The following is a 62,740-nucleotide window of genomic DNA, read 5'->3' as shown; positions in this document are numbered from 1 at the left end:
AACCCAACAATCATATGACCTCCTATGAGCAAGCATTTTGGCAACAGTGGGAAGGAAAAACTCCCCTTTAACAGGAAGAAACCTCCAGCAGAACCAGGCTCAGGGAGGGGCGGGGCCATCTGCTGCGACCGGTTGGGGTGAGAGAAGGAAGACAGGATAAAGACATGCTGTGGAAGAGAGACAGAGGTTAATAACAGATATGATTCAATGCAGAGAGGTCTGTTAACACATAGTGAGTGAGAAAGGTGACTGGAAAGGAAAAACTCAATGCATCATGGGAATCCCCCGGCAGCCTACGTCTATTGCAACATAACTAAGGGAGGATTCAGGGTCACCTGGTCCAGCCCTAACTATATGCTTTAGCAAAAAGGAAAGTTTGAAGCCTAATCTTAAAAGTAGAGATAGTGTCTGTCTCCTGAATCCAAACTGGAAGCTGGTTCCACAGAAGAGGGGCCTGAAAACTGAAGGCTCTGCCTCCCATTCTACTTTTAAATACTCTAGGAACAACAAGTAGGCCTGCAGAGCGAGAGCGGAGCGCTCTAATAGGGTGATATGGTACTACAAGGTCATTAAGATAAGATGGGGCCTGATTATTTAAGACCTTGTATGTGAGGAGCAGGATTTTGAATTCAATTCTGGATTTAACAGGAAGCCAATGAAGGGAAGCCAAAACAGGAGAAATATGCTCTCTTTCTAGTCCCTGTCAGGACTCTTGCTGCAGCATTTTGGATCAGCTGAAGGCTTTTCAGCGAGTTTTTAGGACATCCTGATAATAATGAATTACAGTCGTCCAGCCTGGAAGTAATAAATGCATGAACTAGTTTTTCAGCGTCACTCTGAGACAGGATATTTCTAATTTTAGAGATGTTGCACAAATGGAAGAAAGCAGTCTTACATATTTGTTTAATATGTGCATTGAAGGACATGTCCTGGTCAAAAATGACTCCAAGGTTCCTCACCGCGTTACTGGAGGCCAAGGTAATGCCATCCAGAGTAAGGATCTGGTTAGATACCATATTTCTAAGCTTTTCAGGGCCGAGTACAATAACCTCAGTTTGATCTGAATTAAGAAGCAGAAAGTTAGCGGCCATCCAGGTCTTTATGTCTTTAAGACATTCCTGCAGTTTAACTCATTGGTGTGTGTTATCTGGCTTCATGGACAGATAGAGCTGGGTGTCATCTGCATAGCAGTGTAAATGTATGCTATGTCTTCTAATGATGCTGCCTAAGGGAAGCATGTATAATGTAAACAGAATTGGTCCTAGCACTGAACCCTGTGGAACTCCATAATTAACCTCAGTGTGTGAAGAGGACTCTCCATTTACATGCACAAACTGGAGTCTATTAGATAGATATGATACAAACCACTGCAGCGCAGTACCTGTAATACCTACAGCATGTTCTAATCGCTCTAATAGGATATTATGGTCGACAGTATCGAACGCTGCACTGAGGTCTAGCAGGACAAGCACAGAGATGAGTCCACTGTCAGAGGCCATAAGAAGATCATTTGTAACCTTCACTAAAGCTGTTTCTGTGCTGTGATGAGCTCTGAAACCTGACTGAAACTCTTCAAATAAACCTCTGCAGATGATCTGTTTAGCTGTTTGACAACTACTCTTTCAAGGATGTTTGATATGAAAGGAAGGTTGGAGATTGGCCTATAATTAGCTAAGACTGCTGGGTCTAGAGATGCGTTTTGAGTAAAGGTTTAACTACAGCCAGCTTGAAGGCCTGTGGTACATAGCCGATTATTAGAGATAGGTTGATCATATTTAAGATCGAAGAATTAATTAATGGCAGGACTTCTTTGAGCAGTTTTGTAGGAATGGGGTCTAAAAGACACGTTGATGGTTTGGAGGAAGTAATTATTGAAGTTAACTCAGAAAGATCAATTAGAGAAAAAGAGTCTAACTTAACATCAATGGTACTAAGAGTAACTGTAGATAATATTACATCTGTGGGATGATTATTGGTAATTTTTTCTCTAATGATAAAAATGTTATTTGTGAAGAAGTTCATGAAGTCATTACTAGTTAACGTTAAAGGGATGGTTGGCTCATCATTAAATTCTCATAGTATTGTCAACAAAAGGACAAGAAATCCTGCTATTAAAATTTACAGAGGAACTGTCACGGCTCGGGTCAGTGGCCGTGTGAAGAGTGGAAAGGAGGACTCAAATGCAGCACTTACTCAGACGTGACGGCGATTTATTAACAATACCAAACATAAAGTGGAGATGGCAAAACAGAACTAAGGATGAACTAAACTGGGAGAAACTACACCAAGGAGTAGCAAACCGGAACATTGAAGGGAGAGCACGCAGGGGATTTCACAGAGTATGAACACAGACGACGCGACGAGGAACAGAGGCAAGCACACACCATAAGTACACAGAGAGACACTGGGAAATCACACACAGGTGGGAGACACAGCTGGACCTGATTAACCTGACGAGACAGGGGAACACTAACACCAGGGACCAATAGAGGGAGCACAAACCCAGAACCCAGTATCTAAAATCCCAAAACACAAACCATCCCAAAACAGCCCACGAATAATAATGAGAATAATAACAATAAAGAACACAAACACAAAATCACTGAGTCATGGACGCAGGACCATGACAGGAACAAAGATCTGCAAGACATTTAATCAGGCTAAAGTAATCTGGGACACTAAAAATAAACCAAAGGGGCTTCTATGTGGACACATTAACATTCGCAGTATGTTACCAAAGCATGAGCAACTGGAACATATTCTAAGCAATTCCAATATTTCTATTTTGGGTATCTCTGAATCTTGGCTCACAAGTTCTTCTCCTGAGTCTGCAGTTGTCTTTCCAGAGTACACAGTATTCAGAAGGGATAGAATTGAAACAAGAGGAGGAGGAATACTTGTGCATGTAAAGAAACACCTGGATTGCTCTTTACTTAGTTCACCAATAGATGTCGAAATAGAACATATTTCTGTTAAAATCACTCTTTCCCCAGAAATGTCATTTACGTTGATCTGTTTATATTGCCCTCCTTCCGCAAAGAATATTTTTTATGAACAACTACAGATATTACTTAAATATCATACTATAAATAATAAGTCTAATGAAATAATTGTAATGGGAGATTTTAATGTCAACTGGGACTGTGAAAAGGACAGAAAAACACTCAAGGACATAATGGAGACTTTGAACTTTACTCAACACATTGAACAACCCACAAGAATAACAAGACACTCTAAAACTAAAATAGATCTGGTTTTCTGTAATAAGCCCGAGCGAATTATTAAATCTTATAATTTTATCACTGGTATTTCAGACCACAATTTTATATTATTTTCTAGAAAACTTTTAAAATCACGGGTTAAGAATGACTTTCAAAGTTCATCTAATAGGAGATCCTTTTATGAATTCATACCAAGAAGTCAGCGACAAAATGTAGAAGAAGCATTAGCATCAGCTAACTGGGAGCCTTTATTGAGTAGTGATGATCGATCCACAATTCTGCAGCAGTCACTTCATACTCCATTAGAGGTCGACAAAAAATAAAGACAACATCTAATTTGCCCTGGTTAAACAAAGAGTGCAAGAATTTAATGAAAACAAGAGATCAATTACTAAAGCAGTTCCTGAAAACAGGTCTAACTCTGGATAGACAGAGATTTACTTCAATGCGGAATAAAGTAACAAGAAGTTTGAGACAGGCCAAAGCAAAATTCTTTATAAATATAATTGAAAGAGCCAAAGGTAATGGTAAAACTATCTGGCAACACTTAAATAAATTACTAAGCCGTCATTCAAACAAAAGTAAAAATACAATTGAACTTTATGTAAATAACTCTATTGTTAGAGAGCCTCTATCTATTGCCAGTAACTTAAACACTTTCTTTATTTCATCTGTTAAGGAGATCAGTCAGAGCTTTGACTCAGTCGTATGCTCTGATAATGTGAATGATGTTGGTCAAAATTTGTTCACCATCACTCATATTTCAGACACTGAAGTTGCTAAACTAATTACAGGTTTAAAACAATCAAAAGCACTTGATGTATATGGTATTAACACAAACTTCCTAAAGGAACATATGGATTTGCTTGTACGTCCAACAACTCATGTTTTGAATATGTCATTCGAACACTCCATTGTTCCAACAGATTGGAAAATTGCTGCAGTTACACCAATTTTCAAAGCAGGTGTGAAGACTCACATGGCTAATTGTCGCCCCATAAGCATACTCCCGGTCGTATCTAAAATAGCTGAGAAGTGGGTGGTTAAACTCCTCACTGCTCACCTAGAAAACACCCAACCCTCATTACATCCATTGCAGTTAGACTTTCGGGCACATCACTCCACAGATACTGCCCTGTGTATGTTAGTGGAGAACTTGAAGAGCTTGCTGGACAAGAGTCCCTGTGTTGGAGCTGTATTTTTAGATCTGAAGAAGGCTTTCGACTCTGTAAACCATCAGATATTGTTGTCCAGATTGACTCAGTTTAATATCTCCAGTCAGGCTCTTCAGTGGTTTGCCTCATATCTCTCACACAGGAAACAGTGTGTGGTGTTGGACGGGGTTAAATCTCCATATTTAGACTGTGATACAGGGGTTCCTCAAGGATCTGTTCTTGGGCCCTTATTGTTCTCTCTTTTTATCAATAACTTACCTGAAGTCTGTCCAAATATATTTGCTCAAATGTATGCGGATGATGCAGTTATATATACGCAAGCAAATAGTGTCTAGCAGGTGGCAAAAGATCTTACAGCTGCTTTAGCATTAATGCATAGCTGGCTGGAGGACTCATGCCTAATGTTGAACACCTCAAAAACTGTCGGTATGTATTTTTCAAAACGCCCCTTAAACTTGAAGCAGTCAAACATATTCCTGGATGGAGCAGAGCTTGAATTAGCTCCAGAATTTAAATATCTTGGGGTCATTTTAGACCCAACATTATCCTTCAAGAGTCACATAAATAAAGTGTCCCAGGTACTTAAATTTAATAATCGAAATTTTAATCATATACGTAATAATTTAAATATGAATGTTACAAAAACTTATTTTTACTCAATGATCATCTCTCATATGGACTATTGTTTGACGTCCTGGTCACTTGCTTGTCCAACAACACTTACAGTGGGGCAAAAAAGTATTTAGTCAGCCACCGATTGTGCAAGTTCCCCCACCTAAAATGATGACAGAGGTCAGTAATTTGCACCAGAGGTACACTTCAACTGTGAGAGACAGAATGTGAAAAAAAATCCATGAATCCACATGGTAGGATTTGTAAAGAATTTATTGGTAAATCAGGGTGGAAAATAAGTATTTGGTCAATAACAAAAATACAACTCAATACTTTGTAACATAACCTTTGTTGGCAATAACAGAGGTCAAACGTTTACTATAGGTCTTTACCAGGTTTGCACACACAGTAGCTGGTATTTTGGCCCATTCCTCCATGCAGATCTTCTCGAGAGCAGTGATGTTTTGGGGCTGTCGCCGAGCAACACGGACTTTCAACTCCCGCCACAGATTTTCTATGGGGTTGAGGTCTGGAGACTGGCTAGGCCACTCCAGGACTTTCAAATGCTTCTTACGGAGCCACTCCTTTGTTGCCCGGGCGGTGTGTTTTGGATCATTGTCATGTTGGAAGACCCCAGCCTCGTTTCATCTTCAAAGTTCTCACTGATGGAAGGAGGTTTTGGCTCAAAATCTCACGATACATGGCCCCATTCATTCTGTCCTTAACACGGATCAGTCGTCCTGTCCCCTTGGCAGAAAAACAGCCCCATAGCATGATGTTTCCACCCCCATGCTTCACAGTAGGTATGGTGTTCTTGGGACGCAACTCAGTATTCTTCGTCCTCCAAACACGACGAGTTGAGTTTATACCAAAAAGTTCTACTTTGGTTTCATCTGACCACATGACATTCTCCCAATCCTCTGCTGTATCATCCATGTGCTCTCTGGCAAACTTCAGACGGGCCTGGACATGCACTGGCTTCAGCAGCGGAACACGTCTGGCACTGCGGGATTTGATTCCCTGCCGTTGTAGTGTGTTACTGATGGTGACCTTTGTTACTTTGGTCCCAGCTCTCTGCAGGTCATTCACCAGGTCCCCCCGTGTGGTTCTGGGATCTTTGCTCACCGTTCTCATGATCATTTTGACCCCACGGGATGAGATCTTGCGTGGAGCCCCAGATCGAGGGAGATTATCAGTGGTCTTGTATGTCTTCCATTTTCTGATGATTGCTCCCACAGTTGATTTTTTCACACCAAGCTGCTTGCCTATTGTAGATTCACTCTTCCCAGTCTGGTGCAGGTCTACAATACTTTTCCTGGTGTCCTTTGAAAGCTCTTTGGTCTTGGCCATGGCGGAGTTTGGAGTCTGACTGTTTGAGGCTGTGGACAGGTGTCTTTTATACAGATGATGAGTTCAAACAGGTGCCATTCATACAGGTAACGAGTGGGGGACAGAAAAGCTTCTTACAGAAGACGTTACAGGTCTGTGAGAGCCAGAGATTTTCCTTGTTTGAGGTGACCAAATACTTATTTTCCACCCTGATTTACGAATAAATTCTTTACAAATCCTACCATGTGGATTCATGGATTTTTTTTTTCACATTCTGTCTCTCACAGTTGAAGTGTACCTCTGGTGCAAATTACTGACCTCTGTCATCATTTTAAGTGGGGGAACTTGCACAATCGGTGGCTGACCAAATACTTTTTTGCCCCACTGTAAAACTATTGAAAACATTTATAAAAGAAGTTTAAAACTACTTGACAAAAAACCGACTTCCCACCACCACTGTCATGTGTTAAAAAAACATAAATTACTGAACTTCAATAACTTAGTGAAACTTAAAAGAGTGTGTTTAATATATAAAGTCTTACACTCCCTTGCTCCACCACCACTAAAGCAGTTCATTAGGCATGAAGAAAGCTCAGACAGGACCACTTGAGCTACAATCCGAGGAGACTTGTTTATACCCCACAGACGGACAGCATTTGGGCAGAACGTCCTCTCTGTCAAGGGAGGCCATCTGTGGAACAGTCTTCCTCAACCCATTAGAGAAAGCTCGGCATTCAACTTGTTTAAGGCAAAGGTTAAAAACTGGTTATGGACAAATCAAGTGTGTGATCATGTATGAGTTGTATAGTTTTAATGTTTTATTTGGGAACAGAATGGTGTGTATGTGTAAGTTTGGTGATGGAGTTTTTATTATGAATGAATGATGAATTTTTATGAATTATTATGTCAATTTTTTTATGTTTAAGGACAACAGATGGAAATTAGCCTTTGGCTATAATCTGGCATGTTTACATTCATGTAATTTTTTTTTTTTTACATTTATGTTCATTAACATGCACTGTCCTAAATAAATAAATAAATGAATAAATAAAATTACAAAAACATGAGCAATAATGAATATCTTTAATATTTTAGATTATATTTTATGACAAAGCCAGAAAAACAATATGTGGATCCTGGAATAATAATAGCTTCTTCATTTTTAAAGGGTTGAAAAAGCTAAGATGATTACAAGGAATCATTTAGAACAGTTTAAAAGATCAACTGAATCATTCCATGAATCTGAAAACAAGAGACAGACATGTACAGACTTAACTATCTGTTCAACAGTCAGAGTGTTTCTCTAACACACTTTACACTCAACTCAGCACAGGGACACTGAGGAACCTGATCTAAACCCAAATCCAGGGTAAAGAGTTTGAGTGAATGTGGTGTTGAAGGTGTGGAGGTGGATCAGAGTGTCAGAGGAGACTCTGTAGAAGGACAGAGTGCCAGCAGGACAGTCCACATACACTGCTACTCTGTTAGAGACAGAGGAGGAGGAGGAGGAGGATATGGTTGTTTCTTTGTTATTGTGCCAGACAGAATCCGGACCACGATCAGAGCAGTACAGATTCCAGGACTGATCATTCAGTCCAAGCCAACAGTCATCACCGTCTCCTTTCCTTCTGATTCCTCTGTAACTCACCGATATCTCAACTTCTCCTCTCCACTCAACCTCCCAGTAACAGCGATCAGTCAAACTATTGCTACACAGCAGCTGAGGACGAACATCAAATCTGTCTGGATGATCAGGATATGACTGAACCTCCTCCACATGTGTCACCTTCCTGTTGTTGTCAGACAGTTGGAGCTTTGTGTTCACTGTGTTTGTGTCGATTGTGAGTTGACAGGAATCTGATGGAGAGAACAAACACAATCCAGCTGCAGTTATTGATCCATCATCTGTTCATTGATTGACACTTTGATGATGACTCCTGACATGATGAAGATGGTTGAATGTGTGCTGCTTTGTTTTCATGAATCCCATTAAAAACACACTTACACTTCCTCAGACCTGGTCTCAACCATCGGACTCCAGCAGGCTCCACCCTGAAAGGAGGAGGGGGGTCAGAGCAGCACAGTCAGCATGCACACATGGACATTACATGGCTCTCACACACACTGTTACACACTGATAAAGAAGCAGTCCAACATCTTTACAAATACACTTCAATCGATAAATGGATCAAACTGCTGATGATTTTGATCTGTAGTTTTCATATTTTATATGTGGACAGTATATCCTTGGTTTTAACATATAAGTCAATGTTACAGCCAGGGGCAGCACAAAACACTGATACACTGATTTTTTTAGTTTTAGGCCCCTTGCATTCCACTGAGTTACTTATTCTGTCACTAATGTGCTAACATAAACGAATGTAAGTCTATTGGCCACCACAACCAACTATCCCAGTGATTCAACGTTATGTACTTGCAAAAGATCCCATGTTCTCAAAACATAACTTTAAGCACATATTTCTCCAATCCACTTTCACAGACAGAGTTACAAATACAGTATGTCAGTTTTTGAGAGCATGATTTAAATTAGCCTTCATGTGTGTAGTGTTTTGTGTCCAGTTTAAGATCAGCAGTTTTTTCCAAAGGAGAGGCCATAGGAGGATTGACGAGCCTGAAGATTTTGCGGTAAGACCTAAATCCTCAGACTGAATCTTAACTAAAGCTAAGCACTTTAGGAACTATCTGAAATCTACACAAATCATGTGATGATACGGCATTCTGAACCTTCACTTACGGGGCTCTGGGATTAACAAAAACACAAATACAAATATTTGAATGTGTTACAGGAAGCAGGTTTAGGAACACTTGAATTTATCAATGTAAGTGAATAATAAGAAATATGAGCAGGATTATCTAAGGGCTGCCAAACAAGTTTAATATTGTCACATGTAACTAAGTCTATCATTGATCTAACTGGGCAAACATTCGTAATGGTCTTTAAAGTTCATAAAAGTGAACTTTTATGAACTTCTTATGGCAACTGACTTTACTTTCCATTCATATTCTCCTCGATCTGACTGCTGCTTTCGACACTATTTCTCATTCCCTTCTGATCACACTCAGTTTATTCGACTCAAATCTTTTACTTCTCAGTCCTTTCCTCTGGTCACTGGCGTGCCCCAGGGATCTGTCCTGGGGCCCCTCTTTTCATTATCTAACTTCTTCTGCTTGGACACATTTTTCGTAAATATAATATACAGTTTCACTGTTATGCTGGTGACACGCAGCTGTATCTGTCCACTAAACCTGATTCTGCTCTCCCCCCATCCTCCCTTACCCTCTACTTAGCCGAACTAAATTCATGGTTCTCTTCCAATTTTCTCAAACTCAATAGTAACAAATCCGAGCTCCTCTTGGTAGGCACTAAATCAACATTATCCAGAGCCAACAGTTTCTCTATTACTATCAATAACTTGCCGGTCTCCGTTTCTTCCGCTGTAAAAAGTTTGGGCGTCATCTTCGACAGTACTCTATCTTTTAATTCCCGCATTAATAATGTCTCTCGGTCTGCATATTTTCAATTAATCATCTCTGTCCTTTTCTCACCCCACATACCATGCCATCTTTGTTCACAGCCTTGTTACTTCCCGACTCCATTACTTTAATTCATTACTCAAAAATCCATCCACAACCCGTCCAGAACTCTGCTGCCCGTACTATCACCAGGACCCCTTCTATCCATCACATCACTCCTGTCCTGCAGCAGCTTCATTGGCTCCCTGTCAAATATCTTATCAATTTCAAAATACTCTTCTACACATTTAAGGCTATTCATCTTCTCTCTCCTCCATATCTCTCTGATCTGGCTCAGATCACTGCCCCATCTCAGTGTCTTAGATCTTCTTCTTCTCTTTCTCTCTCCGTCCCCTCCCCCAGTCTTGCCACCATGGGGAGCAGGGCTTTCAGCTGCTCTGCTCCCCGACTCTGGAATTCCCGACCTTCTGATTCAAGAAATATCATTTCCTTCTCTCTCTTTATAACTCAAATCTCACTTGTTCAAAATAGCTTATCCCACATAACCTCTCCACTCTGCTATTTTAAATTTGTTTTATGTCTTATCCTTTTATGATTATGTAAACTGCTTGCTTTTATGTTGCTTTTATTATTCTGCTGTGTACAGTGTCCTTGAGTGTTCTGAAAGGCACTTTCGAATAAAATGTATTATTATTATTATTATTATTATTATTATTATTATTATTATTATTATTATTATTATAACAAGAAGAAGAAACAAGGATTACTGAATAATAGATTATTCAACTGAGTGATAGACACAGAACATGTTTCCTCCTTTATCAGACATTCTCTCCATACCTGAGAGTGTCCAGTCTCCAGTGCGAATCCTTCTGTCCAGCCAACAGCAGCTTCATTCCTGAGTCTCCTGGATGATTGTAGCTTAGGTCCAGCTCTCTCAGATGGGAGGGGTTGGAGTTCAGAGCTGCAGCCAGAGAAGTACAGCCTTCCTCTGTGATTAGACAGCCTGACAGACTACAAAAGAAAATCCATCTGTTAACACTTTACTGAAGGTCTGTTTTAATATGATGATTTCTTCTTCTTCTTTTTTTTCCAAAGACTATGCCATATTTCCATTCAGTTAATCTGCATTTATATTTATAAAGTGGCAATTATCAACAGGTGACACCACTCAACTCAAGTTAGTTAAGATAAGACATTGCAATATTACAGAAAATCCCCTATGAGCAAGAAAGAAAGAAAAGCAGTTTTAACAGGAAGAGACCTCTAAAAAGACAAAGGTCAGGAAGGGTTAGCAATCTACTGCAATTGGTTTAGGGCGATGAGTGAGGGAAAAGGAGACAAGGAGAAAAACTAACCACAAGAGAAAGTAAGCAAAAGTTAATGACATGCAGTAGTGGTATTTAAATAAATTTTTTTTTTAAATTGAGTGACAAGAAAGAAATTTTCAGTGCAGACTCACAGCAGTCCAGGTGCTTTCTTTCCAAGCTCCTAAAGCTCTGCCTCCTATTCTACTTTTAAATAAGAACAATAAGCATGAGCACAGAATTCTCCATGCTGTTGCCTTCTTGTTAAGATTGGATGAATCCAGAATAACATTTTTTTTTTTGCACTGTGTTTTTGAGGACGAGTAGACAAACAGTTTTGGTCTGTATATACTTTACATAGCAAATTTGCACCTAAACACTTTGTGAATTCATGATTTTTTTCCCCAATAGCCTTAAGCAAGCAGTCTGAGAATGAAATGCTCTGTTAGGATAATATGGTACAATGATATAAAGAGGTCTTTATGATGGACCTGATAAATTTATATGTGACATTACGAATTTAGTTTAGTTTAATTCTGGATTTAACAGGGAGCCAGTGAAGTGAATATTAGGGAAATATGGTCCCTCTCTCTGGTCCCTGTTAATACTTTCACAGCGGCATTTTGGATTATCTGAAGACATCTCGCTAAGGCTATAATAAAGAAGGAATGCCTGAACTCTCTTTTTTAGCATCAATCCTAGAGTAGATGGATTTCAAATCATAAATGATTCAAATAAAAACTATATGTGTATTTTCTAATACTACTAGCTAATGGAGGAATGGTGCATCGAGAAAGTATTCCCAGTACTCACTTGTTCCAGTTTTGTCTTGTTATAGCCTTATTCCAAAATTTATACAATTCATTTTTCACCTCAAAAAAGCCCAAAATGTGGAACAAATGAAGTCCTGAAAATGCTGTTGGGATGCATTTGATTTATTGGTTCCAGTGCCAAACCCTGTAGAACTCAATTCAATTCAATTTTATCTATGAGCAAGCACTTTAGCGGGAAGGAAAAACTCCCTTTTAACAGGAAGAAACCTCTGGCAGTACCAGGCTCAGGGAGCTCAGGGAGCTCAGAGAGGTGGCCATCTGCCGCGACCGGCTGGGATGAGAGAAGAAAAACAGGATGAAAGACATGCTGTGGAATAGAGTCAGAGATTATTAACAAGTATGATTCAGTGCAGAGATTGAGTGTAGAAGAAACACCCAGTGCATCATGGGAATCCCCCAGTGGTCACCTATTCCAGTATAACTAAGGGAGGATTCAGGGTCACCTGATCCAGCCCTAACTATATGCTTCAGCAAAAAGGAAACTTTTAAGCCTCATCTTAAAAATAGGATAAGTGTTTGTCTCCCAAATCCAAACTGGAAGCTGGTTCCACAGAAGAGGGGCCTGAAAACTGAAGGCTCTGCCTCCCATTCTACTTTTAAATACTCTAGGAACAACAAGTAGGCCTGCAGAGCGAGAGCGAAGTGCTCTAATAGGGTGATATGGTACTACAAGGTCATTAAGATAAGATGGGGCCTGATTATTTAAGACCTTGTATGTGAGGAGCAGGATTTTGAATTCAACAATAGTTTGTTGTCATTTGGAAAGACACAACAACAGCTGCAGTCAGTGAACACACCTCAGAGTCTCCAGTCGACAGTTTGGACTCTCCAGTACAGCACACAGAAGCTTCACTCCCGAATCCTGCAGATCATTGTAACTCATGTCCAGCTCTTTCAGATGGGAGGACTTGGACTTCAGTGCTGAGACCACAACTTCACAGTGAGTTTCTGACAGACGACAATCAGCCAGTCTGTGATTGGAGAAAATATAAAATGTGTCCTTACTTTAACCAGGTTCAAAACTCAATTTGTTAAAAATGTAATGATGTAATGTTAGAAGTCACTTCATATAAAATTAAATTTAGAAAAGTTCAAATCCATATTAAAATGTATCTTCAGTGTTTTGCTTTTTTGTGCCCTCATGGTCAAGGAATGGGTAGTGACTGTGGTTTGCCCTGTATGCGTCACATGACAGGACAGCATACAGGGCAGAGGTGAGAGCCCTGACATCATGGTCCCGCGACAACAACCTGCTGCTTAATGGCAGCAAAACCAAGGAGCTCATTGTGGATTACAGGAGACTGCAGAGAGGAGACCACACCCCCATCCAAATCAACGGAGCAGAGGTGGAGAGAGTCAGATGGTTCAGCTTCCTGGGCATCAACATCAGTCAGGATCTGAGTTGGTCACACCATGTTGGTGTGATCACAAAAGCAGCAAGACAGGTGCTCTTCTTTCTGCACCTGAGAAGATTCGGCATGAATCCCAGAACACTTACAAACTTCTATCGATGCACCATTGAAACTTTTCTGACTGGCTGCTTCACCACCTGGTATGGCAGCTGTAATGTTCCGGACCACATAGCTCTGCAGAGGGTGGTGAGAGCACAGTGCATCACCAGGACTGAATTGCCAGCTATGCAGGATCTCTGTAGACACCGCTGCATGAGCAAGACGCAGCAGATCCTCTCTGATCCCAGCCACAGACGTTTCATGCTCCTGCCATCCGGCAGGCAGATTAGGAACATTCAGACCTGCACTAGCAGACACAGAGACAGTTTCTACCCACAAGCTATCAGGCTTTTGAACTGTTGACATTTTACACACACCATTACACACTCACTACAAATACTGGATTCTAAACACTGTCACTTTAAACCACAGACACAGATGAACAGAACCATAGGTCAAAACATGAGTGGAGCACAGAAAGGAATTGGGAAGAATACCAGAGGCGCAAAACACCAGCTACTAGTAGATCGAACAGTCAGCTGAGACTGCAAGACCAGGTTGATCAACCCGTGCACTGCCTGAATTGATCACAAGAAGGCCTATGACTCAATGTCCCATGCCTGGGTCCTGGAATGCCTTCACCAGGAGCAAGTCCCCATCAATTGTGGGATGTATCAAGGAGATGCTCTGTCAGGACAAGGCGCATGCACACGCATCGACCAGCAGTGAGTGAGAGCTTGGTATCCTAAGTTTTTAAGTTCTTATCATTTCTTTTCGTTTCTATCAATGGCATGTGTTTTGGTTGAAGGAAGTGACAGTTTTCTTACAAAGTGACACAGGCTCCACAACAGTAAGAACGTCGTGGATTCTTTTTTCTTCATTGTGGTTGGATTTCTACTGTGCTGGCTTGTTTCCGATGATGTGGGCGAGGCCGTGAGTCATCTGAGGATTGTTTACTCCCACAACGAACTGTTACAACTTAACTTACTGTATGATGGTAAGGTCAGTCGGTTTCCCCTGCGGTCTGTTATCCTTGGAAATGTTCAGTCTCTTAGGAACAAGCTGGATGAACTCCAGGGAAAGGTCAGGTTCCAGAAAGACTTCAGGGACAGCTGTGCAATGGCTTTTTCCGAGACATGGCTGACAGAGCTGGATCAGGATGCCGATTTTTCAATCGACGGTTTTTGAGCTCCCTTTCGCCGAGATCGGGATGCACGGGTAACAGGGAAATCTCAAGGAGGGGGAGTATGCTTGTATGTGAACAAATGTTACTGTAGCGCTGTGACTGTTAGAGAGTGTATTTGTACACCAGATGTTGAACTTCTATCTGTGTCACTGCGCCCTTTTTATCTCCCTCGTGAGTTTCCACAACTTTTTATAACCGTAGTTTACATTCACCCGAAGGCTCACCCCGCCTCCACTTGCAGCATCATTTCAGACATAGTGCAGAAGCTGCAGGCGCTCTCTCCTGATGCCCCAAACTTCATAATGGGGGACTTTAACCATGTCTCCCTTAAATCAACTTTGGGCAATCTGTATCAATATGTATCCTGTCCTACCAGACGGGATAAAATGTTGGACCTTTGTTACGGATCGGTGAAGAATGCTTATAAATCCCTCCCGCTTCCTCCTCTGGGATCTTCTGACCATAACTGTGTGCATCTTCTGCCCATCTATAAAACTGTCTTAAAACGAGAGAAGACAAAGACTAAGGATGTTGACATATGGTCAGAAGAATCTGTGCTTACCTTGCAGGAATGTTTTAAGTGTACAGATTGGGAAGGTTTTATTCAGTCTTGTGGAGATGATCTCGACACTTTGGTGGATGTTACTAGCTCTTATGCAGTATTTTGTAAAGACATGATTATACCCCGTAAGCGTGTTAAAGATTACGCTAACAATAAGCCATGGGTCACTAAAAGTGTCAAATCCTGTTTAAGGAAAAAGAGACAGGCCTTTAAAGAGGGGCTGTTACTGATTTTCAGACAGCCACCAAGGACCTGAAAATCGAGATCTTGAAAGCAAAACAGACAAAAACCTTCTTGAAAGAAAATTTTCTGCAAAAAGTTTTGGGTCTGCCTGGACTTGTATGAAAACAGTAGCAGGGTTTCAAAATCCCCAGAGCAGCAGTCAGGTCATTTTAGATGGTTTTAATTCAGACAGAGATTTAAATGCTTTAAACATGTTTTATGCTCGTTTTAGTTCTTTTGATTTCAGCGAGAATATTTTGGAACTGAAACAGAAACTGAGAGATACTCAGCACTTTATCATTGAACTCAGTGATGTCAAAAAGGCCTTTCATACAGTCAATGTGAACAAGAGCCAGGGTCCTGATAATGTTAGTGGCCGTCTAATTAAATCTTGTGCTGAAGAACTCAGTCTTATATTTCAGGTTATTTTTAATAAATCCTTGCAAACACAACATGTGCCCTCTCTTTGCAAAGAAGCAGTCGTGGTTCCTGTCCCTAAATCTAGTCGTCCAAAAATTCTAAACGACTTCAGGCCTGTTGCCCTCACCTCAGTTGTAATGAAAGTGTCTGAAAAAAATCATCAGAAATGTGATTATGAAAGAGGCTGAACATCAGCTCGATCCAATGCAGTTTATATACAGGCCCAACAGAGGAGTGGAGGACGCATTTTTGACTTTACTAAATCTGATTCTTAAACATGTAGAGAGTAAAGAGAGTTTTGCAAGACTTCTTTTCATTGACTTTTCTTCGGCTTTTAATACAATACAGCCCCATATTTTAATTAAAAGACTTTTAGAACAGTTTGAAATTAGGAAAAACCTGGTTTGCTGGATTTTAGATCATTTAACTGACAGGTCACAAAAAGAATAAATCGCCCTTATTATTCACTCTCTATACAAATATGTGTCAGGGCAGACATGAAAACAGGGCCATTATTAAATATGCAGATGACTCTGTTATTGTCAGCTTACTGAAAGAGGGTGAAACTAACCACGGTCCAGTCATTGATGACTTTGTTCAGTGGTGGGAGGAGTCTTATCTCCAGCTGAACATATCTAAAACAAAAGATATGGTTGTTGACTTTAGGAAACAACAAAATGGGCACGGAGTCACTTTAATTAAAGGTCAGAAAATAGAGCAAGTACAATCATATAAATATCTTGGGACCATAATCAATGAAAAACTGAACTTTGATCAAAATTGCAAATCAGTTTGTAAAAAGGGTCACCAGCACCTTTATTGCCTTAGGAAACTTGCTCATTTCCACATTGACCAAAAAATTTTAACTTTGTTTTATCGTTCTTTTGTTGAGTCTGTTTTATCCTTTTGTTTGGTGGCATGGTTCGGTCAGACCTCTGTCACAGAGAAAAACTCTAAATCAGATAGTGAGATGGTCCAGTTGTCTAATAGGTGAGCTACAGTCTTGTTTAGCCTCCCTGTGCTCCAAGCAGGTACAGAGGATGGCTTTATCAATCCTTAAAAATGGTTCCCATCCTCTAAGGGATGAATTTCAGCGTCTTTCCTCAGGACGGAGGTTTCTATTTCCAAGATGCAGGACAAAGCGTTATAAAAATAGCTTTGTCCCTGTTGCTGTCACTGAATTAAATAAGAACTGTTTTTTTGATTTGAAATATTAAATTACTATATATGTGCCACAGTGAGGTTTATATCTTTAGGTATGTGTGTTTTTGAAGGGATGCCAAATGCTGTCATTTTTCTGTAAAGCGAATTTACCTTGCCTATGGGTATAAATAAAGTTACCTTGACCTTGTCCCCACTGCTGTTCTGCATAGGCATGAACCACTTGAGTGAGCTCACCAACAAGACTGGCTACAAATACCGACTACGTAAGGGAGCACTTGTCAGCAACCTCCTGTACATGGATGACATCAAGCTGTATGCCAAGAGTGAATGAGACATCGATTCACTGATCCACACCACCAGGATATCCAGCAATGACATCAGAATGTCATTCAGACTGGAGAAATTTAGTCGGATGATAAGAAAAAGAAGGAAGGTAGTTAGAACTGAGGGGATTGAATTACCAAAAGCAACATTGCAGACGTAGAGGACAGCTACAAATGCCTGGAAATCCCACTGGCAAATGGGAACAATGAAGAGGCTGCTAGGAAGGTCTATTACAACAGGTAAGACCCCAGGTGCAGGCTGTGTAAAGATGCCCCTGAGACAATCCAGCACATAACAGCAGGGTGCAAGATGCTTTAAGGCAGGGCATACATGGAGCACCATAACCAAGTGGCCGGCATAGTGTACAGAAACATTTGTGCCGAATACAGCCTGGAAGTCCCGAGGTCAAAAGGGGAAGACGCCCCCAAGGGTGGTGTAGAATGACAGGGCCATGATCCTGTGAGACTTACAAATACAGACGGACAAAATGGTGGTGGCTAACCAACCGGACATCGTGGTGGTAGACAAACAGAAGAAGACGGATGTAGAGATAGGTGTAGCGGTTTCGACTGACAGCAACATCAGGAAGAAGACCCGCCCAAACAGAAGCACTGTGAGCAGAAATGAGTGAAAAACAAGTGACAAACTTCTTAATGTAAAAGGAAGGTCTTTAGAACCTAGGGGATCAAAAGGGTAAAAAACACCTAAACAAGGACTAGCTTGAGCACCTATGATGACGTGATTTGCTTTGTCTAAGACAATTTAGTTGCAGTGGTAGGAAGCGTTTAGGGAAACAGTTGCATGCATGTCCTGGAGGTATTGTAATTATCTGGCATGGATTTATTTTATTTTTGTTTGTTTGTTTTTCATTCCTGCAAGATCTTTTGACTGGAAGTTTGTGTGAGTAGGATCAAGGCCTCTGTTTATTTTGTATTTTTGGTCACTACATAAACAGCAAACACAGCTCCTATCTGGAGAAAAAGTTCTTCTGCTTTATCTCTGGCTCGTTTCTTTATCCTCCATCTCTCTTTTGTTTAGGAGCCACTAAAAGCCATTAATGTGCAGTCATTCCTGTTACAAACTTTTTGTGTTTCACAGACTGCTGTTTGAGTATTGAACTTCAAACGAGAGTCAGATATAAATTTTAAATTTTTGAATGGTACACAGTTAATCAGGGTATCCTTTTGCTGAATTAGAAAAGGTAAGCCGGAAGGCACGCTGTGAAGGGGCACATGTGGGAAATGGTTAAGTATCACTGTTTGAAGGTTTGAATGTGAACATTGTTCTGCTACAGTCAAACCAGAGAAGAAGAAAACAGACTTTACCATGAACATCCTCAGTGTGGATCAGTATAATATCAGCCTGATGTCTGCAGTTTAGTGTCAGCACAACTTTCACATCATATTCATCTCAGCACAACTAAAACATGCTGACTGACCTCAGAGTTTCAAGTCCACATCCTGGACTCTCCAGGAAACCACAGAGATGCTTCACTCCTGGATCCTGCAGGTTGTTATTGGAGCTCAAGTCGAATTGTTTCAAATGGGAGGGGTTGGACTTCAATGCTAACCCCAGAAAGCTGATATCTGACAAACCACAGTGCTTCAATCTGTATGAAGAATGAAAGATGTAAGTTTATTAGACAAAGTGCTTGAAATCATTCAGTGTTTCATCATCTGTTCAGAGCTGAAGAAGGTTCAGAATGTAGAAGTTTAGAAAATGGAAACTCTCATAAAAACAGGACAAAGACTTGAAAAAGTCGTGTTTTTCCTTCCAGGAACCACATGGCTTCACTTTTAAAGGTGAAGTGTGACAGAAACGGACATATTTGAAGTCCAACACCTTTTTCCAGTCACATTATTAAAGCAGACAAACTACAAGCTCATTTTCATTCCAACAAGTCATCTTCTGACCTGGACTAACAACACTGGTCTCTATGTGCAGCTGGCTGTGAGACCAGTGCTCAGGGAGCGTCTACAAAGGGCAACACTGAAAGAACATCACACACTCATTTGCTTCCAGCACTTTCACACATCAACATCTACCATCATTATTGTCACCAAACTCTGTGGATCCCTTATTGCAAATTCAAATGGTCAGAAAAAAGAGGGTTATGAGGAAATATGATGGAATGTTATGTATTAGCAGCAAGTTATTGAAGCATTTTCCATTTTCAATTCAATTCAATTCAATTTTATTTATATAGCGCCAAATCACAACAAAAGTCGCCTCAAGGCGCTTCATAGATACAGAGAAAAACCCAACAATCATATGACCCCCTATGAGCAAGCACTTTGGCGACAGTGGGAAGGAAAAACTCCCTTTTAACAGGAAGAAACCTCCAGCAGAACCAGGCTCAGGGAGGGGCGGGGCCATCTGCTGCGACCGGTTGGGGTGAGAGAAGGAAGACAGGATAAAGACATGCTGTGGAAGAGAGACAGAGGTTAATAACAGATATGATTCAATGCAGAGAGGTCTATTAACACATAGTGAGTGAGAAAGGTGACTGGAAAGGAAAAACTCAATGCATCATGGGAATCCCCCGGCAGCCTACATCTATTGCAGCATAACTAAGGGAGGATTCAGGGTCACCTGGTCCAGCCCTAACTATATGCTTTAGCAAAAAGGAAAGTTTGAAGCCTAATCTTAAAAGTAGAGATAGTGTCTGTCTCCCGAATCCAAACTGGAAGCTGGTTCCACAGAAGAGGGGCCTGAAAACTGAAGGCTCTGCCTCCCATTCTACTTTTAAATACTCTAGGAACAACAAGTAGGCCTGCAGAGCGAGAGCGAAGTGCTCTAATAGGGTGATATGGTACTACAAGGTCATTAAGATAAGATGGGGCCAACTCCCCCTGACTTCTGCTCCGCGGCTGCTGGGCGAGCCCTCATCTGGGACTCTCCTCAGCTCTTACTGGAACAGTGGCGCGGCTGCCCCTCTGTTGGTCTTCCATGGTCTCTTGTGTTCTGGGGGCCTCTGGATGTCTGGAGTTTTGATCTCCTCCATACCCGCTTCACACCCTGGAGGACGGGGCTGTGGCCCCCCCACACTCCCTAGCAGATCATTACATGGAGAAACCTTTGGAATGCAAGCATGCTGATCCACACAGGTATGCACACATGGGTATTCACAGACGCGGACTAAAGCTTTCTTGGCTGCTGCCTCAAAGCACACTGTGCGCTGTCTATCTTGCGTGCTGCACAATATCGTTTATTATTTAGTAAATATTGATATCTATGGCTAGCTAGTTTATTGTGATGGTGCTTTGTTTTCTCTATTATTATGTTGCTCTTTGTTGTTTGCTGTCTCCTCTGTTTGTTTTTTTTGTTTGTTTGTTTTTTTTTTCTCCATACAGGTGACCCAGGAGTTCTTTTTTTTTTTTTTTCTCTCTCTCTCTTCCCCCCCCTTCTCACCGTCTCTTCTCCCCTTTGGTTTTCTTTCTTTCTCTCCCCCTCTTTCTCTCATTCATTCCCCCTGTCCTATTTATTAAAAAAAAAAAAAAAAAAAAAAAATGACAAAGGATGAACTGAAGCTCTGCCATCACGTAATGTCGCATACTGCTGTTTCTGATGTCATTAAAAAAAAAAAAAAAAAAAAAAAAAAAAAAAAAAAAAAGATAAGATGGGGCCTGATTATTTAAGACCTTGTATGTGAGGAGCAGGATTTTGAATTCAATTCTGGATTTAACAGGAAGCCAAAACAGGAGAAATCTGCTCTCTCTTTCTAGTCCCTGTCAGGACTCTTGCTGCAGCATTTTGGATCAGCTGAAGGCTTTTCAGGGAGTTTTTAGGACTTCCTGATAATAATGAATTACAGTCGTCCAGCCTGGAAGTAATAAATGCATGAACTAGTTTTTCAGCGTCACTCTGAGACAGGATATTTCTAATTTTAGAGATGTTGCGCAAATGGAAGAAAGCAGTCTTACATATTTGTTTAATATGAGCGTTGAAGGACATGTCCTGGTCAAAAATGACTCCAAGGTTCCTCACAGCGTTACTGGAGGCCAAGGTAATGCCATCCAGAGTAAGAATCTGGTTAGATACCATATTTCTACGATTTTCAGGGTCGAGTACAATAACCTCAGTTTGATCTGAATTAAGAAGCAGAAAGTTAGCGGCCATCCAGGTCTTTATGTCTTTAAGACATTCCTGCAGTTTAACTAATTGGTGTGTGTTATCTGGCTTCATGGACAGATAGAGCTGGGTGTCATCTGCATAGCAGTGAAAATGTATGCTATGTCTTCTAATGATGCTGCCTGGGGGAAGCATGTATAATGTAAACAGAATTGGTCCTAGCACTGAACCCTGTGGAACTCCATAATTAACCTCAGTGTGTGAAGAGGACTCTCCATTTACATGCACAAACTGGAGTCTATTAGATAGATATGATACAAACCACTGCAGTGCAGTACCTGTAATACCTACAGCATGTTCTAATCGCTCTAATAGGATATTATGATCAACAGTATCGAACGCTGCACTGAGGTCTAGCAGGACAAGCACAGAGATGAGTCCACTGTCAGAGGCCATAAGAAGATCATTTGTAACCTTCACTAAAGCTGTTTCTGTGCTGTGCTGAGCTCTGAAACATGACTGAAACTCTTCAAATAAACCATTCCTCTGCAGATGATCTGTTAGCTGTTTGACAACTACTCTTTCAAGGATGTTTGATATGAAAGGTTGGAGATTGGCCTATAATTAGCTAAGACTGCTGGGTCTAGAGATGGCTTTTTGAGTAAAGGTTTAACTACAGCCAGCTTGAAGGCCTGTGGTACATAGCCGATTATTAGAGATAGGTTGATCATATTTAAGATCGAAGAATTAATTAATGGCAGGACTTCTTTGAGCAGTTTTGTAGGAATGGGGTCTAAAAGACACGTTGATAGTTTGGAGGATTTAATTTTTACAAATTAAATACCATTGCATACCGACGACATTGAAAAAAGGCACATAAAATTGTACACATTTTAGATCTGAACTTGTTGTGTGCTGTGTGTACATACACAACAAACATATTTTCTTTTTTCAGAAAATTCCTTCTCAAAATAACCCACTTGAAAAAAATCAACACCAAGAGACAATGACTTAGTCCTGATGTTTCTAAACAAGAAAGGAAAAAATAGTGACTGTGGGTTCATCCAAATCTCACAGAAAGCAAAAGCAGGGAGAATTTCATGGTTTAATCCAGGAGTTGAAACTGTAACTTCTTTGTTGCAGAAACCTACAGTAGGATGATTGTTTTTGTTTAAATCAACCAAACTGCCTGAGTTAGTTAAGGATATACTTCATCCACTGACAGCCTCAACACAGCATTTAATCTGTTATTAGACTCAATTGGTTTCTCTCAAAGGGTAACCCTATCCTAGGCCTGGTCTTCTGAATCGCTTTTTTTCTGGTCCCTCACCCAGGACCAATTTGCCATGGGAGACCCTACCAACATAGCCCCTGGGATCCCTTGGACACACAAACCCCTCCACCATGATAAGACAGTGATTTGCGGATAATGTTGCGTGGAGATCAGGGGCAGTACCCCTGGACTGGCAGACCGGGGTGGTGGTCCCCATCTTTAAGAAAGGGGACCAGAGGGTGTGTTCCAACTACAGGGGAATCACACTCCTCAGTCTCCCTGGGAAAGTCTATGCCAGGGTGCTGGAGAGGAGAGTTTGTCCGTTAGTCGAACCTCTGATACAGGAGGAACAATGTGGTTTTTGTCCTGGTCATGGAACCCTGGACGAGCTCTTTATCCTCTCAAGGACACTCAAGGGCGCATGGGAGTTTGCCAAACCAGTCTACATGTGTTTTGTGGACTTGGAGAAGGCATTTGAATGTGTCCCTCGGGGGGTCCTTTGGGGGGGTGCTCCGAGAGTATGGGGTGTCTGGCCCATTGCTAAGAGCCACTCAGTCATTATACGTTGCAAGAGCTTGGTCCGCATTGCCGGCAATAAGACGGACTCGTTCATGGTGCGTGATGGATTCCGCCAGGACTGCCCTTTGCCACCGATTCTGTTCAGAATTCCGCCACTTGTCTACGATAGGCGTAGCCAAGTGGCGGAAGGCTTTCACTCCAGTGGTCTCAGGATCTCATCTCTACTTTTTTCAGATGATGTGGTTCTGTTGGCTTCATCAGGTGATAGCCTCCAGCTCGCCTTGGAAAGGTTCGCAGCCGAGTGTGAAGCGGTGGAAATGAGAATCATCACCTCCAAATCTGAGGCCATGGTCCTCAGCCGGAAAAGGGTGGAGTGCCCACTCTGGGTCAGGGACGAGACCCTGATCCGAATGGAGTTTAGTATCTCGGGGTCTTGTTCACGAGTGATGGGAGAAGGGAGTGGGAGATCGACAGATGGATTGGTGCAGCGGCTGCAGTGATGCGGACGCTGTACTGGTCTGTTGTGGTGAAGAGAGAGCTGAGTGTAAAAGCGAAGCTCTCAATTTACAATTTGATGCAGGTACTGTCAGACTGAATGAGAGTGTTAGCCAACAAAGTCAGGTTAGCCAAAACATTGTGGTTAACAGTCCTGCCAGGGTTCCACAGAGAGCGACGAGAGGTGGACCAGAAGGATTGGATTGGCTTAGAATTATCCTGATGAAAATTCTGGCGGGAGAGCTGATAAATGTACTTTTGGCGAGGGAGGAAAACGATATCCGTGTGGAGATGAAGAACAGCCGTCGGTGGAGCAGCCAGGGAAAATCAGAGTAGGAGGAGCTCATTGGCTGTGTATTGAAGTCCATTACCAGGTCGACAGATCGATGACACAAGGATAAAGACTCACACAGACTGTGTGTAGATCCTGGGAGGCCACATCGCGGACAGGAGCAGACACTGGTGGGCCGTACAGACAGGAAGAGGGGAGGATGGGGATGGAAGAAGCCGGGACGCCGGTAGAGGATATCAGTGAGTAGCAATAACATCAGCAGGAGCAAGGGGTATCAAGAGCAAGGGGGCAAGTAGGAAATAACAAGAAGCAAGTAGCATGGGTAGAAAGCAGGAATAGCGAAGAAAAGTAGCGAGAGGGTTAGCGGTGAGTAGAGGCAGCAAGTCGCGCCAGCGTTCACCAGCCTTATTCACATCCCTCATACACTCTACAGCCTCATCAGTACTGACTTCATCTTCACTGACTCATGGAGCACAATATGAACCTGTGAAGGCTGAAAAACTGTCCTCCCAAATCTCCCCATCCCCACTACACTTCTGTCAGCCTTCAAGTGAACCCTGCTCAAGTCTGTCACTTTTATTTGGAGCCAAAAGGGAAGACTGTTGTTCAGTCATTCATAAAGACACCACATTTCTGAAAGCACTCAAACTTCTTCACATTTGTCTTTAGAGACATTCTGAACAATTAGGAACTAAAGACAGTTTCAAACATTAATCAAAGATTTGAAATATAGAAAAACAACAGCTGCAGTCAGTGAACTCACCTCAGAGTCTCCAGTCGACAGTTTGGACTCTCCAGTCCAGCACACAGAAGATTCGCTCCTGAATCCTGCAGGTCGTTGTAACTCATATCCAGCTCTGTCAGATGGGAGGGGTTGGACTTCAGAGCTGAGGCCACAACTTTACAGTGAGTCGCTGAGAGTCGACAATTGGTCAGTCTGTGATTATAGAAAATATAATGTGCGTTATTATAAAGCCTGCTGCTGTCAGATACGACTCTTCATGTCGACATGCAGGAAAAATCTGCTGACTGTTACCAAATGGAGCAGTAATCTCATCACTGGACAATAATGATGGATGAACTCAGAAGTGCTGATATCATATCTGATTTCAGACTAAAAAGGAACCAAAAGAAACAACCATCATGACTCAGAAACCTTGGTTCAGAACTGCAGCAGGATTTCCAGGCAACATGACATCTACTACAGCAACACGTTCTCACTCCCAAAGCGTAACATTCTATGCTAGGTGACAAATCGTCGGTATAATACGCTTCCAGGAAAACCCATCCCATTTTACGAGTCAGAGTCTGCACCAAAATAAGAAATGTTGATGGTGAGGCAGAAGTTGAAGAAAAGTGAATCAGACAATGGCTGAAGCACTTGAAACATCACTCTTTTCTCTGCCAGTACCACCTTCCAAACAAAGACTCCACTGTAGCAGCATTGTAGGCGTAAACAAGCGTAAACATAAGAGCAGCTTACACTGCTTGATGTTGAGAATTGAAAGAATTAATTATTCTGATTCGGCATTCCTGACTGAGGGTTTCTGACTGAGGTTTATGTCTGTGAGGGTGAGGGTAGTAATCTTCTTATTAATGTGTGATGTTAAATGCAGGAAAGCATTAGCATTAAGTACATTTACTGCTTTCAGAATAAAGGAAAACATTTTCAGCCATAGCGCTATGAGTCACAGGTAAATATATTTACAACAATGTATGATTCAACCTGCTGAAATTAATTAGCAGACATAAGTCCCCAGGTTTCATCTAAACTTACATCAACTCTTTTTCACATTTTCAGGGTTTTAGCCCTGAGGAGGATCAACCCCCGCAAGGTAGCAGAACCAGATAACATCCTGGGACAAGCCCTTAAAACCCTCTACTACATGGCTTTTTAATTTTGGGGGAAAAAATATTTCTCCCTATTTTGGGGGAGCTTTAGGGTCCCTGATAATATATCAATCATAAAATTTGACTGTCACTCCCTGAAAGCTCACTGTCCTCACTTTCTGAGGACAGAAAGTGCACATTCCCTTGGTTTCTGTCATGGTCCGGGTGAGCACGGGGTTTTTCCACTCCGCTGGGTTCTACCTTCAGGCAGAGACTCCAATCAGCTTCCACACCTGGTTCCAATCAAGTCACCTGCATATAAGACCAGCATTCACAACAGACCTCTGCCAGATCTTCTGCTAACCCATGTCAGTGCTAGGCTGCGAACCCCTTGTGAGAACCCTCAACTACTGCTTTTTCCCTCACCGTGTTTTCTTTGTCATAGGACCCACCTGGCAGTCACATTTCCCGAACTACTCTCATCTCCGCCTGGACGCTGGTTCTGTCATCTGGTTTCTTCCTCTCCACCATCGGACTACACCTGCCTGCCTCCCTGCCAAGTCCCTCACTCCACGCATATTCTGGATCCTCTCTGGACACTCCTCACCCGGAACCCCCTGGACACCCCTTCCTCGCATGACACTTTAAACCTGCAACGCTGACTGCGTACCTCCATCCAAGCCGCTGCCCCTTTTTTCCATCCGTGAAATCCAGCACCTAGCCATAGCACTCAGTTTCATGTTCACAGTTTGGCCTCACAGTTCACAGTTCATAGCATTTCATAATTCATAGCATTCATAGTCTCCTGTTGTGTAATTTCACTAGACACTTGTAAATAAAGCACTGTGTTCACGCCCGTTTGCCTCCCTCTGTGTCTGCATTTGAGTCCACACCCACAGCCGGGCCCTCTCGGCCGTAACAGTTTCCTTCCATAAAAGGTATTTACATCCATGTCCTGTAATTATGAGTAGATTGTAAAGTAAAAAACATTGACTATGATCATATAAATGCAAACAAACACATCTCTACACACATATGCAAATGCATTATATTGCCTGAAAAAAATTGATGATGACTGAGTCAGACTAATGTACACCAGCTTTCACTTTCAAACCATTTCCTAGTCTGCTTCTCTTCACTGTTAAAGGTTTTGTAACAAAAAAGTAATCCAACACCTTTAACCACCATTTTAAACCCATGACTCATTTAAAGTACACATACAGTAACAATTATTGTAAAAATCTGAAAAAAAGCCAGATATCACAATACTCTATCACGTAAGAATTATGTGCCATATATCTAGTAAAAATCACAAATAACAGGTAATGTAAAGATTAATGTTTCGTACACACACGCACACTGTTAACTATAGTCACTGATCTAAGGCCCTCTCTGAGACAGTAGACTGATTTTTCTTCAGTTGTTGTTTTTTTTTTTTAACCATGTCAAGTGTTTTATTTAGCTGTTTTAAATATAAGTAACAGTAGGCTATTTAGAATCAATCAAGGTCAGTTGACAATAAAAATAAAATTTCTGTATGTGATTAGCATGATACAGATCTCAACCAGACGGATAATATTCCATGCACCATCTGTCTTTCTTTTCTTAACCACTTATTCAATTAGGAGTTATGTCCTGAATCCTGCCTTGGCTGTAGACAAAGGCAGGTACATCTGAGCAGGTAATCAGTTCATCACACAGCGATACACAAGTATTCACTCTCACATCACTAACAAAAGAAATTCTACAATCACTAGTTATTCACACAAGCATGCCTTTTTAAAGTGGGGGAGAACACACAAATTTGCGTTTAGTATTATGTATATTTGAAGAACTCCTCAGTGAATTGCTACCTTATTGTGGTGGAGGGATTTGCATACCAGTGGGCTTTTGCCCTCTGGTAGGGTTTCTCATAGCAAGGTCTTGTGTGAGGGACCAGACAAAGCGTGATTTCATAACACCTACACTAATAAATGGTAAATGGCCTGTATTTGTATAGCGCCTTACTTAGTCCCTATGGACCCCAAAGCGCTTAACACTACATTCAGTCACCCACACACACATTCACACACTGGTGATGGCAAGCTACATTGTAGCCACAGCTGCCCTGGGGCGCACTGACAGAGGCAAGGCTGCCTCTGACCACCACCACCAGTAGAAGGCGAAGTGCAGGTGAAGTGTCTTGCCCAAGGACACAACGACCAAGACTGTGGGAGCCGGGCTCGAACCGGTAACCTTCTGATTACAAGACGAACTGCCAACTCTTGAGCCATGATTGCCCCTTAAAGTCAAAAGTGTGGACACACCTTCTCATTTAATGTTTTTCTTTATTTTTACTACTTTCAGCATTGTAGATACATACAGAAGGCATCAAATATATGAAGCAAGATATATGGAATTACTTAGCAAAAAAAAAAAGAAATTGATAAATAATGCTAAATATATTTTATATTTAAGATTTATTAGCCACCCTTTGCTTTGTTGACAGCACTTCTCTCAATGAGGTTCAATGAGGTTCATGATGTAGTCACCTGAAGATGGCCTGGCCTCTACAGTGACTTGACCTAAATCCAATGGAGATGGTTTAGGATGGGATGGACCCCAGAGTGAAGGCAAAATGACCAACAAGTGATCAGCATCTCTGGGAACTCCTTCAAGACTATTGGAAAACAATTTCAGGTGACTACCTCAAGAAGCAAATGTGGCCCGGTTGGTCACAGCCTGAAAAAGGGGCATTAGCCCAGCCCCTGTAAGCCCACCACCGACAGGAGTCGCTGTAGGGGTCAAGTGCAGTGTGTCTTGGGTAGTGGTCAAGGGCAGAGACCCTGGAAGACAATCCCCAGCTACCAAGTCTGGTGATTGAACCTTGAAAATCACCTCTGGTGTGGAGGGAGCCTGAGCTAGTGTGTGAGACTGAGAGGTACTGGCTAGATACAGTTGGCTACCTCAATGCAGAGCATGGGCTCTGGAATCAGTCTCCTGGAGAGTGGCTGAACTGTAGCAGAAGAATTCTGCTATTGACAGATGATGTGGTTCTGTTGTCTTCCTTAGGTGGTGGCTATCAGGGATAGGTCTGTGACCTAGTGTTTTGAGTTTATTTTGTGATTTTGAGTTTCTCATGTTAAGTTTGTGATAATAAGTTCTTGTATTAGTTAGGATTTAATTGTGGATTATTCTAGATTTTGTTTCATCTTTGCTTCCTTAGTTTAGGTGTCATGTTTCCTGTCCAGACATGTGTTTCATGTCTTTGTTGTCATTCAGCGGCTGTGTGAAGGCAAGAGAGGACCCAAATGCCGCCTTAAAGTCTGTGCTATCTGTGCTGTTGTGTTGGTATGTGTCGGGCTGTGAGCTGAAAAGCTACAGCTGGCTGTATGTGTACAGCAACCGTGTGTGAAAAGTGGCCTATAAAGAAACATCATCATGGAAACATCATTGGATCTGCCGTGATATGTTTACAATGGGACTTTTGCTCCTGAACCTCTGCGCACAGCGTCTGCAAATCGGGGCTGTACGAAGTCACTTGCATCTTTACGCAGGACTGTAAGCTGTCGTCTGTGAGGCATGAGCGGTGTTTGTTTTTAACATAGTTCACGGTGGAGAACAGCTGCTGACATAATGTGGATCCGAAGATCCATAATTGGCCTACCTGGGGTTGAAAGTCTCGATAAATGCATGGCATTTCGGCGGGTACACGGGCTTCCGCGAGTGTGATACTTATTTTGAGCGATGAAAAAATAATAGAATATAATTTTATTTTATATTTCAATATCACACTAATCTTCCAATTTAGAACTACAAGTTAAAAAAGAACTAATATAAATAAAATACACTTCAGCTAAATACTTCTAATTTATTTTCCCAAACCACGCGGAGCCGCAGGCTGCCGACCCCTGCCCTAGAGGGATGACGCAACATGGAACAAAGGGATATTCTGATTTTGTGATTTTGTTTTTCGAGTCCGAAAACAAAATAACCACAAAAACTGGAGCACAGGCAGCAAATCAAAATCAGTTCGGGAGGCCGACCCGGAGGATGGCATCACAATAGTGTGAAACAGTTCAGTTCAGGAGGCCGACCGTGTGGACGGCAACGGCGGCGACATGAAAACAGTTCAGGGGGCCAACCGTGCGGACGCCAACGGCGGCGACGTGAAAACAGTTCAGGGGGCCAACCGTGCGGACGCCAACGGCGGTGGCGGGGAAACAGCTGACGACAGAGCTGAAGGTCGGCCGTGGGGAAGGCAGCGGCGGCGACGCAGGAGAAGGAGACGACAGTGCTGATCCATAGGCCGCCCACGACAACGATGACATCCGGCTAGGGGCCCAGAAAGTGGCCAGCAACGCTGAGGTGCTGGATGTACCTTGCACGGCGGTGTAACAACCGCAGGACCAGGCGAGGCAGAAGCAGAGGCTGGACCACGGACCCTCCAGCGGAGACAGGTTGCTGGCCGGGCTCACCAGAACCCCCAGCGGAGACAAGGAAGTGTTGGCCAGGCTCTCCAGAACCCCCAGTGGAGTTGAGGAAGTGCTGGCCGGGCTCTCCAGAACCCCCAGCGGACAGGAGGAAGGGCTGGCCTGGCTCTCCAGAATGCCCAGCAGATGAGGAAGGTGGCGGCGTGGGAGCCGCAGAGTCCTGGATGGGCTCACCCGAGCTTCCAGCAGGAGCTGATGTAGGGCTAGAGGGTGTGGGGACCCCTGACTGAACATTAGGCTGACTAGGTGGGTGAGTGTGTAGCTGACCAGGGAACTGAAGTGCTACAGGGGACTGCACTAAAGTCTGAACTGGCACACGGGACTGAACTGATGGCTGTAGTAACGGTTGTGGTGACAGTGGAGTAGGTGGTGGAGTGGACGACTGAGTTAATGGTGACTGAGCTAATGGGTCAGCTAAAGAGTGCATTAATGGCAGGACTACAGGTTGAATGCCTGACTGAGCAGCAGCCTGAATGGCTGAGTGTAGTGATGGTTGTGGTGGAAGAGAAGCAGGTGGTAGTGTGGATGATGGAGCTAAGGGCAACTGAGTGACAGACCGAACCTATTCTGAGCCAAGGTGTGAAACTGGGTGTGGGTCCCAATCACAAACCCGAAACTCTGGCTGATTGGGGCCCACACCCAGTTTCACACCTTGGCTCAGGCGATTAGAGGATCATCAGGGGGTCCTTTTGTCCCTCTGTGGGGGGAAACTCCCACTAGGTTTATATCTGGGACTCTCCACCATTTGACCTTAGAACTGAAGAAGCTTCTCGGATGAGAGGTGAAACATCTTCAAGTAACTTAAAGAAGTCCAGACGCTTTTCTTTGCAAGCTCCTTTGACTTTGTTTCCTGTTCTTATGCTGTCCTCCTGTAGCCCAGCATGAGTAGAGGTCTCTTTTTTTCCTCTTGTACTTTTCCCATTGTAGTGTACATTTCAGTGGTTTTTCTGTAATGCAACCGTTCTCTGACTTGTATCCCCATGTGATGTCTGTGTTGTGTGTGTAAGGTCGGGGGCGGGTTCATTCCACTGCAGGGCAACCTGCTTGTGGCGAATAAAATTTGAACTTGAACTTGAACTGATGACTGAAGTGATGGTGGAGGTGAAAATGGAGCTTGTGGTGGGGTAGATGACTGAGGTGCGGGGGACACAGGAGACGGAACTACAGATTGAACTGAGGGAGACTGGGTAGCAAACTGAACTAGTGGTAGTAATGGCGGTTGGGGAGAAGGCTGGACTGTGCACTGGGGAGAAGGCTGAATGACTGACTGAGGAGCATCCTGAGCAGCTGAGTGTAGTGATGGTTGTGGGACCGGATGTAGGACAGGTGGTGGTGTAGGTTCCTCTGAGCCTGCAATGCGGATGAAGGGTGCAGGCACCTGCTGGACACCAGTCGCTCCCACCTGAGGAGTAGGTACAGGTGCAGATATCGGCTGGGTCCTGGCAGGCCTCACCTCAGGGGTTGGCACAGGTTTCGGCAGGGACTGGGCGGCTGCTGTCCCCGCCCGAGGAGCTGATACGAGTGCAGGGACCAGCAGAGCCTCAGCCGACCCGGAAACCGGAACAGGGACCAGCTGCGTGTCAGCCCTCCTCACCTGGGGAACTGAGGCAGGTGCAGGGGAGTGCTGGGCCGCAGCTATCCCTAGAGCACAAGGGGCCTGGGAGGCGGCCCTAGAAAGAACAGTCTGCAAGAGATTAATTCCCTGCCCTGAGTGAGCGGATGAGAAACAGTGCTCTGACCTCGCAGATTTAAGTGTGCTAAAGCTGTAGCTTACAGGCACTAGAGCACCACCTTCAGGGTTTACAAACTCTAGAGAAGTGTGATCAGCTGATGCACCAACAGTCTTTGAGCTTCTTTCTTTATAAATAAATATGCCTTGCCTTGCCTTCTTCGGAACTAACCATGCTTATACTGTCAGAGGAGGGGTTAATAGCCGATGTAAACATAGTCCCGTGCACTGGAAAGGCAGATGAAACAAAGTCTTTTGCCTCCGGATCGCTGGAAATAGTAAACCCAGGGAAAACAGTGGTGGGTATAGAGTCCCCTGACTTAAGAACATTCGAATTATAGACACGTCAGAATGGACTTTCCCCTGGGGTGATGGCTCAGAAGTAACAAGCTGGGGTCGAGCTATCACAGGAACATTTATAGTCTCTAACTTTACTGCTTTAACATCTAAGGAGGCAGGTTTTAAAGCCGCAGTTGTGAGCTTAACTGCAAAACAATCATCCTCAGCAGACACACAGGTAAAAGGCACAGAAAGAGGTATCTCTAACTCAGAAAATGCTGACTTCAAGTTTTCAGACTTAGGAAACACAAGCGAAGGATAATGTTTCTCAAATATGAGTCCAAACGTAGGAGAAACGGTCTCTGAGTTGACCCTCTGGGCAGTACAACAGTTCATAAGAAGTTCAGCTTCAGATTCAACATTTACAGATTGTGAGCCTTTAGGGCCTGAGGCAAGAGTCACAGAGTGAGAGGGAATGGAGAAGGGCTCCGCGGCAGCGGCGTCGAAAAACTCTCTCGTTGGAGCAGCTGCTGTTGCGCTACTGAAAGCCCCGTCTGCTGCTGCAATACTGTCGCGGCGAGCTTTGTTCGCTGCTGCTGCGGCGGCTGCCTGGCGGAGATCTCCGTCTGCTATCACTGTGGCGTGGAATCCCGGGAAAAGACGCGGTCTGCCAGCTCACGAGCTTGTGACGCCTCCTTGGCTCGGCTCAGTTCATCAATAAAGCCCTCATACCAGCTGAGCTGGCGAAGGAAAGGGTTTCCCCTCGACTATTGCCCTCATGGCATTAAGTCCGACAGAAATTGTCCATGAGTCCGAGGTGTGGGTTATTTGCCTAACCAGACTCTGTACACGGAGAATTTCTTCCTCACGGGTAGAGCCTGCTGGGTCCATTTCGTGGTTGCGTCATTCTGTCATGCGGCGGCCTTGTGAAGGCAAGAGAGGACCCAAACGCACGGCTCAAGACATGCGGGGATAAACTCGAAAGGCAGGTCTTTATTAATAGGAACATAAGAAGTCATACAAAACTATACTGGGAGAAACTAAAGCTGAGGCTGGGGGAGGCTGGGAAGACACGAGGGAATGCACACAACCTAGAGGGACGACGAAACACGGAACAAAGGGATACTGTGACATAAATACACAGAAGGTAATGAGGGAAGTGGGAACACATGGGGAGCACAGCTGAGGACAATTACTCATGACAGAGCGGGGAGGACACGAAACTGAAAATACTGACACCAAGATGTGGACCTTAAACACAACACAGAGTACACAGAGAGGAGCACAGAGAGAGGCAGAGAGAGAGAAGCAGAGAACAAGAAGGAATACACGAGGGGATGAGGAGAACACAGAACACGGTAACAGAACAAACACCACAATATAAGCACGGACACAGGGGGAATCCAAATACCAAACCAAACAATCCTATGAACATAAAGAACAAAATACAAAACCACAGGAAAACTAAGAACACTGGGTCAAAATGACCCAGGACCATGACATTTGTTGTGTCCACATTGTCAAGCTTGTGTGTCAATTCTACATCTCTCCATTTTTTCTGTTTTATTTTGAAGAGTCTGGTGTTTCCATGTTCAGTGTGTTTTGTTTTACTTCCCCCGTGGCATCATGTTCATTTGTGTCAAGTGTGTCTCCCCATTAGCCTCCTGTGTATTTAAGTCCTCTGTCTCCTTCTGTTCTTTGTCGGGTCATCTGTTTATGTCATGCCAAGCCAGGTCAGGGCCCTGTTTCAGGAAGCCGGTTTAGTGGAAAAACTGAGTAAGTATACCGTGAGTTAACGAAAACTCTGGGTTTTCGGTTTCACAAAGCGAGTTCAGCTGCAGCCTGAGTGAGTCACTATGACGACACACGCCGTGAAGCTAACCTGCCCCCTAGCAGGTTTACTACAACTAACCCTGACTGTCTCCGCCCCTTTGTCGGAAACCTGACAGTAGGAAGTGTCGGACATGGCGTGCCACTTCCTTGAAGAGCCAGTAGATCGTGAAGCCCAAATTCTCCGCAGAGCTCTCCGCCGGGAGAGAGTGATCAGAGCGCGTTTGGACATTTTATCATTTCCTGATGATTTTCTGTGCGAACGTTACCGTTTCTCAGCACAATCTATAATTTATTTGGATAACATCCTCAGGCCATATATTACGCATGTGACACATCGCGGACATGCTCTCAGTTCATTGCATATTATTTGTATTGCACTTCGGTTTCTTGCAAACGGGAGCTTTCTGTATAATATTGGTGACGCTGAGCACGTTTCCAAGGCTACCGTCTGTCGGGCAGTCAGGAATGTTACAGTTGCACTGAAACGTCTCCTGCACTCGTTTGTGGTGTTCCCCGGTCACAGACCCACAAGATTTATCAAAGAGGGATGCCACAAAATTGCAGGTATCAGGATGACCAAAACTTAATTTATGATGTGGTGATACTTGAACTACTACTTAAATTTTACATTTATTTTCAGGGTTCCCAGGCGTGATTGGCTGTATAGATGGCACTCACATTCCAATTATTGCTCCTTCAGTAAATGAAGGAGACTATGTGAACAGGAAGTCTTTCCACAGCATTAATGTACAGGTACATAGTTCCCTGTAGCATGTCAAACTAACAAATTATTTCATTATAGTAATGGATGCTAATTTGTGTTCTCTGCACTGTGAAGATCATATGTGATGCTGCCAACATTATCACAAATGTGGAAGCCAAGTGGCCAGGCTCTGTCCATGACTCACAAATATTCCGTGAATGTACACTGAGCACAAAATTTGGACATGGTGAGTTGAAAATACTTTAAAATATATAAAGACCAATTGCTTCAGGGACATTTGAACTGAAGTGTACCCTTCTGTCTTAGGAGAGTTCACTGGCTACTTGCTTGGTGATAGGGGGTATCCATGTTTACCCTATTTGCTTACCCCTTACTCTGACCCTGAACCGGGCCCACAGCAGCGATATAATCTGGCTCATTGCAGGACAAGAGCCAGAGTTGAAATGACTATCGGAATGCTTAAGGCCCGGTTCCAGTGCCTGCAAAGGCTCAGGGTCACCCCAGAAAGGGCATGTGACATTATTGTGGCATGTGTGATTCTTCACAACATTGCCACAATTAGAGGAGAACACTGTCCTTCTGAACCAAACAGCAGTGATCCAAACCATGAACATCCTGACCCTCCCACGGACATACAAGATGGAAGTGCAGTCAGAGACACCATATGTCACAATCATTTCTTTTGACCCATCACCTCAACATGTTGAAAGAAGAATAAACAGATTTTTTGTTCAACTGGCTTTATTGGTCACCTGTGTTTCCTGTACACAAAGTATTAAAAGATGTAAACCTCATAAAGTGTCTCTGTTGCTTCCTCCTCTGTAACAGCTGTCAATGTTTCTTCATTATTTTCCTGTAGTAAAGAAATAAACAACATTGCTGTTCTACTGTAAACTCATATAATCTGTGGAGTATTACTCACAACTGCATGTTGGTCTGGCTCAACAGGAGGCTGCACCAGATGCAGTACACCATCACCATCAACTGATAGAATATGAGGTTTATACAGGTCACTTATAACTTACAAGGGACCAAATGGCAATTAACAAACATACCAAGCACCTTACACTTCATTGTCATTATGCTCTCAAAGACAACCAAGACTGAGGGAAGGCAAAATCAGTAGGAAAATAACTTCACTACAAAATAATCCATTATGGTAAAGAGTTTATCAAATGAATGAGTAGCACTGCAAAGGTGACTGGGAAGAAAGGATGTATGCACATCATGTATTATTTTGAATTTACCCCCTATGTAGGCACTTGTGTCTTGCGGGCTTATTGCCTCAGAGGATGTCCCCGCAGAGATGCCTTCGGCCACAGGGCGCCCACTGTTTTGGCTGAGGGCCAACTGCTCAGCCTCTGTGAGTGGTGGTGGTGGTGGAGGACCCCCACCTGTTTTTCGGGCCTCCGCTTTTTTTCTGTTGGCTATAACGGGCCACATTTGAGCATACAGAGTAAGCAAATATGTACTTGTAATGTGCTCAGATAATTTCAATAAGTGCTTACAGACAGAAAATTAATGTAGCCTCTAACTGCAATTGATTTACATGGGACAAACAGACCAAGCACTATGGCTCATAATACAATTACACCTTACCTGTTTGGACTATATTTTTATATTTCATTTTTACTTGCTGCCAGGCACGTTTGGGGCCTGTTGGGTTGCACCTGCGCTCACATCACGTCACAAAATAAAATGTATAAAATAACAAATAAAATAACATATGATAAAATAACGTGTTAAATGGGTGGAAATCCCTAGATCAATGTTTAAATTAACACTCACGCATTGACTCTGTCGGCTATGTTTTGCCATGCATGCTCACTTTCTTTTGCAGCTGTCGCTGTGTTACTTTTTTCCGCGGAATTTGCATGTTATCGGCATATGCTGCCATCAGAATTTCGGCCTCAAGCGCTGTGAAATACATTGACCGCGCCTTCTTTCCCTCCGTCTCCATGGTGACTCACTTAATCTGTGCTCCACTGATCAGGGCTTTATGTATCCTCGTCCGCGCGCTTCACTTGGGGTTAAAGCAACTCCGCGTTGATTGAACTACTTGTTATCAGCCTTTCTGAAACCGAATATTCCGAGTTGGACAGTTCGGGGTTACTCAACCCTGCGTATCGTTTTTCACTCTGAGTTTTCTAAACCGGCTTCCTGAAACAGGGCCCAGGTCACAGAGTCTTGTTTTCTACTGTTCAAGTTCATGTTCATGTGCAGGTCAGGTTTAGTTTTCTTCACGTTCACGTTTCACATATTCCTGTTCAGTTTCATGTTCTAATTATCCTATTTGCTTAGCTGCTCCCAGTGTAGGTTTAGTTCAGTTTTTCCCTCATTTTGCTGTGTTTTCTGTTTATGTAATCAGCTACAATAAAGGCTTGCTTTTTGTTATACCTTAGTTCTGCTTTTGGATCTGCTCCATAAATACATGACAGGTGGACTCCAGCTTACACTGGAGCAGTTTGCAGCCGCGTGTCATGTGGTGGGAATGAGAATGAATACCTCCAAGTCTGAGGCCATGGTCCTCAGATGGAAAAAGGTGGAATGCCCACTTAGGACAGCAACTTGTCCCTGACCCTGTGTAGAGCGGTTTAATTATCTCAGGGTCATTTTCATGAGTGAGGAGAGAGGGGAGCACGAGACTCCCTTTTGTGTCTTCCTCCTCTCACCCCAACCAGTCGCAGCAAATGGCTGTCGCTCCTTGAGCTTGGTTTTACTGGGGATTGCTTCCTGTTAAAAGGGAGTTTTTCGTTCCCACTGTCATGACGGGTTGATGTTGCGGCTGGAGTGATGCAGATGCTGCACCGGTCCATCGTGGTGAAAAGAAACCTGAGCAAGATCATAGAAACAAGTGGCACAAATGAGCTTTCTCTAAAGGGTGGCTGGGCTCTCTCTTCGATATTAGTGGTGTGTAATACTGCTTATTTGGTATGATCCAATACCAAGTAAATACGGGCCAGTATGGCCAATACCAATACCTTTCAATAAATAAGGTGGATGCGTCATGATCTTAAGTGTTTTTTGTGATGTTTCATTTTTTTATTATTAAATAGTTAAAACCCAGGACATAATTAGGACAAAGTTTATAATTAAATACAAAATGCTTTATGATTGTGGTGGGGTGTGGTCTGCGATGCTGCTTCAGGTGAGATGGACTCACCCGCACGGCATCTGCAATCACGCCTTGCTGGCTTGTGCTCTGCTTGTGTTGTTGTTGTTTTTGGTGGTGATGTGTACAGCTGGCAGCGGGAGAGCTGCAGCCGTTGAATGTAGTGTTACAGCAACTGTGAGATTATTAGAAAAATAAATGATGCTGCGAAGCATGAATATGTCTTTGGGTCTGCGGTGGTGATTTAGTTATCAAGTTGTTTTTTGTTTTTGTTATTTTAGAAAAATCTTAAAGTGCACGCAAACCAATGAACAAATTAAAACAAACAAGTACTGTTGAGAAACTATAACAAAAAAATTACAATTAAAATTCTCAACAACAAAAACAACTGGTGAAAATATAATTAATATGTAAAGAATGTAACAACCCCCAAAGCATCTAAGTCAGGTCACATGACAGCGCAACACCTAAGCACAAGAGGGGGGAGGGGCAGTAAAATGTGTCTGCTCTGCACTGACATGGGAGCAGCGAGTCCAGCAACCTGGCCGTTTTGTCTTTGCCGAAAGCACAGTATTGCAAACAAGAGCCGAACTTAAAGTAAAGAATCTCTCTCACCAGGCTAGTATCGATCCGATACTGATGCCAAATTGGTATCGATACAATCTGCCTTGAGATAATGCCTTGGTGTTCCCCTAGACAAGCTAGAGGAGGTGCTTAGGGAGAAAGAGGTATGGGCTTCACTGCTGCTGGACTCGGATAATTGGAAGAGAATGAATGGCTGAATGAATGAATAGATGGATGGATATATCTGAAGAACAAAAGTAATAATTTACACAGATTATTGATGTTAATCTGCACTCACCGAGCCTTTCTGCAGTTCTTCACAGCTGGAATCAGTCTCAGTCTTCCCTGGTATGATGTGTTGTACTTCTGCAGGTCCAACTCATCCAGAACCAACTCGGACATCTGCAACATGTAGGCCAGAGCTGAGCAGTGGATCTCAGAGAGTTCCTTCTCTGATCTGTTCTCTGACTTCAGGAACTCTTGGATCTCCTGATGTACTGTGAGGTCGTTCATCTCCATCAGACAGTGGAAGATGTTGATGCTTCTTTCAGGAGAGATTTCATTATCGTTCTTCCACTTCAGGTTGTCAATAACACTTTGGAGGTTTTCTGGACTGTTCTCTGTCTGACCCAGCAGACCTCCTAAGAGTGTCTGGTTAGACTCCAGACAGAGGCCATGAAGGAAGCGGACAAACAGGTCCAGCTGACCACTACTACTTTGGAAGGATTTCTCCATGACTTTCCACAGGAAATCATCCAGAGATGAAGATCTCTGTGTAAGCGCCTGAGTAGAATAAGGCTTCTGAGACACCCACAAATCATTCAGAGATAATTTCCTCTGGAGAATCATTTCTGGATCATCAAACAGATCATAATCATAATCATTATGATGATCATCCTCCCAGGTTTCACCAAGAAAATACTTCAGCACATCTGTCTTCTTGTTGATGTGACAGTGGAACATGTAGACTGCAGCCAGAAACTCCTGGATGCTCAGATGAACAAAGCAGTAGACTGGTTTCTGGAAGATCACACACTCTCTTTTGAAGATCTCTGTACAAACTCCTGAGTACACCGAGGCCTCTGTCACATCCAGGCCACACTGCTCCAGGTCTTCTTGGTAGAACATGATGTTTCCTTTCTCCAGATGTTCAAACGCCAGCCTCCCCAGCTTCAGAAGAACTTCCCTGTTAGCCTCCGTCAGCTCCTGTGGACTCATCTCATGTCCATCATGGTACTTGTTCTTCTTCCTCTTTGTCTGAACCAGCAGGAAGTGTGAGTACATGTCAGTCAGGGTCTTGGGCAGCTCTCCTCTCTGCTCTGTAGTCAACATGTGCTCCAGAACTGTAGCAGTGATCCAGCAGAAGACTGGGATTCTACACATGATGTGGAGGCTCCTGGATGTCTTCATGTGGGAGATGATTCTGCTGGACAGCTCTTCATCACTGAATCTCTTCCTGAAGTACTCCTCCTTCTGGGCGTCAGTGAAGCCTCGTACTTCTGTTAGCCTGTCAACACATGTAGGAGGGATCTGATTGGCTGCTGCGGGTCGGGAAGTTATCCAGACGAGAGCCGAGGGAAGCAGATTCCCCTGGATGAGGTTTGTCAGCAGCTGGCTGACTGATGACTTCTGTGTGACATCAGACAGCAGCTTCCTGTTGGTGAAATCCAATGAAAGTCTGCTTTCATCCAGGCCGTCAAAGATGAACAGAAGCTGAGAGACAGCCAGCTTCTCTGCTGTGACCTTCTGTAATGTTGGATGGAAAACATGGAGCAGCTCCAGAAGACTGTACTGCTCCTCTCTGATCAGGTTCAGCTCCCTGAATGAAAGCAGAACCACCACACTGACATGTTGGTTCTCCAAGCCCTCTGCCCAGTCCAGAGTGAACTTCTGCACTGAGAAGGTTTTTCCAACACCAGCCACGCCGTTGGTCAGAACCACTCTGATGGGTCTCTGTTGGTCAGGTAAGGCTTTAAAGATGTCCTGGCACCTGATTGGAGCGTCATGGAGGGCGTCCATCTTGGAAGCTGTCTCCAGCTGCCTCACCTCATGCTGGGTATGAACCTCTTCACTCTGTCCCTCTGTGATGTAGAGCTCAGTGTAGATGGTGTTGAGGAGAGTTCTACTTCCTGTTTCATCACTTCCTTCAGTCACACGTTCACATCTCCTCCTCAGATTGATCTTATGTTCATCTAAAACCTCCTGCAGACCAACATCTGCTGAAAGAAAAACAGAAAGAAAACTCTTCAATGTCTGAACAACAACCAGAAGTCCAGTTTTCAGAAATGAGTCCATCAGCAGACAGATGTTCAGTCTTACTTTGTACACAGCTGCTCTGACTGGCTGTCTGCAGTCCAGCTCTGGTTCTGGATCTTTTTCCACACTGGGGACAGGACGAGTCTCCCGATGAAGCAGACTGGTCCCAGTATGAGGAGATGCACTGTCTGCAGAACCAGTGTCCACAGCTGGTAGAGACTGGATCCTTCAGGACGTCCTGACACAAAGCACAGCAGGACAGCTGCTCCTCCACACGAACACCGCTCCTCTTCCTCCCTCTGTGAACACATTTCTTTATCACTAAAATCATTTGAAAACTGTTGGTAAAAAAAGATCCAGATTTCATGACATTGGAGAATCGTTAAAGGTCACAGAACAAAGTAAACGTCTAGCTACTTATCTGTTTAAATTCTGGAATCAAAAAAATAATTCCTTTCATTTCATTAACACCATGAACTTTTTTCTTGTCTGCTTGTCTTATTAAACTGCAACTGATCTGTCTGCAGTTTGCTATGAGAGAAAATAGAACATTTCCTGTAGAGACATCACAGTTAAAAACCTTTTATCTGATTTTGGTTTAAAGCTCATGTTTTACACCATATTCATCCAAAATCATTGAAATTGCAGAGTAGTCACAAACTATCCCAAACCACAATAAATGAGTTAATAGCAGTTCTCTTACGAGGCCAGTTCAGGTCCATAATTGAAGAGCATTGCTGGTCCAGGCCCAAGACTGAATTGTGGAGGTCTGTCTTTCGACCAGTCACTGCTCACAGATAGACAGCTGGATAATGTAGACTGCAACTTCTGACTTCTGCTAACACAAACATATTTGTGATCGTAGGCTATCAGTCTTTTATCTGATGAATGTCTAGCTCTAAACACACAAACTGCAGCTACTGCAGAAAATGTTTTGTTGTCAGTAACAGTGCTCTTAGATTATATTACAGTTTTTCTAGGTATCAGACAACTGCAGAGATGATCAGAGGAAAACGGGGCAAATAAATGTGTCATAAAAAGATTTTCAATGCCAGGAAATAAATTGTAGTTAAAATTCTGATACACAAAACTGATTTTCACAAATTAAAATTTGACAGAATTATTTACAGTTTATATTCAATACATTCACTTTTTCTTACGTTGTTGGTCCAAGTTCATTACTGAATTGTGGAGGTCTGTCTTTGGACCAGTCACTCCTCATAGACAGACAGCCTAATACTGGAGACTGTGACCTCTGACCTCTGCAAACACAAACATATCGCATCAGTCTGATAAATTCTCTGATGAAATTCTTTTAAGCAGCACACATGCTGCAGGTGCTGCAGATCATGTGATAGTTTCCCATCAATAATAGTCCTCTTAGATACTTAGGCAGCTAATTTCTAAACAAAAATAATGTATATCTAAAGGATATAGATATCTGATAATGATATCTATATCCTGCAGGACACTGGCCCTCGAGGCCTGGAGTTGCCCACCCCTGGTTTAGGCGATGCTAGTAAAAGCACGTGAGAAGTGAAAGGATGCCTTGAGAAATTATGCACATGGCAGAGTTTGGATGTTTTAAAAAGAGCGATAAAGGACAGAACCTGGCACTGGAAGGATAGTAGGGTGATAACTGGCAACTTGGTGCAGATGCAAAAAGGCTTTCTGCCGCATTTGCAAATAAGGGATAGAGCCAGAAACCCTGATGTCTCACTGCCGTAAAGAATGGCTGCAGCTTAGGATATGGAGATTAGATGGGGAGAAACTGGCATCCCAGTGGTAAAAGAACTTGCTTCTGCATTAGCAAATGAGAACCGGGCATCCTTGTATCAGGAAATTTGCTGCTGCATTTGCGAATGACAGATAGAGAAGAACCTGGCATCCCAGTGCAAACTTACTTGTGCACTTTGTGAAAGGAGGAATAGAAAACATCAGATGGCAGAGCAACTGATTTCCAGCTTCGCATTAAATGGTTTTAGGAGGCAGGTGCACAGAACCAAGCTTTGTCAGGTTTATATGGTTGATTGTCATTTATGCTTAGAAATATTTACTCATATATGCTTAGAGTTTATAATCAATGTCATATTGATAGAGGTCTGATCCTTAGTAGTCTGCAAAGACTGTGTGTGCATTCCAGAGTGTTCTGGCATTCACACAGCTTAAGGTCATGAGAGAGGTTATATCTTCTCTTGCTGATACATGGAATGGCAAACACACGTATATCTGTATTAGTATAAGTGCCTTCTGTTTAGATGGACTGCTGGACTTCCAGACCAGCAGGATTAGGGAAGTCGTTTATGGGGTCACATCTTGAAACCCCCCCCCACACACACACACAGACGGTACTCTTTGTTCACATGTGTACCTATGTTAATGAACCTATGCATATTCATGTAACCTCAATAAAAGAGCAGTGTTACGAGGGAGCGGACGAGAGTCTGACGGAGGTCAAGTGGGCTGAACGACACTCGGCTCCGGTCGGGTCTCCCTCATGCATAAAGAACTTTGACTACTTGGTGTTCAAAGCTTTTTGCTGTTGTATTTGAATTCTCTCGTTCCAGCGGCGGGTTTGTGTTAGGCAGACCCATCAAGCTTGTCCCTGCTACCAGGCACTGACGGGTGGGTGGAGCTACTTCTATACAAGCTACTGCAAGCAGTAGCTTCTGCCTTTGCAGCTGCAATGTTGCTTCTGCACAGAAGAAGACTTTGGATTCACATTTAGATGTGCGAGGTTAAGATGCAGTTGAAACTGGGCTACAGCCGTGTTTCATGGAAACAGATGTACTGTCATGAACAAACACTCTATTTACAAACTGGATTCATGCCAAGAAGATGGTGTGCTTGGAGTTGGGGTCGGCTGAGTAAGGCATCTCTGTCAGAAGAAGGTAAACACATATTGTCTAAGAACCAGAACGTTGAAACCCACATCCTCAGGGACATTCACTAACAACTGTGCAATAGTAGAAGTTATGCAAAAAAAGAAGCAATTATTCCAATTTTAAGAGCAATGACTGTTTACAAATAATTTATGTCAGTTATAGAATACCTTATTCATAAACAACATTTAAACACTGACACTGAGTTTTCTTACGTTGTTGGTCCAGGTTCATTACTGAATTGTGGAGGTCTGTCTTTGGACCAGTCACTCTTCATAGATATACAGCTGGATGTTGGAGACTGTGACCTCTGACCTCTGCAAACACAAATACATTTCTGATCATATCCCATCAGTCTCTCATAAATTCTCTGATGAAATTCTTTTAAGCAGTTCTCAACACACTCATTGCAGCTGCTACAGATAACGTGATAGTTTCCTAGTTCTCTTAGATTAGATTACAGATTTTCTAGGTGACTGATCAAAGGCCAACCCATTCTCGTAAAATTCTACGCTAAGTGACAAGTTGTCATTATATTACGCTTCCAGGCGCCCAACACGTCCCTATATTACGAGATCAGAAAAATGAGGAAACATGAGAACTGTGTAGAATGAATCTACACATGCACGTTCGTTTCACTAAAATCGCTTTGGAAAACACTATCTAACGTCATTAAAGTGCTGGTCAAAATTAGGGATAAGGTTATGGTTAGGGCTGGAATACATGGCTGGAATGTGTATTGCCGCGGGAGCATCATTCTGCTGGATTTCATCCATAACCCAGCATGAAGCATCACGTTCGGGTCTTGACAAATCATCACTATATTATGCCTCAGGAGTGAGAACGGCCTGCAGCTGCAGACGCATTCAGAGTGAAGTAGGGCAAATGAATAATGTTTGTCACTTTAAAAAGATCTATACATTGTAGCCTAAATTCTAACACATAAAACAGATTTGCACAAATTCTAATGTAACTGGGAAATAATTTACAGTTTTAAAGTTCAGTTTTCTTACATTGTCCGTGCAGGTTCATTATGAAATTGTGGAGGTCTGTCTTTGGACCAGTCACTCCTCACAGACACACAGCTGGATGCCGGAGACTGTGACCTCTGACCTCTGCAAACACAAACATCAATAACTGATCAGTTCTCTCTGACAGCCATATGATCAGCTGATCCCTCTGTGATATTGTGGCTGCTTCATAAGGCTGACAGGTCAGCCAATCATCAGCCAGTCTTTCTGTCTCTGAATGAACTCAGTTTGTTCTCAGCTCTTCTCTCTGATTCTGCTGCACTGACTTCAATTAAACTTACAGAGTTCAGATCTCAGCAAGAAAACGAGTCAATAAAAATCAAACTCAGATCAGTTTGAACCAATCACAGATCAATGATTCTGCCATGGTTGTGTTGAAATGACTAATAAAGTTAGGAGTGTTCTTACATTGTTGCTGCAGGTCCATGACTGTAAGGTGGAGGTGTTTGTGTAACCCCGTCACTCCTCACAGACACACAGCTGGATGCTGCAGATGCTGCTCCGTCCTCTTCCTCCATCTTCTTGATGTCAGGGTGGAGTTAGTCTGAGAGGTAAACACACACACTCAGAGGTGCTGTTGTACTGGAAGCATCACACTGACGGCTTTCTAATGTTGGAGCTTTGGCCCTAAAGTCCAAACCAGTTAGTTTAGAGGCTCAAAGTCTTTAAAAACACCAAAACCATCACATTATTTAATAAGTACATGATGATGAAGGAACTCAGTGTGTTTGGATCATCATCATGGTGAGGAGCCCACATGTTACGGCTCCTTTGGAGAGAAGCTGAGGATCACTGCAGGAAGTGAGCTCATGAAACCAAAGTGCTGTTTGTGAGCAGCATGACTCTGTTATTGGACCTGCTCTGTGTTCTACATGTGATCAATACTTCAAATATCTGTAAACATGTCATCTTATATTTGTTGCACTTGGTCACATCTGTCTTTAAAATTGATTTTAATGTCACTGAGAGTTCTTTTCTACCTTTATTGATTTATTTTGGAATAAATTAAATATAAAGGTGCCAAAAACTGCCTGCAGCTTCTGCTCTGTGACAGGAAACTACTGTCAGGCTCAAAATGACTTCAGATTATTCATCACAGAGTGTTTATAGATCACAGGACACGTTACAGTTTTACTGTCGATGTTTTAGTTTAAAGGAATGACGTGATAAGGTCTTACTGTGAATCTGCGCGCTCATTGGCTAATACCCTGAGACTGACAGGTGGTTATCCAATCAGCGTGCGGCCTCACACGGACATAAAACTCTTAAAGTTTGTTTCAGATCAGACCTGGGCCCTGTTTCAGGAAGCCGGTTTGGAAAACTCAAAGTGAAAAACGATACGCAGGGTTGAGTAACCCCGAACTGTCCAACTCGGAATATTCGGTTTCAGAAAGGCTGATAACAATTAGTTCAGTCAACGCGGAGTTGCTTTAACCCCAAGTGAAGCGCGCGCACGAGGATACATAAAGCCCTGATAAGCGGAGCACAGATTAAGCGAGTCACCATGGAGACGGAGGGAAAGAAGGCGCGGTCAATGTATTTTACAGCGCTTGAGGCTGAAATTCTGATGGCAGCATATGCCGATAACATGCAAATTCCGCGGAAAAAAGTAACACAGCCACAGCTGCAAAAGAAAGAGAGCATGCATGGCAAAACATAGCCGACAGAGTCAATGCGTGAGTGTTAATATAAACATTGATCTAGGGATTTCCACCCATTTAACACGTTATTTTATCATATGTTATTTTATTTGTTATTTTATACATTTTATTTTGTGATGTGATGTGAGCGCAGGTGCAACCCAACAGGCCCCAAACGTTCCTGGCAGCAAGTAAAAATGAAATATAAAAATATAGTCCAAACAGGTAAGGTGTAATTGTATTATGAGCCATAGTGCTTGGTCTGTTTGTCCTATGTAAATCAATTGCAGTTAGAGGCTACATTAATTTTCCTTCTGTAAGCACTTATTGAAATTATCTGAGCACATTACAAGTACATATTTGCTTACTCTGTATGCTCAAAGGTGACCCGTTATAGCCAACAGAAAAAAAGCGGAGGCCCGAAAAACAGGTGGGGGTCCTCCACCACCACCACTCACAGAGGCTGAGCAGTTGGCCCTCAGCCAAAACAGTGGGCGCCCTGTGGCCGAAGGCATCTCTGCGGGGACATCCTCTGAGTCAATAACCCCGCAAGACACAAGTGCCTACATAAGGGGTAAATTCAAAATAATACATGATGTGCATACATCCTTTCTTCACAGTCACCTTTGCAGTGCGACACATTCATTTGATAAACTCTTTACCATAATGGATTATTTTGTAGTGAAGTTATTTTCCGACTGATTTTGCCTTCCCTCAGTCTTGGTTGTCTTTGAGAGCATAATGACAATGAAGTGTAAGGTGATTGGTATGTTTGTTAATTGCCATTTGGTCCCTTGTAAGTTATAAGTGACCTGTATAAACCTCATATTCTATCAGTTGATGGTGATGGTGTACTGCATCTGGTGCAGCCTCCTGTTGAGCCAGACCAACATGCAGTTGTGAGTAATACTCCACAGATTATATGAGTTTACAGTAGAACAGCAATGTTGTCTATTTCTTTACTACAGGAAAATAATGAAGAAACATTGACAGCTGTTACAGAGGAGGAAGCAACAGAGACACTTTATGAGGTTTACATCTTTTAATACTTTGTGTACAGGAAACACAGGCGACCAATAAAGCCAGTTGAACAAAAAATCTGTTTATTCTTCTTTCAACATGTTGAGGTGATGGGTCAAAAGAAATGATTGTGACATATGGTGTCTCTGACTGCGCTTCCATCTTGTATGTCCGTGGGAGGGTCAGGATGTTCATGGTTTGGATCACTGCTGCTGTTTGGTTCAGAAGGACAGTGTTCTCCTCTAATTGTGGCAATGTTGTGAAGAATCACACATGCCACAATAATGTCACATGCCCTTTCTGGGGTGACCCTGAGTCTTTGCAGGCACTGGAACCGGGCCTTAAGCATTCCGATAGTCATTTCAATTCTGGCTCTTGTCCTGCAATTAGCCAGATTATATCGCTGCTGTGGGCCCGGTTCAGGGTCAGAGTAAGGGGTAAGCAAATAGGGTAAACATGGATACCCCCTATCACCAAGCAAGTAGCCAGTGAACTCTCCTAAGACAGAAGGGTACACTTCAGTTCAAATGTCCCTGAAGCAATTGGTCTTTATATATTTTAAAGTATTCTCAACGCACCATGTCCAAATTTTGTGCTCAGTGTACATTCACGGAATATTTGTGAGTCATGGACAGAGCCTGGCCACTTGGCTTCCACATTTGTCATAATGTTGGCAGCATCACATATGATCTTCACAGTGCAGAGAACACAATTAGCATCCATTACTATAATGAAATAATTTGTTAGTTTGAAATGCTACAGGGAACTATGTACCTGTACATTAATGCTGTGGAAAGACTTCCTGTTCACATAGTCTCCTTCATTTACTGAAGGAGCAATGATTGGAATGTGAGTGCCATCTGTACAGCCAATCACGCCTGGGAACCGTGAAAATAAATGTGAAATTTAAGTAGTAGTCCAAGTATCACCACATCATGAATTAAGTTTTGGTCATCCTGATACCTGCAATTTTGTGGCATCCCTCTTTGATAAATCTTGTGGGTCTATGACCGGGGAACACCACAAACGAGTACAGGAGACGTTTCAGTGCAACTGTAACATTCCTGACTGCCCGACAGACGGTAGCCTTGGAAACGTGCTCAGCGTCACCAATATTATACAGAAAGCTCCCGTTTGCAAAAAACCGAAGTGCAATACGAATAATATGTACAGAACTGAGAGGATGTCCGCGATGTGTCACATGCGTAATATTAGGCCTGAGGATGTTATCCAAATAACTTATAGATTGTGCTGAGAAACGGTAACGTTCGCACAGAAAATCATCAGGAAATGATAAAATGTCCAAACACGCTCTAATCACTCTCTCCCGGCGGAGAGCTCTGCGGAGAATTTGGGCTTCAACATCTACTGGCTCTTCAAGGAAGGAGCACGCCATGTCTGACACTTCCTACAGTCAGCTTTCCGACAAAAGGGGCGGAGACAGTCAGGGTTAGTTGTAGTAAACCTGCTAGGGGGCAGGTTAGCTTCACGGAGTGTGTCGTCATAGTGACTCACTCAGGCTTCAGCTGAACTCGCTTTGTGAAACCGAAAACCCAGAGTTTTCGTTAACTCAGGGTATACTTACTCAGTTTTTCCACTAAACCGGCTTCCTGAAACAGGGCCCTGGGCGAAAACTCTGGGTTTTCGGTTTCACAAAGCGAGTTCAGCTGAAGCCTGAGTGAGTCACTATGACGACACACTCCGTGAAGCTAACCTGCCCCCTAGCAGGTTTACTACAACTAACCCTGACTGTCTCCGCCCCTTTGTCGGAAACCTGACAGTAGGAAGTGTCAGACATGGCGTGCCCCTTCCTTGAAGAGCCAGTAGATCGTGAAGCCCAAATTCTCCGCAGAGCTCTCCGCCGGGAGAGAGTGATCAGAGCGCGTTTGGACATTTTATCATTTCCTGATGATTTCCTGTGCGAACGTTACCGTTTCTCAGCACAATCTATAATTCATTTGAATAACATCCTCAGGCCTAATATTGCTCATGTGACACATCGCGGACATTCTCTCAGTTCATTGCATATTATTTGTATTGCACTTCGTATTTTTTCAAACGGGAGCTTTCTGTATAATATTGGTGACGCTGAGCACGTTTCCAAGGCTACCGTCTGTCGGGCAGTCAGGAATGTTACAGTTGCACTGAAACGTCTCCTGTACTCGTTTGTGGTGTTCCCCGGTCACAGACCCACAAGATTTATCAAAGAGGGATGCCACAAAATTGCAGGTATCAGGATGACCAAAACTTAATGTATGATGTGGTGATACTTGAACTACTACTTAAATTTCACATTTATTTTCACGGTTCCCAGGCGTGATTGGCTGTACAGATGGCACTCACATTCCAATCATTGCTCCTTCAGTAAATGAAGGAGACTATGTGAACAGGAAGTCTTTCCACAGCATTAATGTGCAGGTACATAGTTCCCTGTAGCATTTCAAACTAACAAATTATTTCATTATAGTAATGGATGCTAATTTGTGTTCTCTGCACTGTGAAGATCATATGTGATGCTGCCAACATTATGACAAATGTGGAAGCCAAGTGGCCAGGCTCTGTCCATGACTCACAAATATTCCGTGAATGTACACTGAGCACAAAATTTGGACATGGTGAGTTGAGAATACTTTAAAATATATAAAGACCAATTGCTTCAGGGACATTTGAACTGAAGTGTATCCTTCTGTCTTAGGAGAGTTCACTGGCTACTTGCTTGGTGATAGGGGGTATCCATGTTTACCCTATTTGCTTACCCCTTACCCTGACCCTGAACCGGGCCCACAGCAGTGATATAATCTGGCTCATTGCAGGACAAGAGCCAGAATTGAAATGACTATCGGAATGCTTAAGGCCCGGTTCCAGTGCCTGCAAAGACTCAGGGTCACCCCAGAAAGGGCATGTGACATTATTGTGGCATGTGTGATTCTTCACAACATTGCCACAATTAGAGGAGAACACTGTCCTTCTGAACCAAACATCAGCAGTGATCCAAACCATGAACATCCTGACCCTCCCACGGACATACAAGATGGAAGAGCAGTCAGAGACACCATATGTCACAATCATTTCCTTTGACCCATCACCTCAACATGTTGAAAGAAGAATAAACAGATTTTTTGTTCAACTGGCTTTATTGGTCGCCTGTATTTCCTGTACACAAAGTATTAAAAGATGTAAACCTCATAAAGTGTCTCTGTTGCTTCCTCCTCTGTAACAGCTGTCAATGTTTCTTCATTATTTTCCTGTAGTAAAGAAATAGACAACATTGCTGTTCTACTGTAAACTCATATAATCTGTGGAGTATTACTCACAACTGCATGTTGGTCTGGCTCAACAGGAGGCTGCACCAGATGCAGTACACCATCACCATCAACTGATAGAATATGAGGTTTATACAGGTCACTTATAACTTACAAGGGACCAAATGGCAATTAACAAACATACCAATCACCTTACACTTCATTGTCATTATGCTCTCAAAGACAACCAAGACTGAGGGAAGGCAAAATCAGTCGGAAAATAACTTCACTACAAAATAATCCATTATGGTAAAGAGTTTATCAAATGAATGTGTCGCACTACAAAGGTGACTGTGAAGAAAGGATGTATGCACATCATGTATTATTTTGAATTTACCCCTTATGTAGGCACTTGTGTCTTGCGGGGTTATTGACTCAGAGGATGTCCCCGCAGAGATGCCTTCAGCCACAGGGCGCCCACTGTTTTGGCTGAGAGCCAACTGCTCAGCCTCTGTGAGTGGTGGTGGTGGAGGACCCCCACCTGTTTTTCGGGCCTCCGCTTTTTTTCTGTTGGCTATAACGGGCCACATTTGAGCATACAGAGTAAGCAAATATGTACTTGTAATGTGCTCAGATAATTTCAATAAGTGCTTACAGAAAGAAAATTAATGTAGCCTCTAACTGCAATTGATTTACATCGGACAAACAGACCAAGCACTATGGCTCATAATACAATTACACCTTACCTGTTTGGACTATATTTTTATATTTCATTTTTACTTGCTGCCAGGAACGTTTGGGGCCTGTTGGGTTGCACCTGCGCTCACATCACATCACAAAATAAAATGTATAAAATAACAAATAAAATAACATATGATAAAATAACGTGTTAAATGGGTGGAAATCCCTAGATCAATGTTTATATTAACACTCACGCATTGACTCTGTCGGCTATGTTTTGCCATGCATGCTCTCTTTCTTTTGCAGCTGTGGCTGTGTTACTTTTTTCCGCGGAATTTGCATGTTATCAGCATATGCTGCCATCAGAATTTCGGCCTCAAGCGCTGTAAAATACATTGACCGCGCCTTCTTTCCCTCCGTCTCCATGGTGACTCGCTTAATCTGTGCTCCGCTTATCAGGGCTTTATGTATCCTCGTGCGCGCGCTTAACTTGGGGTTAAAGCAACTCCGCGTTGACTGAACTAATTGTTATCAGCCTTTCTGAAACCGAATATTCCGAGTTGGACAGTTCGGGGTTACTCAACCCTGCGTATCGTTTTTCACTCTGAGTTTTCTAAACCGGCTTCCTGAAACAGGGCCCTGATGTTTCTGCTACAGCCTGTTTACCGATATAATCAATATCAGATATCAGAGCAACAGAAACCTCGGTGATCAGGACGCCGGGACTGAGAACAGGAAGTGGCTCAAACGTCGCACTTTCATAAAATCAGCCTGAACTCCTCTGACGGAGTTTCTGTCGCCATTTTAGTTTTTAAAAATGCCGTCATAGGGGCGGGTCTTAGTGTGAACCTGCGCGCTCATTGGCTAATAACTTCAGATTGACAGGTCGTTATCCAATGAGCGCGCGGCTTCTCCCAACATAAAGTAGTTTCCTTTGAAAAACCAAAGTCTGATTATTTTTGCCTCCACTGACGGAGCCTGTTGTTCCCGCCACAGAGACACAGTAATGTCAGAGCGGTGTTTACACTCAGCTGCCTCAGCACAGCTCTCACTCTCCTCCTGCTCTCTCAGCTAAACTCACTTCCTCTCTACTTACAGGAAACCAGCGCTCAGAGGAGCCGACCGGCCTCACGTTTCACCCACAGACACGAACAGCGTGGAATTATTTTATGTCATAAGAAGAAACATATTCACGTTAACACTCGCCTGCATCAGCTCCACCTTCCTCCTCCTGCTGCTCTGAACGGAGGATCAACACTTTCACTTTCACTGCTCTGCCCTAAACACAGAGGATGCTGGGACTTGTAGTTTTTACCTTGTGTGATATTTATGGCTGTGACACTAAATCACAGCATGAAAACTTCCTGCAAACATGTCACAGGCGATAAAAGTTTCACATTAAAGGTGAAGTTATTTTTCTGTCTCGTGTTCAATAAACAGTGAGCTGGGAAAACTGAAGAACAGACTTCAGACGTTCCCTGCAGAGTTTCTGCTGCTCGGTCGTCTGCATGTTGCTGACACTGAGCTGATGATGAAGCTGTGATGGGTTTATGGCACGTTTGGTTCTGGAGAAGAGTTTTGCTGTCGGTGCAGGTGAAATGATCAGAGGTTACAGCCTCTGGTTAAAGTGGAGGCAGCGATCAGGACAGCTGAGCAGCAGAGGTCTCGAGGGTCCTAAAGTGTAAAAGCATCAGTGTCAGTAACACAAAGATCACAGAATGGGATCATCCACACAACACTAACATCTAAATCCATGGCAGGAACTCTTCCAGTGTCCTGAAAAATCTGCGATGCTGAGATTAAAATCTTTGCTCATCTTAATGCAACATTTACTAAAGTCTGGTAGAAGTTTTACTGATTTCCAGTCACTTAGCAGACGTGTGGATAGGTGGTGGGTTGTAGAGCAGACTGAAAGCTTTAAGTTCATCCTCTGATTAAAAACAGATACAGGAAGTATAACGCTGGTGTAAGACAGGAAACAGCAACACGGCAGCCATCTTTTTCCTCCCATGATGACCAGTGTCCCAGCAGAAGCTGGGGTTTGTTAGATCCTCTTCGATCCAGAGGAAACAGGCTGAAAGAGTCGATCGGGGGGATCATGGTTTTATTATGTGCTCGTTATGATTGAAGCTCTGGTTGTGTGTTAGAGACCTGCAGATTCCTCCACTCTGCCTCCTCCTCTGCAGGAATCAGCCTCTTGGCTGGTTTTATTCACCAACGTGAAGAAAAGCATCAAACTAATCCAAGTTCATTGTGAAAAGCCTGAAAATGGAGGAATAAATCTGTCAGTTACCGTATAAAGTTTGAGTTTGTCAGTGTTTTACACGGAGACGCTCGTCAGATGTTGAATGTTTAGCATGAATGTTCCACATCTGGAGAAACCTTCAAGATTAAAGCCAGTGAAAAGTGAAGAGTTTCTGCAGCAGCCGCACTTCCTGCAAATCTGTTCTTTCAAAATAAAGTGAAGAGTCTAAAATCATATTCACGACAGGTTTAAAGGTGGTCACATGGTTTTAGCGGAATGCCTACGTGGGCGCGTCCGAGTGATTTTGACTCGTGCAGCGTGGAGCAGTAAACACCTGTTTATGTTCATCTGGACTCATGAATGATTCCAGTTAGCACATTTCCAGCCAATGAAACGTAACTGAAGGAAATTGCCGTCCCGGGTTTCCTCCGTGGCGTGAGCGATAAGCAGAGTTTTTCCCTTTCCTTATAAGATCCCTAATTATTCAAAGTAACACTCAAGTATGCCGTTCAGCGGGTTAGTTACAGCGCCGGGAGCAGTTAGGAGAACAAAGTGACACATAGACTGTTTCAGGTTGCTCTCCCACAATCAACTCAAAGGTTTATTCAGTACAAAACAGCTTATATAGAGGAAAAAAGGTTCGTGTGTCAGCAGGTTCTCAGTTCAAACCGGTACAGACCAAATAAGGAAACGTCTTCCTGACTTCTGAGCAAAGAAGTATCCTTTGTGTAGTTTATCTCTTCAGCTACAATTTATGGTCATCCCAGCAAAATACACTCCTAGACATAGAATACAGAGTTCTTTCATTAGTGAATTCTGAAACAAACCACCTGGCTTTTTAACAAGCTCTTTTCTAAAAGATAAGGAAGGGAGGATGGGAGTAAGGAAGTGGTCTTGTCTCTGTGGTATTTTCGACCTTGGGGTACCAGCCTGTGATTCTTACACATCAATACATGGGTCAGAGAGAAAGAGAAAAACAACTAGTAAATGGGCCTTATTGAGTAACAGTTTTCAAATCATTAAATCACTACAAAACAATATCCTGTAAATGCTACCATGGTATCAAAATATCACAACAGTAACTACAGATGAAGACAAACACATTGAAGCTGCCTGACTCTCGAGTGCGGCTGCATGCTCCCATTTTCAGTCTGTTTCAGTTTTCAGTTTAGAGGAACGCTGCAAACTCACACAAACTTCTTTCTTGTGAGGTTTTGTTGGCAGACTGATGAAAGCAGCAGCAGCTGGTGTTTGATGAGCAGACGTGTGTTTCCTGTTCTGTAATAATCAGCTTGTTACCATCACATAGTGAACTCAGCCGTGACCAGTGAGGCCGTCCTTGTGCGGTTCTCTGGCGCTGATTCTGACTGTGACCTTCACCTCTGCAGGGTCGCCTCTGCTCGTGGCTGAGCTCGTCAAAATAAAAGCTTCTTCATTTCTGTGGCTGAAGAGGAGTCTGCTCTTCTTCACCAACAGGAAGTGATTGGTGATTCACTGATTCTGAAATCTTCACTTGTCTCACAAATTCACAGTAACACACACACACGGTTGTGTTTTCATATCCTTGTGGGGACATCTATTTGACATCATGCTCTCCTCAGCCTTTTACTCTAACCATTAAGACTGAATGCCTAACCCTGACCTGACTGTCCCTGACACTGAAACCACATCCTGAGTCCCAAAAATGTCTTCAAACTTGTGGGGACGGGCATGTTGGTCCCCACAAAGACATGTAAACATGTACACCCACACACACACAGGCATTAATGACCTCACAGGTTCATGTTTGGGGCTTTTAGCATCTTTGTGTGTCGGTCAGATTTAATTCACTCTTGTTTTGAGGTTTTGTGCCTTTTTGTTTCATTCTTTGTGCGTTTATTTTCTCTTTAAGCCTTTCAGGACTCGTGCTGTCGGCTTTTTCCTGCTGTGTTATTAGTATTTTTAATTTCTAAACTTCTTCTAAAAGAAGGACCGATGGAACATTTATGTGAAAATAAAAATGATCATTTAATGTTTTTGTCAATCATTAAAAAATAAATCCTGGTCTTTCATTTTGCTGCTGCGTTGTTCACAGAAACACATATTTTCCTGTTTCTTTCTGTTTGTGCATTTTGCCTGTTTAGCGCTGCTGAGCAGGAAAACCCAGACGAACAAAAACCTCTTTTAAGTAAATGTTTGAGTCACTTTGGCTCTGAACTGTAAAAAACTGCAGACTGAAACAGATTTGAAGGCATCACAGGAACAGCCTCACATTCAAAACATGAAAGACAGGACTTTTATTTTGAAACACTCAGGAAATGACAGATGGAAAGTTTTTTAATTAAAACAAATTATTATTTTATGCATTAAGTTCGTACAATCACCAGAACTGAGATGATCCTCACATCAGCTTTACTGTGTGAGGTCACATACAAAATCATTAATGTTACTATTATTATTATTATTATTATTATTATTATTATTATTATTATTATTATTATTATTATTATTATTATTATCATTAGAGACTTGCAGAGAGAAGAGGTGGAAACATTTTGATTTTCATAAATTTAACAGACTGAAAACCTACAAACATGTTTGGTGCTGAAGAAAAATGGAAACTATCAGAACATCAGAATAAAAAAGCTCAAACTGAAACTGTGGGGAGGTCTGAGTGAGACGCAGCAGAGCCCCACGGTCAGTGTCTGTCCGTGTCTGTGGAACAACAACGTTTGGATCACTTGCAGTCGCAGAGCAGCGCGGCGCCTCGCAGCGTCCAGTGCTCGGGCGGCTGCACGCTCCTCAGCTGCAGGGAGAAGATGAAGTTCAGGTCGGTGCGTCGAGGCTTCTTGTAGACGGGACACGAGTACAGGCTGACCGCCCCCCCGCCGCCAGGGGGACGCTTACTGTCGGCCATGTTGGCTGAGCTGACGGCGAAGACGTGGACCACAGGGAGGGGGGTGAAGAGGACCTGAGGGGCCAAGACAAACTTATTATTACTGAGCAAAAACAAAAATACTTTGATTTCATTTAGTTCCTAAATTTTAGTTTAGATTTAGTTTCTGAATCATTTAATAATTCATAATTTTTCATTAGATGAATCTTTTAAAAACTCTTAAAATGTTTTTATGTTAATTTACAAAAAAATACAGAAACAGTAAAACGTTGGACTTTTGAACGCTGAAGTTTTTTAAAGCTTCAGTTTATTATTTTAATTTAAGTAAAAAAACACTGATTTTAAAAAGACAAACTTTGGGCGGAGCCTCAGCGAGTTTGGCGCCACGTCTGTCCCATCCCGCTCCATCCAGAAAGAGGCCATAGATATAGACTCCACCCACATCTTCAGGGGGCGGAGCTGAGACGTCCTCCCTCATCATCTTGGTGACATCGTTGCTAAGGGTGACCGTGTCCAAGGCCCAGCCCCTGGACAGGTTGGAGCGTGTCGTCTCCTGGCGCATGGCGGTCAGGAAACCCTAAAGAAACAAAAAACATTCGGAAAGAAAACTGAAGAATTCCAAAACTCCAGATTTCCGGAACAACGAACCAACCTGCGGGTTGAAGAAGCCGGTGAGCCAGAACTGGTTGGGCCGGCCGGCGCTGATCCACGCGCTGAGCTGCTGGTTCCTCTCCAGCAGCTCGCTGAACCAGAAGCCGAGCGTGGCCGACGGCCAGCTGAGCCTCAGCCACAGGCGCGGGATCCGAGCATCGAACATGCTGTCGAGGGCGTCGCGCAGGTCTTCAGACATGATGATGGTCCCTGCAACGGCGGAAACACGAGTCACATCGAGCCTCAGTGAACAAGTGTGTGTGTGTGTGTGTGTGTGTGTGTGACTGACCATCGATGGCCAGTCTGAGGTCAGTGAGCGTGCTCCGTACGCTGCTGATGACACGCTGCATTCGGTCCAACTCCTGTCGGAGGAAGATGTTCATTGGCTGAAGAGGACCCATCTTCTGGAGTTGACCTTTGACCTTCAAAACACACAGAGGCATCATGTTTCTCCAGAGGACTCATGAACGTGTTCGTGTTTGATGGTTCAGAGATGCCAGATTCTGCTGATGATTTAAAGTCTGAATTCATCTAAAAGAATCAGACGCTGACAAATCTGCTGTCTGAAATCTATTCACTCGTTTCCATCATTCACTGGGCGACGGTCGGGGTTAGCAGCCGGGCTCTAGAGTACAACCACACTGTGCTTTATTGTCACATTTATCTCTGCATTCTTTTTCACTTCCTGTCAAAGATCAATAATGTTAGCTTAGCATAAACATTAGAGACAGGAAACAGCTACCCCGGCTCGGTCCAAACGTACCCAAAGCTGCTCACCTGCATCTCTGACACTCGTGTATTAGTACACTGTTTGTTTGAGCTGCACAGAGCTGCATGTGTTTCTTGAGCCTAACAAAGCTGCTTTGAACATGAGCACATTTTTGTTTTTAACTTGGCAGCTTGTTGCTTACACAGCAGCTCAGCTGTTTCCAGTATTCATGCTAAGCTAAGCTAGCTGGCGGCTGATTGGTGGGATTGTGTTCTTCGTCGAGTTTTGGGTCGGCCGTTCGGTGCTAAACAAACACCTCGTGTGGGATGTAGTCAGGTGGCAGCTTCTCCAGCATCTCATTGGCTAGTCTCTGCACGCTGGCCTCCCTGGTCTCCCCGGCCCCGCCTCCGGTGTCCTTCGGTTGGATGTTGATTATGGTGCTCAGCGTGTCATTCGCCAGGTTGGTCTGGTAGGTGATGTCAGCGTTGGGGTGGAGTCCAAACACCTGCAAACAGGAGAAATGTGACATGTGACTGGGCTAGTACTGCCTCAGTGTGGACGCGTCCCGTCTCTGAGCGTGCTCGGACCTCCGGTGAGTCGACCAGCGGCAGCCCCTCGATGTGCTGCAGGACCTCCTGGATGCTCTTGGCCTTGGCAGGGATGCTGTAGCCCTTAAAGAAGCAGAAAGCTTCACTGAAGGTGCTCTCACTGAACCAGACACTCGTGAACGTGTTGAGGAGCCGTTTGTCCAAGTCATCCGTCACCCGACCGCCATACTGGACTTCACCTGGTGAGCAGGCGTGAAGAAAGAATCAGGAAGATTTCTAGAGACCTGAAGACCTGGAGGTTTCTCTCATAATCTGATGGATGAAACGTTACAGTGGAAAGAACAGAGCAGGTTTAAAGAGACTGACCGAGCATGTAGCGCAGACAGCTCCAGTTCACGCCTCTCTTCACGTCCAGGTTGTCCAAGTGGTTCTGCACAAACTGGATGCTGGAGGTAAAATCTGCCTGGTTGAACTCGTAGGGGATGTTCCAGCCGAGCGGACCGAACTTACGACGCTCCTGATGGGATAAAGAAGAAGAAGGAGAAATGATAACATCAGAATGATCTTACAGGAGCTGTTTTCCACAAAGAAACGGTGGATTTATGAATCTGATCGTGTGGGTGTTGGCAGATACCTGCACGGTGGTGTGGAGGAAGGCCACAGCGTACAGCAGAGGCTTCCACTGAGGCAGGTTGCTGATCTCTAGCTGGTCCTGAGTGACACCATTAAAAGTCCTCTTCAGACCGGCTTTCATGCCTGATGCCGACAGATAAAATAAAATAAGTGGGAAAGTGAAAGACAGCGAAGGATCAATAAAAATTCACGAGTTCATCAGGATCACGTCTCCTACCAAGAGGAGGTTCATTGGTGAACTTGATGGAGGACTGAAGGAAGGTGATGGGGAACCTGCTCACAAACACAAACACAGTCAAGCAGCTCTGCTGGTTTAAGCTGAGACTAAATGTGCCGTAAAGTGAACCTACAGAGGAGCCGCCAGGACTTAAAGCAGGACCTCAGACCTCGTCATTGTTACCTGGGGTGCACGTCGGTCGTCAGCCACACTCGGAAATCTTTGTGCACGCTCTCTGGCACGGCTGATGTGACCGTCTCCAGCAGCTCATCCAGGAAGTCCAGTCCCAGGTGGCAGTTCTGGAGGAGGAGCCAGCCGCCGTCCAGCATGCTGTTGGCCAATAGCCTGCGAGCGTGAACCTCTTGGCCCTGACCCATGGAGATGGGACGGCACGGCGCCCCCTGCAGCAAAAAAAATCAAATCTAGGCTTTAACAAAATAAATCAGTATTTTTCCTTAATTTGCTTTTGCTCCTGTACTTTCAGCAATTTTTCTATAAATACACAAAAATTATTTCTGTATTTTCTTGTGTACCCCGGTCATCTGCACTCTTTAGGTTTAAAGTAAATATCCGATCGTTTGCTTCAATAGGATTTATGACTATATTATTCGTACTTAGTATTAATTATTTCGGTAGTTTCCGATGTTTTTCCTTTTTATTACATCATCGTTCACCTCCGCCCTTTCACCACTCGCCCTCACCTTATTCTTGGCTAATCTCTCGATGTTCTCAGTCGGGTCGGAGCCCATCGACAGCAGACACACCATCGGCGTTCGGTTGTTGCTCTCTGCCAACATGGTGTCCAAGTCCAGGACCGTGCCTTCGGCGTACTGTTGGCCCAGAGAATCTGAGATGTAGCGCCGCGCCTGCAACCATCAGCTGTTAGCCTCCACATTAACCAGTCTGCTCTGTCAGATCAAATCAGCAGTCAGACCTGAGCGATGGTCCGGTCGGGGCACCAGCTCCGGATGAGCAGAAGCTTCCGGAAGGTGTCGAGCTTCTCCTCGTAGCCATCGGGCAGCGGGGCGTCTTCTGGCGCTGGATGGTCGAACCACGCTTTCCAGGCGCGCTCGTTCTGGTTCACCTGGTTCAGAATCTGGAAGAACGCAGGCAGGCTGGACAGCTGCACCAGGTTCAGCCAGGTCTGGTCCAGGATCCAGCGCCGTGGCTTCGATTCTACAGAGTTCAGGTCCAGAGAGGCTCCACCTACACCGAGAGAGAAACAACTTTCACTCTCAAAGGACTCTGGAGGATGCAGGAGAAGAAAGGAGGAGGAGAAGGTAACCTTTGATGAAGGTGAGCACCTCCACGTGCGAGATGATTCGGGCCTGCAGGTCAATCTTTAGAGCCAACAGCAGAGTGAAGAGCAGCTTGTGTTCCTCGTACAGACCTCTGGCTGTGTAACGGTACACCTGAGGGACAGACAAACATCCTGAACCTCCACTCGAGTGCACGTTACAGGAAAGAAAGGACAGCCCTGAGGTGTGCGCTGATGAGGAGCACCTGGTAAGTGAGGAAGCTGATGATGTTGCTAATGCGTTTGGAGGTGACCTGCGACCTGGCCGAGTTCTGCATGGACGAATCAAAAAGCCCGAGGAACTGCCACAGCGACGTCTGGTACATGACGTTCACCAGCGACATCTCCACAATCAGGAAGTAGAGGATGCTCCCCCTGGTGGCCACTGGCCGGTACTCCTCCCTGGCCTGGTTAATCTTCACCTCTGTCTCCGCGGCAACCGTCAGCTTCTCACTTACCTGGAAGATAAAAGGACTCAGACAGGACCTACAGCTGTGGGATACTTTTTGTCTGTGATTTGAACCGGGGGAACAAATCGTGGCAGGATCAGCCTGATGTTATTTGTATCTCACTGTAACTTTACTGTATAAAGAGCAAACATCTCCAACATGTCAGGAGTAGTTAGTCATTACAACAAGTGTTTGTGAACTAAAAATCAAGAATGTGGGATACTGTTCGTCCGTGATTTGAAGAGCCCAGCGCTGCTCCCACTTTTTTTTAATTCATTTATTTTATTTATAAAATTTATTTAATTTTATTCATACTGTGCCCCCCCCCCCCCCCCCCCCGCAAGGGCTCTGCGCCTCCCCTAGGGGGCGCCCCCCCCCCATTTTGTGACCCTTACAGCGGATTTATTCTTCACATTCCAGCTGCAGACTTTTATCCTTGGACGTTAATAGAGTGCAGCTGATGATTTTTAAATGTTTTCCTCGATGAACATTACAAACATGCATCAGACAATAACTTTTATCCCGTCTTCCTTCTCTCACCCCAACCGGTCGCAGCAGATGGCCCCGCCCCTCCCTGAGCCTGGTTCTGCTGGAGGTTTCTTCCTGTTAAAAGGGAGTTTTTCCTTCCCACTGTCGCCAAAGTGCTGCTCATAAGGGGTCATATGATTGTTGGGTTTTTCTCTGTATCTATGAAGTGCCTTGAGGTGACTTTTGTTGTGATTTGGCGCTATATAAATAAAATTGAATTGAATTGAATTGAATTAAGGAGACGCAGTGAAGGAGCAGCTGGTACCTCCTGAGCGGTGATCTTGGTGACGCTCAGCACCTCGATCAGAGACTGGTCCTCCACCAGCGAGCCCTGTGTGCTGGTGAGCCTGAACAGCAGGCTGTCCTCCAGCTCCTGCATCTTCCTCTTGTTGGACGTCACCTCCTCCAGGAGCTTCACTCGCTCTGCCTCCATCTCCTTCATCAGAACACGGGAATCATTTCAAAATGAGGGCAGGCATATTTAATCCACCTTCAGTTCAGTGCACAGAAACGTTATCTTTGTTCGTGGCCTGTTTGGCCTCCGCTGAGATGTTGGACGGACACGTGGGTTCAGACGTTCCCACCAACATAAAGCAGACAGCATGAGTGTGTGGTGTAAAACATCTTAATGTGGACGTGCCGAGCGCTACAATGGCCTTCAAACATACCGTAGGAAATGTAACTAGCTAACTCATTAACTACGTCACTGATTGGATAACTGGCGGGTGGAGTGACCTGCTTCTCCAGCAGGATGACCCGTCCCAGCAGCTGGTCCTCCAGGCCTCTCTGAGTGACGGTGAAGTCCACCACGGCCGTCCTGGCGCTGACCTCAGGGCTGTATGCTGGGTTGGCCATCTTGGTGGTGATGTAGAGCGTGAAGCCCTTCATTACATCCACCTCCTTGTCTCCAACCTTCACCTGCAGGAGGAGGACAAACATCCGTTACTGTGTCTTCTTCCTCGTTTAGCCTCCGGTCCAGATCAGCTGTTTTACCTTGTAAGTGGAGCCAGACTTGATGTAGTTTTTGTCCAGTATGTTGTCCAGGACAGGGTCCAGTTCCTCACCAACATCCTCCAGCAGCAGGGGGCGCCCAAGAGACAGGCTGTCCTCCAGGTGGGAACGGAAGTATTTGTGGTTCAAAGACGTCACCTGAGCCACAGAAGAAGAAAATCACGAACAGTCAGCGAAGCGCTCGGACTTTGAGTCACGTGCTGACGCTCTCACCTGCAGCTGCTGGTCTCGCTCTCTGTTCTGGATCCAGGTCTTGCCCTGGCCCTGGGGGTCTATCAGCAGCGGGTAGCGGGACGCCTTCGTCACCACGATGCCGTTCTGGATGGACAGG

General features: G+C 43.8%; 2 protein-coding genes and 2 long non-coding RNA genes across 5 annotated transcripts in view; 1 reads left to right on the top strand and 3 right to left on the bottom strand.

Annotated features, from left to right (window-relative positions):
* Nucleotides 1-7,456: 7,456 nt before the first annotated feature.
* On the bottom strand, nt 7,457-45,181 carry LOC147321550 (protein NLRC3-like). 2 transcript variants are annotated; one of them, XM_086305468.1, is made up of 13 exons: nt 45,072-45,181; nt 44,646-44,747; nt 43,848-43,949; nt 41,911-42,012; nt 41,454-41,585; nt 40,814-41,049; nt 38,793-40,713; nt 24,715-24,888; nt 18,740-18,910; nt 12,770-12,943; nt 10,673-10,846; nt 8,343-8,389; nt 7,457-8,194 (listed from the first exon to the last, which is right to left on the bottom strand). In XM_086305468.1, exons 1-13 carry the CDS (start codon nt 45,179-45,181, stop codon nt 7,662-7,664), a joined length of 3,978 nt encoding a protein of 1,325 aa, XP_086161594.1. In that variant the 3' UTR covers nt 7,457-7,661. The 2 variants fall into 2 exon arrangements, with proteins under 2 accessions (XP_086161594.1, XP_086161595.1); XM_086305469.1 differs by lacking the exons at nt 7,457-8,194; nt 8,343-8,389 and having other exon boundaries at nt 10,654-10,846; nt 38,793-40,710.
* Nucleotides 34,047-36,013, top strand: LOC147321551 (uncharacterized). The gene is made up of 3 exons (XR_015130980.1): nt 34,047-34,847; nt 34,933-35,044; nt 35,125-36,013. It is a non-coding gene; the product is annotated as an uncharacterized LOC147321551 (long non-coding RNA).
* Nucleotides 45,182-46,758: 1,577 nt separating the features above from the next.
* On the bottom strand, nt 46,759-48,184 carry LOC147321549 (uncharacterized). The gene is made up of 3 exons (XR_015130981.1): nt 48,098-48,184; nt 47,902-48,013; nt 46,759-47,821 (listed from the first exon to the last, which is right to left on the bottom strand). It is a non-coding gene; the product is annotated as an uncharacterized LOC147321549 (long non-coding RNA).
* A 7,584-nt stretch (nt 48,185-55,768) lies between these two features.
* Nucleotides 55,769-62,740, bottom strand: part of dnah5l (dynein, axonemal, heavy chain 5 like) — a 72,778-nt gene continuing 65,806 nt past the window's right edge. Inside the window, exons 74-91 of the mRNA XM_086305396.1 lie at nt 62,623-62,740; nt 62,392-62,547; nt 62,134-62,316; nt 61,664-61,834; nt 60,628-60,879; nt 60,410-60,536; nt 60,059-60,330; nt 59,826-59,990; nt 59,308-59,525; nt 59,125-59,180; nt 58,909-59,030; nt 58,641-58,791; nt 58,314-58,513; nt 58,043-58,231; nt 57,307-57,439; nt 57,019-57,227; nt 56,722-56,943; nt 55,769-56,441 (exon numbers count right to left, since the gene is read on the bottom strand). The exon at nt 62,623-62,740 is cut by the window's right edge and continues 77 nt beyond it. Of these exons, the coding sequence (XP_086161522.1) occupies nt 56,208-56,441; nt 56,722-56,943; nt 57,019-57,227; nt 57,307-57,439; nt 58,043-58,231; nt 58,314-58,513; nt 58,641-58,791; nt 58,909-59,030; nt 59,125-59,180; nt 59,308-59,525; nt 59,826-59,990; nt 60,059-60,330; nt 60,410-60,536; nt 60,628-60,879; nt 61,664-61,834; nt 62,134-62,316; nt 62,392-62,547; nt 62,623-62,740 (3,178 nt within the window). The 3' untranslated portion in view covers nt 55,769-56,207. The remainder of the gene's footprint in view (nt 56,442-56,721; nt 56,944-57,018; nt 57,228-57,306; nt 57,440-58,042; nt 58,232-58,313; nt 58,514-58,640; nt 58,792-58,908; nt 59,031-59,124; nt 59,181-59,307; nt 59,526-59,825; nt 59,991-60,058; nt 60,331-60,409; nt 60,537-60,627; nt 60,880-61,663; nt 61,835-62,133; nt 62,317-62,391; nt 62,548-62,622) is intronic.

Source organism: Aulonocara sp. 'chitande type north' Nkhata Bay, linkage group LG9 (genome assembly GCF_057382095.1).
Source record: "Aulonocara sp. 'chitande type north' Nkhata Bay isolate Kocher_YH1m ecotype deep benthic linkage group LG9, A_spYH_male_GT1.1, whole genome shotgun sequence".
In the NCBI taxonomy this organism is placed as follows: domain Eukaryota; kingdom Metazoa; phylum Chordata; class Actinopteri; order Cichliformes; family Cichlidae; genus Aulonocara; species Aulonocara sp. 'chitande type north' Nkhata Bay.
The sequence above is the reverse complement of the archived record's forward strand: the minus strand, read 5'-3'. Positions and strand labels throughout refer to the sequence as shown.

Coding starts and splice junctions, on each gene's coding strand:
- LOC147321550 (XM_086305468.1), bottom strand. CDS start 45,181: ATGGAGGAAGAGGACGGAGCAGCATCTGCAGCATCCAGCTGTGTGTCT. Junction 10,847..12,769: donor TGTCGACTGGAGACTCTGAG/GTGTGTTCACTG, acceptor TTTCTTTTGTAG/TCTGTCAGGCTGTCTAATCA. Junction 8,195..8,342: donor GAGACCAGGTCTGAGGAAGT/GTAAGTGTGTTT, acceptor TCTCTCCATCAG/ATTCCTGTCAACTCACAATC.